This window comes from Doryrhamphus excisus, linkage group LG12 (genome assembly GCF_037039965.1).
Source record: "Doryrhamphus excisus strain RoL-2023G ecotype Guam linkage group LG12, RoL_Dexc_Guam_v1.1, whole genome shotgun sequence".
NCBI lineage: Eukaryota > Metazoa > Chordata > Actinopteri > Syngnathiformes > Syngnathidae > Doryrhamphus > Doryrhamphus excisus.
In genome coordinates this window covers 14,789,558-14,850,505 of record NC_136368.1, presented here as the reverse complement: position 1 = coordinate 14,850,505, position 60,948 = coordinate 14,789,558, and the positions used below count along the sequence as shown (strand labels likewise).

The window sequence follows — 60,948 nt, the reverse complement described above, 5'->3', positions numbered from 1 at the left end:
ACAGCTGCACGGCGACCGAGTGGTTAGTGCCAATTCCACAAGGCCATCTTTGTGTGGAGTGCATGTTCTCCCTGTGCATGCGTGGGTTTTTTCCGGGTACTCCGGTTTCCTCCCACATTCCAAAAACATGCTAGGTTAATTGGTGACTCCAAATTGTCCATAGGTATGAATGTGAGTGTGAATGGTTGTTTGTCTATATGTGCCCTGTGATTGGCTAGCCACCAGTCAAGGGTGTACTCCGCCTCTCGCCTGAAGACAGGTGGGATAGGCTCCAGCACCACCGTCACCCTCGCAAGGATAAGCGGTAGAAAATGAATGAATGTATTTTTTAAATAATTTCAAACAACTTCAGTGTTTAATAAGAAAAATGGCTGCTACTGATAGTACATTATAAGCAGCAGTATGCTCACTCCTCCAATACACCCACATGGCTGTCCTGCCAATGTTGACATTTGGAGCAAAAACCCCCGCTGACTTAATCACGGCAGATATTGCGTGTCATTTTGTGCGCCACACTCGGACCAGGCTGATGGCAGTGCTAGTAATTCACTACCGCTGTGAGGTGGGACTCCTGGGAGGGGGCGGCGGACGCGCCATTCGTAGTCTCTCTAGGTCACAAGCTTCATTCTGTCTTGGTCCCTTCCCATCCCGCTGAGAGGGGACAGGAGAGGCAGCCAATGTAAACACAAACAGCGGTGACGCAAAGAGGTCTTGATTGCAGAAAGCCACAAACAGGTCATCCGATTAACCATCATGTCACTTATTAGGATTTTATTTTTGTATGTTTCTTAAAATGCACACAATAGTTGATAAATACTTTACTTAACATTATTGCCACTATTATAAATCACCCCAACAAGCGATTAAAAAAAATGGCTAGAAGGAAATAACGGGCGACCAAACATTTTATCTGTCACAACAACCCAAACTCTGCGGACGGGACAATGGTTAGTCCAATGGTTTGAAGTCCAGAAATCGAAGAACATACTCTGAGAACTTTCTCAGGAGTTGGTGAGTGCTATTATAAACCTTGTACAGTACGTGGGAGGTGAAGTTGTTGGAATTATTTCCGCACTTTAACACCAATATATTTACTGAAAATTTAGAAGAAGTAACCCAGGACTTTTCCACCAGGGTTCATGGATGACACACACAAAGACCAGTGTTTGGCATTTGAGATCCTGAACTAAGTGGATTCAGGAAAATAAGACAAACATATAAGCATATATTTTCAAAAATAATATGCCAACAGAAAACACAAAAATACCCCCACCCAGTCTAGTGGTCTACTATTAGGTAAATATATGTATGCTTATTTTAGCAAATTTTACATCTTCTTTGCCTGAATTAGATGTACAAAAAAACTAATTGGCTAATCCAATGCTTTGATATACATTATAGTCATCGCTAATAGTTGAGTTAATCTTCACTGTAGATTAACTTAATCATATCTGAAGATTATTAACTCGTGTATCTTGGTTACTCTGGTCCTTTTGTGTGTCCATGAACCCTGGTGTCCTGCGGTACTTCCTCTTAATTTTTTGTCAATATATTGTGTTGGTCATAAAGAGCAGCAATAATTTAACTCATAAAACATAAAACAACTTCGTCCTCCATAGGAAATGTTTACTTTCTTCACGAGGAGTTGATGTTCCTTTCCTTGTAGTGAATCATCTGTTATCATAGAAGATCTTTGGTTGAACGTCTGACGCAATGAGCTGGTAGCCGCTAAGTCCCCACCCACTATCAGGGCTATGGCCAATCACACGAGATAAGAAGCTTCTGAGGCAGCCAATTATCGCCCGACAAGCTCCAACGTCATTCAAAGCAAAATGGCGGCGCGCATTAGTGGGACTGTCAAACGACTCTTTCCACAGTAAGTCTAGTTTTATGCAGCATTTATGCACTTTTACTTAGTAACTTAATTACTAATACGATGTGCGAGTATTTGAAGTTAATATTGAAGGCTGTTTTGTGCTGTTGTTATGTTTGGTCGTAGTTTGCGAGCTGTCTAGCCGAATTAGAGTGCAGTCCAAGGACCAAGCTCAATATTTGGGAAGCTTGATTGGTTTGTTTACGTCCGTTTGCACATTTATTCAAAACACTATAAACATGAATGTTGTGCTTTAAAAACGGAATATGTTTTCAGACTTTCGGCGTTAAGTAGCGGTCTTTTTTGGCGTTTTACGATGCGTGACTCACGTAGCCAGTCTCCCTTACACCTTTAAATTAAACATTTAACGAAGAAAACCCCTTAAACTATATTTGAATAGTTCCATTGGAAGTTTCTTTACAGCATACACCAAAATTAATAATTTATTACATAATTAAAACTATAAGATTACGCTTAACAATAGACTAAACACAATAAAACAACTGATTGTGCTATACCAAGCATCAGTAAATTGTTGAATGATCGATGGCTTCAATTACAACATTAAGACATATGCAAGATTGCAGATAGTAATGGAAGTACACGAGTATTCACTTGTGACCTTGTATTGACCTCATACTGACCTTGTGGTTTCTTAGCCAAAGTTTGTTTACTTAGCATCAATGTAATGTTTTTCCTGTTTCACTACCAACATTAAATGTGCACAATTTTGGGACAACCACTGCACAATAAAACAACAAGATCCTAAACATGCAATGCAGTTCCACAGTCATTTGAGTGGTGGCTCTGCTTGGTCTGGTTGTTGATTTGTTTTAGATCACAAATAATATAAAATGGTGTTGTTTTTATTATAATTTACTACATTTAATTACAGTTAATTCACTGCTTTTTAACTTAAAAAATGCAACATAGAAAAGCAAAACGTTGGCATTCTAAACTCCTTTTTACATGACAGCATCTCACTGAGTAGAATAATGCCCAAACATGATGTCAGCTTCCCCGAACATGATTAAACAAACAAGTTCAGACTAAATTAACAGTGCCTCTGTTGGTTGCAGCCAAGTACTACACTCAATTTTGCTTCAATTGCTTCAAGAAGTTAATTGTGTAATTTTTGTGTAATCCCATTAACAATCCAAGATACAGTGATGAACACAATACCTGTTGCCTTTACCAAGGTAATAAAAGTAATAGGTACATTTTACAGCCCTAACAAAGGGCCATATCTTTCTAATGGGATCCATTGTGGCGTCTGGGATATGGCGTCTGCATGGTTAGATGGCTGAAACAAGGAAGTGGAATGTGCACGCTTGTTTTTTGTGATTTTTTTTTTTTTTTTATGGACAGCCTAGAGCCAAGCTTGCCTTGCCTTGGCAGACTGCTCTTTGTCACCAACACCCCTGTGTCAAAGATGCAACAGCCTCCGGGAAGGAAGCATTGGCCGCTGCTATGAAGTCGACAAGTGATGAAAGTAGCCTAGAGCTTGTCAATTAAGGGAGCTGAGGTCTGCACCTTATAAGCTAATGGCCAGTTTCCTCCCTCTGGGGGCCTGCTAGGATTTTATAGCGGCACTTATAAACGCCCCCAAGTGTAATGCATCCCTATATAACGTTTTCAATTAAGAGACACAGTGCATGTGCTTTGGCTGGCTTGGTAGAAAGTTTCACATCAGTTGGGAGGGGACTTTTTTTCAATTGCAACAGAAAGCTGTGCCAAATTGTGTTTTAAAGGTCCTTCCTAAGTGTGCGGATTGTGACCCCTTTTCACACTGTAAAACTCAATCACTCAGTTTACACGCTCTAAATTTGTCCGATTCCCCAATGAAAATGGTCGCTTCTATTTTTACTTGTGTATGTGAAGTCCCAGTCCGAGTACCTTGATTACAAGAAATAGTTTGATTTTTTTCTGCCTCGAGGAATCGCTTGCGTCACCCGCACAGACAAAAAAGAAGGAAGTGGAGGTTTGAAGGTGCGGGAGAATGTGAAAATAAAATGTAAAAGAATACAGAAAATATGGTTAAACACCAAGTTGAACATGTTATAATTTGCATCATCTCTAATCCCTAATAGAGCGAAAGATCCGTGGCCAGGTGAACTTAACGTATCAAAAATCAGTGAGATTAAAGCTAATGTACCTTACTAATATAACGTTAGTTGTGTGGAGGGCTAACTTTCTCTTAATTATGACTACTGTTGATTATGTGGCATCTTATTACGATGGTAACATGACTTATCACAAGATTTATTTCAGCAACAGGGAGATAGAGAATGACAGCACTCATCGACGTGCCTGCTCAAGGAACAACAATTATTGCAAGTTAATGTCGCTCAAAGTCTGCTTTTGCTCCCTCAAAATTAAGGCACAGTCACCCACTCCAACAAGCCAAAAGGAGTTATATTTTTCTTATAGAGCAGACACCACTATTATGACCCGGAAAGTAGGTGTGGCCAATGTGCGGTCCAGGGGCCATCTGTGAACCATGCCTCATTTGTCATTGCATCACTGCGGAAATAAAATTTATAAAGCAGAAAAAATGGTAAGAATAGAGCAAAAGGAAACAAGGAAAAGGCTGAAATGTTGACACTAACAAGCTATAATAACACAAAGCTTTGTATTTAGAGTCAAAACTTTAAAGAGGACCTATTATGCTTGTCCCACGTTTCTGACCTATAAATGTAGTTGTTGTAGAATGTTGTATTGTTGTGTTAAACCATCCCAAGGTTTCAGGTAATGAGGTTTGCGCATTTGGAATCTTGTGTAAGTAATGGAACAAAAGCGGTTGTACGTGTAGACACAAGGAAATACACTTTGTTCCTATAGACCAGGGGTGTCAAACATCAGGCCCGTAGATGGGTTTAATCCGGCCGGTGAGACGATTTTATAAAGTATAAAAATATGCGATTTTAAATAAAATTAACTGCTGTTCTAATTACCGCCACTGGATGGTGCTGTAGTAACTGTGTTACGCAAGCAAACTGTTTGTACCAGCGCAGATCAAGTAAAGTGCAGCCAGCCACCTTGTGTTTTAGCCGCGTCATCGTAATTTTCTTTGGCATCCTCATTACTGCCACTATGCGAGTCTTCATGCCGACAGTTTTCCTGATGTCTTCCCTCTACTACGTATTTTCGCTCGATCATGCACCTTGAATTTATGAACTGTATACCGCTTAATACACCCAAAAGTACATCAACTTACATTTGTTTAGGATTTATTTGTGGTGCTAAAGATTCCATGTGAGTGGTTATGGATAGTGATATAAATACCTTCACTCTTTGTGTGTCTGGGCTTCGGCTTCCGGTAGAAAAATAAATGAGTGTTTGAATAAACACCCATGTGTTGACACCTCATTTCCTCATTGATTTGCGGTGGAAGCCGTGTGTGTGTGTGTGTGTGTGTGTGTGTGTGGTCATAATCCAATCAGGCAGGAAAACAACCAGGGGAACTGTATAACCAATTTCTTTAGCCAGGTTATCCAAACGTTTGTTTAATTTTTCAGTTTAAATGTGTTTGTCTATTGTCTTGTATTGACATTTGCGTAAGGTTATGGATGTTTATAAGCCCTCTAATTTTTTCTTCATGTACAGTGGAAACTTGAAAGTATCCAAATTCAAACAATTCAACTCCACTTGAGTTGCAGAAAACATCTGAGTTTGAACCACTGAACGCAAAATCTCGGTGTAACTCACTCAACTTCAGTTCAGAAAGCATTAACAAACCTAGGCTTTTTCTTTGGCTTTTTTTGGCCACTTATTCCTCTAAAAGCAAATATTCATGTAACCAATGTGTGACTTAAAGTACAACCGTGTTTAGCAGAAGACCTATAGGTGACATGTTGCAAGATTAGCTCGCTCACCAACTTAACTCATCACACATTTGAAGCAGTATCACACTGGAAACTCTCACAGGACTACAAGAAGTCATTAGCTATAACAGAAAAGATTACCAGCCCCTGTCGGTTGTGGGTAAAGTCGGGTTTAAATGCTCAATTGAGCAGTTTGAACCTTGCTATATTTTGTTTAGCTGCAACTCTATTGTAGATAAAATTAAACCCTTGATGCGTAAAAGAAGGAACTAGGTCAGTTTTCCTCATGCCTGCTGTTGCTGATTACTGTTTTCTGAGTAATATCCAATAGTAATATCCAAGTAACATTCAACACTACAAAATAAGTAATTAAGGATTTGTGATGATATTGGATCAGAAGTGAAAAGGTTGTGTCAGGACTCTGTATTTGTATCGGGGTCTTTATGACCCTTCTTCTAATGTTGCCATCTTTGAGGCAATGCATCAATAAATGGCTCTATTACCTGTTGTTGACCTGGTTAAAGTCCGCCTTTGAAATGTGTTACAGAGCATTAAGTTAACACATGTTGCTATGCGAAAACAAACTCTGGTGGCCAGTGTGGGGCCCAGCTGAGTAAACGTGTTGGAAGGGGGAGAGTTGGCGGAGGGAAAGAGGCCCCTACGCTACACTTGTCCCTGCGAAAGGTGGATCCATGCGGCCAACAGATGGATCTGTTACTCTGTATCCCCCAGAGGAAAAGAAAACAACCAAAGCAAGTGTCTCAGCTCCAGCACAGAAGCCTTTGATCAACAGCACATCTTCAACCTCGGAAAGAAAAAAGAGGATTTTTTTGGACCCTTGGAGTGCACATCTGTATAAACAGCCGGCGAGGAATGTGTGAACAATGCAACAAAAGAATTTCGTTCTTGGCTAATAGGTTATGTAGTTGAAGTTTGGTATGAAATGAAGAGACAGGGGATGTTCTTTGTTTTGATGGATAACACAAGATCTTTGTTTTTGGTCTTTGCAGATGTGCAAATTCAGGAAGAAGATGTTAGAATTTATTATTCCCTAACCTTTGGTGTATGTAGTTATTACGTAAAGCACACTGACACTGGTCCCTATTTGTTTGGGTGGAGAAATTAGTTGGAAATATCGTCATCGTAGTGGGCATTCATGTGTAAAAATAAGTTAACCATAGTTAATACGTTACCGTAGTAAACGACAAATCATGAAGGCTTAATGCCAAGGTTATTTACGTCAGTTACACATCATATAGTTCATTTTTTAACATTCTTAACGGTCATACAAGTGTATGAAAAAAAAACAAAAAATGAAAAACAACTTCAAACAGGGATTTTTTATTTTATTATAATCCGAATTTGATTATTTAAGTTTATTTAAATTTCTAGTGGTCGACTACATTTTCTTGATAGTTAGATCGATTGTTATACAAATGATGCGTTGCAATGGGACGTAATAATTCCTCACTCAATGTTCTGAACTCCTGTTTCCTTGCTAGTATTGAACTCAATATTGCTCAGGGTTGCAGATGCACCCTGACTTCCCATACAGCCAACTAGCCTTTAATACTCACTGAATGAAGCTTTCTGCACAATGCCAGCTTCACTATGTATTGATTTAATGCTATTTTTGTTATGTTCTTATTAGGTGCTGATAGCGACATTGTAGTCTGTTATGACGTGTTTAACTTCACTTACCTCATGAGACGTTCACTCCAAGTATGCGTAATCATTCCTAATGGCTTCCTTACGAGCCTGTTGTTATAGTTTATCCCGTGTAGTATTAATTGGGTAGCAGTCGTTTAAGTGTGTGTGGGCAGGATATTACTTCCAGGTTGTCAACCACCTTTTTCTCTAAACTATTAAATGGACACAGATTTGCTTTCAATTTGCACTTCCTAAACTCACATAGGAGTGAATTTACATCGTTTGATCAGTGTTTTTTTTTTTTGGGTTATTCAATGAAAACTCCCCCCCCGCACACACCTTGCACCCTCTTTTGCCCAGGTTCTGGTCTTCTCACGCCTCTGAAGTTGGCTCATTGCCATGGTGACAATCGGTTAGTTCCAGGGTGATGAGGTGTAATTTAGCCAGCATTTCCTGTCTGATACACAACACTCTAAAGGCTTGACTTTTTATAGCGGGCTGTTTGTTAAGCAGCTTGGGGGGTGAGGGCAGGTTGTGCATGTGTGTATGCATTGGATTTCTGGGCCAGTCAAAGCTAATTGTTGTTAAAGCATACAGTATACAGTATACAACTCTCCTAATAGAATAGACGACTGAGGGCTGCAGGTCTTGGTCTGGCCTATTGGGGTCAGTATTGACAGAGGCCGTTGTGAACATTTACAGGGGAGGCTTGGTGTATTTATACTCTGATACCAAATGGCGTTCCTTCCATTGCATGAATTTCCCAGTGCGATGTAGCAAAACAAAAACACACACACTTTTTACCTGATAACCAAATGTACATGAGTGAATGGTAATGGTTTAATCTGATTTGAACATGCATACAAATGACATTGGAATACGTATATCACATACTGTAATACAATTTGCACATGTCCACAACCGTTTCACATCAATACATTTGTTCACTTCCTGTATTCCAGATGTATTTTTTACCAATTAGTACATAGGAAAATGATAAGGTAATGTAACAAGGTGATAATATAAGTGCATTCTTGTCCCCATAAATAATTCAAATAACTGTCATAGACAACATTGTTAGAGTGATGGGTCAGTAGTGACAATGAACTCACAAGAATGAAAAGTAATGAATGTTGTAGTGGTTAGGCATAGCATTTTGTACACAGTGGTTCAAGACTCTTCCTTGTATTTTGCAAAGTCAGCTGCTGGTATTGTTTTTTGACATTGCTCATCATCTCTGCATTGCTTGAGTTCCCTGCTCATTCCCTTTCGTAATTTGATTCCACATACCGAAATGTTTTAAGTGTAGTTTTTCCCTGTCGTCATATTTTTCCTCTCCTGTAGTCATCTTCACAAGGCTGTGCACTCTGACGTACACTTCCGACACCACCTCCCACAGAAGCAAAGAGACACTATGACTGGCAAAAGGTCTCACTTCTTTCATGCTGTTGTTTTACTGAATAAATGTGTCTAGGGCCTGAAACTAATGCACAGAGTGAAACCTCTTCTTTCCTGTTTGGAGGGTTAGGTTTAGGCAGGTGATCCTGAGTGGTCCACTTCACCTTAAAGCAAGCACAAATAGTCAGGGCACTGACAGCTGTGGCACACTGAGAGCATAGTGGCACTTTACGCATCCATGGATCACATATGAGCAAAGCGTGTTGCCACCAAGGTGGCTCTCACAATGTTTTGTAGAGTGGAATCTAAAATGTAAATGTTACTTAATATTCATTAAGCTACTACTTATTATACTCATTGTTAAATGAAACAACTGCAAGATAAAGGATGGAGGGTGGAGGTCAGTCTGGATGTAGTTATTATGCTGTTGAGACTTTGAAAGGCGTGGCCAAGATAAAATATTAAAATTATTGTATTTTGAGGAACTGATGGCCAATTTAAAATTTTTTGTCTTTCCTTTTACAAATAATATGCACATTAAATGTAATCTAGCCAATAGTTACTTTTCTTATTGAGAAGTTGACATGAGTGCTTTCACAACAATCTCATATTTCCGATTGCTCTGACGACACAGAAACGTGTTCTTTTTGCTATGACAATACCTGCACCTCTCGTCATGTCACTGGCATGAGTTTGCAGACAGCCAGCCTCTTGTTAGCGCTACACTTCATTATAAACAGGTTGCAGCACTACCACACACATTCGAACAGCAGGGTCATCTTCTTAGCATCAAAGGGAGTTTTTTGTGTGTGCGTGTGTCTTGCACAAAGCCTTGTCGTCTTTGTCTCCCCATCAGTGTTCGCTAATGATGTGCTGCTACACACTCTTGTACTCCGTCCTCTCTCCCTGTCACTCATACACTCTTTTGGATCGCTCTCTTTTCCTCTCCCTTCCGCAGTATTTGTTTGGCTGCCGGGTTTTGTTTGTTTATCGTTTCCAGATGGCAGACACAGACTTCATTTGTGTGGCTTTCAAGTTTCCCAGAGAGCTTTTTTTTTTTTTTTTTTTTTTTTTACTGCTTTGGCTGAAACGCTTATCCTGTTTCCTCTCGCCAGGCTTTATGATGGGCCTTTTTTATACGTAGCAACTGGAAGAAACTGTCACTACTGCAGTGTACTGGGGAGATGGTGTCTTATTTGTTGACTTCAACAAGTTGACTCGACTTAAACTTCATGAGTCCGTCCTCAGATGAAGGAACTACATTTCTCTCCCTGTCCACTCACATTCATTACTCGGTGCTTAGCTTGTATGTGAAGAACCACCTCTGTTTACTGTTTTCCTCCCCTCTCAAGACCCTGCTGAGTCTAGTCTGGGCATCATTAAGCAACGTGACGTCACTTATTTACAGGAAGCCAGGAGGCAGACTCACCCAGTAAACGCGGGGGAGGACCAAGCGCATGTCTTTACTCATCGGATGCGGTTTTTTAAGACGGCACAGTAATCAAAGCTGCTCGGCTATATAAAAGCCACCCCTTCACCTTAAAGAGGACGTCTCTCCTGGCCTGGCACTCAATGAGTGATTACCCCGGCATTCCATCCTGCCTAATCCCATTTTTAGAAGTGATTTAACTCTGACTCGCTAAAGGAAAGTCTTCCCTGAACCCCACACTCCCCCCTCAAAAAAAAAATCACCATCATAGCAAGTGACAACCAGCCTTGAAAGCCTTGAATTTTCTCTCTTCGCCCAGTATGTGTCACTTTCCCAATTGTCATCCCACAATTGTTGGTTAGCTCCATTCTGCTCAAGGGACTCGGAGACGAAAAATAAGGGGATCCGACTCTCGCTCTTGCCGTAATCAGTGGTGTTTTTTGCCTTACAACCGCTGAGCTTCTGGCTTGGCCAGCTAATCTCATCAGGGTTTGGGCTGTGGTGCTGGGGTGAGGGAAAGGACAGCCTAGCATGACCCATATCTCTGTGCCAGGACGGCTACAACAACTCTGTCGCGACGGTCCAGTCACATCAGTTTTACTACGAGGCCCTCTGCCAGGGTGTTTACTACGGAACTGTCTGGCACAACAAGATAATGCCCCTCTACTAATGCCCACTCAGGACACTGCCACTCGCATTAAAGGAGATCTGAACTTTCTCGTTGAACATGGACTGTTTGCATTCATTTCCGGAAATTCCGAGAGTAGGTTTCCTCAGTGTTGGTAATATTTCCAATCCTTAGGGTGTGTTTGGTTTTTTTTTAATGATTCATTGCCAAAGGTGCCACATTTTACTATGCTTCACCAATTTTAACTTAAGCCTCATGTGTCCTACAATAGTGTGTTGGCTGAATCTCACCACAATGCTGTAGACCACATTGTTTAGCTTCTGAACCAATTAGATTTTATTTTTTGTTGGTGATCCGATCCAATCCCTTACCGATCCTTTCTCTTTTTTATAATTATAAGCTCCACTATGGGGCATGTCCCATGTGACCTCCCACAACATGATACAGCAGTCCGGGTAAAACGAAGGAGAACTCCCACTGTACCTACGGAGACTAATATCCCAACGTGCAAAGTGAAACTAACTTGACCACGGTTCACCACATACATGTCTGCATGATGGCGTTGCCTTTTCTTCTTGTTGTGGTTGGCGGAAGTCAAGTGGTAACCAGCTATGAGGTGTATTGCCGCACCTAGCAAGTTAGTGTGTAGCCCCGAACGTGATACGGCAACCGGATCAGACCAATCTTTTGGTGGAAGCCGATATTATCCACAGTGGATCGGACCCCGATGATGATCCTGATGATCATTAATCCATTACAGAAGGTCTAACTCAAAGAAAGTAACACAAAACACGTTTTCATGTTTTGAAATTACAGTTTTACACATATAAATAAATACAAATGATGACTGAAAGCTATAAATAAACATGTTTGCTTTTACCTTCATTGAATTGATTCTTGAGGTGAGGTTCCCCAAAACACTAGGTAGCTGCAAGCTCAACACAGACACCACCTTTGTGTCTTGCCATGAGTTATTTTGTGAATTAAATTCTCATCTCAATAACCTAAAATGAAGTTAAAAAAAAAAGTTGCAAGTACCAATATTTGATAAAGACGATGAGAACCACGATTGAATTCGGGAAACGACACAAGACTAAACAGTGGTGCCTTTGTGGATCTGGCTGCTACATTATGTTTTTGTCATCTTAATTTTTCCAATTGCCTTTCATTCATTGTGTATATGCATTCAGATTTGTTCTATGCGTGTAAAACTGTAAAAATGTGTTATGTGTTTGTAGAGCAAACAAGTGTGGGAGATGATGTTTATCATATTACTAGTCCCTGCTCACATCATTACAAAGTAATTTTTGAATAATGTGGAACTGTTGCATACCTCTCTGACAGTCAAACACAATTACATGCAGTATCTATAGCTAAGGAATTACCCAGTTCTTCACAAGGCTGCAGCTGTGGACAAAATAGAACAATACACAAGTGAAGCTGTAAAAATATAAATACACACAGCAGAAACCCCACACACATTGATAACACATTAGCAGCTGTCTGTTTGATGGTGTTATACTGACATATGTTGATAGTTGTAAGTTCAGTCTTCGGGCGAACCATTTAATTGTTTTTGATAATGGAAAAAGTCTATTTTCATGTAGGCCTCTCTATACATGCCACACAGTAATTCCATTGCAAAATTAACATATTTCCCACCATAAAAGCAATATATGCTTAACCAAAATGTCTAAACAATACAACAACATAAACAACACAAAAATGTTTTTACATGAAAATAATTTTTTAACAAATATAACACCATGAGCTATATACAATTTTCACATTTGCAGCTGAACTATGTGTGTGCATGCATTTGTATTTGCAAATTTCCCTTCAATGCGTGACTTACTTTGAGCTACACGGCAAGATGCCTTTTCACTTTCTGGTTGCAACGGAGCGTGTATTTCTATGGGAAACATTCATGCCAAACTCTTATAAAATGCCCTTCTTCCACCTTGTGGCCATTCTTTTGTCTTAAATCTGCACCATACATGATCTATTCTCACTTGTTTGTGCCTCATGTGCAAAACACATGAGGCACACGTATAACGTTTGCACATGACGTGCAAACGTAAAAGATGTATAAATACATCTTTGGGAGCAAGCGGTCAGGTTGAAAAAAACACACAAATACTTCTTTGGTAGCAAATGAGTTAAAGTGAATTTATATCCTTCCTTTATGACGACAAGTCTTCCAATGCCCCGAAACAGCAAAACAGCCCCAGACCGTCACACTAACACCACCATATTTTACTGTTGGTATGATGTTCTTTTCAGAAATGGTTACAGATGTAATGAGACTCACACCTTCCAAAAAGTTAGACTTTTTTGTCAAGTGTGTGATCGTTCACATTTCAATCTCATTCTGTCATTTTTGTTTACACATGTTGCCTGGCAGGTGGCATTTAGCTAGCTTGTTTTTGTCCCACCAGCAAGCTACAAGTGGCGTTCATCGGATATATATATATATATATATATATATATACATTATTGTGTAGTGCCACTTCACAATCTTGCTTTTTTGTTATCGTTACAATACTTTTCGCTTGATTTCAAAACACTAGTTGAATCTTGAATCGTTTACCACAAAGAGATTTCCACTAGTTATTATAAATAAAAACGGATTTCTATCTGTGATTAAATGTGATTAACACCAAGTTAACTATGGACAAAATAAGATTGTGATTACATATTCAGCCCTGGTCTTAATACACACAATAATGGCATACATTTCGATTGACACAAGCCCAATGTTTAGTTTTGGAAAGTCACTCATGCTCAATTTTTAGCAATAAAAACATTACAATTACCTTTGCAGGTATTGAAAGCCAAAGACCAAAGAAAAATAGTGGTTTTGGAAAATAGTACACAGCTTGCGTAGACTTGGATTGGCAAAATTAGCATTTGACAGATTGGAAATACAGACAAATCTTTAAAAAAATCTTATCTTAAAAAAAAAAGCAGAGGTCGTGTAGACATGTTAGGAATGGACAGACTGTCAACTGCCGAAGTGAATCAAATGTTGAAAACGGAAATTTGTTTTAATCTGGTTGAAGTAGCAATATTTAATGGGGTTCTTCATTTGCCAATTCGACACCCTTCTGCAATATTTCATGGACAATATTTAATCCTGCAACCTGAGACCACAATCAATATCTAACCTACCACGCAGTAGGCAGATGTAATACATGCCTCCTCCGAAAAACAACACAGAACTTGCTATTAAAGTTGCCATTTGCACCATGAAAACCGGACTAAGACCCAATCGTCCACCAACATATAGACCGGACCACAAACAAATTGCCATGGCTTTTTAGTCCCGTCTTCAATGAAGCGGTACATCCTTTTCGGCTTTTGTCTCCAGTTTTTTAGGCCGCAGCTGTTTGGTTCTCCGTGCTCCCCTCCTGGAAAAAAAAAAACAAAAACCTCAGGCCACGCGCCACTGCACCCCCAAACATTAAATAGGAGCATTAGACACACCTTGTTAAGGGCTGCTGGTGTTTGAGTTGTGGCTGTGGGTGTGTGTCTCATCCCATGATGAGACCAGATACATAGACAACATGCACAACTGCACACCAGACAGCGGATCCCCTCCCACAAAAAACAGATGTGTTCTTTGCTATTGTCTTGACATTCGGATTTCAGTAGTTTCTGGTCACATGTGAACATAACCCACAAAGATTACAGTTTTCATTATGTAGTGTTGCTTTAATTATGCACCTCTGGCATCACACCTCAGCAGGGTTTATCCAAACATGAAAATTAATTCACAGCTAAATGCTGCCCGATGCAGGCCCGAAAGGGGAAAGGAGAAATGAAAGGTTGGGTTTAAAAGTCTCAGAGCCTAAAGGCAATGTTCATTAATGCAGTGGTCATTTCAATGGAGGCAAAAGCCCCGCCACCCCCCCCGACTACTGAGGGGAATATCAATAGGCATAAGAAATTGACTTAAATGAAGCAGATGTAAAATATTCACTGCTTAAAAATCGTGTTATTGAGAAGGAAGGAATAAATCAGCATAATAAGGTGGAAGTGTAAACAGAAGATCCCTCACAGGAGAGTCACATTGATCAGAAAGTTCGGCCATGTTTTGGACGTTTTTTTTTTTATTTTTAAATCATGGCCATACTATAAAGTAACTTTATCATAGTCTAGCCATCTATTTTCAATGTTAATGCACATAGCCGGCTGTTCAAAAGTTCAAAGCAAAAAAGAATCAGAGATACGGCTCACACCTAAAAAAAACACTCATTAGTTGGGACACTCGTATGCCAAGTAGCACTGTATAAATTACAACATAATAATACCTGCAGTGCTCCAGTACCATCTCTCTGGCATTTGAGACTACTCTAAATACTCTGTGACAACTCAAAGTGACAGTAGAAACAAATACTGTATCTTTGGCCATGTTGAGAGAGCTATCTACCAGGGCTTTGAAGCTAAACTTGACATTAAAATATCCTTTTCTTTGTCCATTTCTGCACGATATTTGTTCACACTTGTGACTCCACATCAACTGCCACACTGCTGTATTTTCTCAGACTACTGAGTGGGCTTAGGGTCAAACAGGACGCGCACATGTTAATTGTGTGTGGAAAAAATGGTGGCATTAAAAGGAATTCCTATTAACTTGCTACTGACACATTAACTTTGACAGCCTTATTATTTACATTTCTAGATAATATTTTGATAATTTCTCAAAACATCATAGTCACTGCTGCCCTCCAGGCCAAACAGTTGGCATCACATCTTGCGTCAAATGTGTTCCCATGTCAATCAGCAGACATTTCCAACAGCACTTTTTTTTACACCCATTTCTACACCCATTCTCAGGAAATCTATTTCTATTGACTCTAAATGGAATAATTCTTGATGATTTCCTGTGCCGCACGCCTGCTGTTTTGCTATCTAAAGCCCAGCTGTGAAATTTTTTTTTGCATCAGCATTGCTTTTGGGAACATTACTGACAATAAACACCACCATCATCGTCAACTTTAGTAGCTATTGATTGGGAAAATATAAACAAATTTAAAATCCACAAAACTGATCCTCAGAGATCAATATTTCGTAATTCATACAGTGGACTTCTCAATTGTTTGCATAAGAAAGGGCTAAAACTTGACGCAGTCTTTCTCCATGATGTTGTATGTGTTTGCAATGTGTCTACTTTGTGGGCGAGCACCATTTTGCACTGTTTTGTTTTCTATTTGCCGACCAAACGCCTCAGCAATCGTTGATTGTCAGAACCTAGGCGCCGCTGCCTGAGCACCTCTATCAGTACTTTTTTTCCGGTTGTTGGTGTTAATGCGCTCACCAAGTTCATTCTGTTTAAAACTGAAATATTCCCATTATGTGCCTGTGGTATTCACCTTTAAAATCGCTTTTGTATTGTCATTGATGTTAACATACGTATGCTGTGAGCTCATGGAGCTGGCTAACTGCAGCTAGAGTAGTACCTACCATATCTAGTAGCCCCCCTCCACAAAGAGGTGAATAAGATGGGCGCTCACTCTCTCCGTTTATTCCACCTATAGAACCAATGGGCACAGATAGATACAGAGTGAACCCTCCTGTCATCCAGCCCATGTGTCACAGAGAGAAGAGCAAACACGCATGCATACAGTACAAACATATCAATACAGTAAAGTCTCGTTATATCGATATCGGTTAACGAATTACTACTTATTACGATACTATTTTCATTTCCCGGCAAATTTCTAGTCTTTTATGATATAATTAGTTCCGTTAGTACGATACCCGGTTATTATGATAATCCGGTTACTACGATGCCATTTTCATCTCCCGCCAGCCAATTTGGTCTGCTTATATCAATACAAAAGCAGCTTAAATCAATCTTTGCTTAAGGATTTCAATACCAAAAAAGAACACGGTGAACGGCTGCTTCCAGTCAACTTTATTTTTCACACTTCCACCACCAGAGCGCAGCGCACACACACCGATTCCCGCACTTCCTGGTTCACAGGTCATACTCAACCCGCCCCACATAGCTGGCCAAACACATGCCTGTATAGAATCTATACACACGAGAGAAACCACAAACGCAGTTGGTTCTTCTGTTGCAGGCATGTGTTTGGCCAGCTATGTGGGGCGGGTTGAGCATGACCTGTGAACCAGGAAGTGTGGGAATCGTGTGTGTGCTGTGCTCTGGTGGTGGAAGTGTGAAAAATAAAGTTGACTGGAAGCAGCCGTTCGCCGTGTTCTTTTTTGGTATTGAAATCCTTAAGCAAAGATTGATTTAAGCTGCTCGACATTGTTCTATACTATAGAACAATTTCGAGTGCATTATTTCCCGCTTTTAATGCAGTTCGGTGCAGGATCGGATATATGGATAGTCCGCTTATATCGGTATTTTTTCCGACTCCCGAGAATATCGATATAACAAGACTTTACTGTATATCTAGAATGTCGTAATTATTGATTTGGGTTTGTTTTGTTCAATAAGTTGATTGATCTATTATCGTCACAGGCCTGTAAGTGAATGTTATTATTGTGTTCTTGTTGTGAATATTTCTCTCTCTTCACTTTGCTGTGCATCCATGGCTGTGTTTAGTTGAGTCAGGTTCCTGGAAAGTGGTCTCGGTGTTACCTCACAGCCAAGATGGCGGCAGTTCAGAAACCTTGCTGGGGGCGTTTGATAATCACAACTTAATTGTACTTTGGCGGATTACGGCATTATGACAAATGTTTTATTATGTGAATACTTCATTTTTTAAATTTCTTTTTTCAAACATTTTTTTGGTGTCATGAGCACTTTAAAAATCTGAAATCTTACATCATTGTGCATCACATTGTTTACCATTTGTCATCCATTCTCATTCATTAAGCCCTCATGTTCTGTCATTTTCTGATAGTTATTAGTATTTTTTCTCCTTTTGTTTTACCCAGTCTTCATTTATGGGAGTCACTATCACTTTTAGCGCTAGGCTGAAAATGTGACAATGTGTTTCCATGGTCCACCCAGCAAAGGGAAGGAAGGGGCACCAGGTTAATGCCTACTCCCACCCAAACCTACATCGTATGGGTGGGAGGCCAAGGTGTAGGACCTTGTTCTCTGTCACTTTTCCACAAGCACAACAGCTATCACAGGGATCATATGCCAACAGTTTCCCCTAGTGTGTGTATATATAGCGAGTGTTTTCAGGAACATCCCCTTGCACGTGCATCTTTAAAATAGCGGAAAGTAATCGTGCTTTTTTTGCTTTCTGCACAGCGGAATTGTAGCATCACACAAAGCTTGAAAAAAACTGACAAAACCTCCTCCTGATTGTGTATAGCTTTTGCTGAAGGTGTAATATGTAGTAGATTTTGTTGATTGGATGTTGGTGGTGGTAAATGTCAGTGATGTTATTTCTATGCTATGTGTACAAAGTGTGATATTATACTATGTATGCATGTAGACAAAGGAAAGCTAAGGGTTAATTTCAACAGCATACTGCAATAATGTAGAGCTTGGTGCACTACAGAGGCTTTCAGCTTAGATTTTTTTTTATATGGGGTGCTGGGGAGTAAGGGGGTGGAATGTGGCCTATATAATACTTTCACGGTTTTGGCAGTCAGATTTTCAAGAAACTTCCTGGTGTGTCAGGATCAATCAGACCTAAGCCGGTCTTAATTAAAGGCTTGGGGCCGGGCAGAAGTCGAGGGCAAGCGGCATCCCCGTTGGTCCAAAGAATGAAGTGTCTATCATTATAACACTATAGGGAACATCAGCTTTATGAATTCAAATTCCTTTTAAAAAGTCCTCCCAGGAGGCAGTGACATACCCAAATTGACCATATCTTAGGGGGTTGACATGCATTCAGAATTAATTAAAAAATATCTCTCGAGTCATTTAGACTTTGAATTCCATAGGAAAGTTCTTTTGTATGAGCAGACTCAGATGGCCCTAAATGATCATTTGTCATATTTATTAATTTGTTTTGCTTCTTTAGTTTATATTTAAGTTATTTGTGTCATAGCTATTTTTATAAGTAAAAACACTACACTTTTTAGTCTTCACGTAAATTGGATTGTCATTTCAACTCAGTTGTCATTTCCCCGTATGACCACTTGGGGGCACAGGCAACTTACAAGGAAGCTACAGAACCAGTGGGGGTGTCAGTAGTGCTAGTTGTTTTTGTGATAGTGGCCCTTTTAATTAAACGGACCATGATCCAAAAATCTCCATCATAGCCCGCAAGAGATGAAATAAGACCAACAAAAAAAAAAAAGACACAGATGTCCGCCCTTGCCCCTTCATATCCTCTGGTTATATTGTAGTTCCAAATCTGATGCAAAGTTGTTGTTTTTTTTGGTTCCCGAATGGATCTTTAGAGCAACACCCATCTGTCTGACTTTTGAGTTGGAGGTGGGGTGGAGGGTGTTTTGTGTGCGTTAGTTTGTTTGGTTGGATCGGGTAGGACATAGTGCATATCACATCGCAGGCCAAATATCCTGACAGTCTGATCTATCATCCGACCTTCTGTCTGTTAGAACTGCATCCAATAGTTCATCACTACAGCTGAGACCAGCCAAACAAATTTTTCCAGATCATTCTTTGCACCACAACAAACTTTGTTTCATTCCACACCTTGGCCTTTTCAAATTCAGTCTTTAATCGGTACTATACCTGAGAGTAGATCAAACAGGTTTCCCTTTACCCTTTTTTGTCTTAAGTCTTCTTGGTCTGAATAATCTAAATTAGCTGTCCCATGAGTCTTTTATGTTCAGAGGCACCAGCTTGTTCTGTGGACAAGGTATAAGGGTACATTTACGACTCAGTAAAATGCATTAGCATTTTTGCGATGTTTCATATAGAAAGTTGTCAAAACAATCACTGTTTAAAAATCCCAAATCAACCTTCCACAATCATCCTCCTGAAATTAAAATGATGATTTGTCATATTTTTCGCTATACTGTCTTGTAGGTATTTGGTAAAAGTACAACATCACAATTAAAACAATTAAATGACCAACACCAAGCAACCAAATAAAAACATGAAAATTGTCAAAAAAAACATTTTATGAGTTTCGGTCTGAAACAGAGTTCTTAAATGAGTGTGTTTTTTAAAGATTTGCCACTTTGTTTAAATGTGAGTCTTCTTCTGCACTTAGGCCTCACTCTTGCTCCCTGCAGAGCAGAGTAGGTAGTATGGTAGACTGGTAGACTGAATGGTTTGGAGACACTGGACATTGAATCGACTCTGATGATGTAGGAAAACATTGGATGTTTTGCTTTCTTTCTAAGGATCTTATCAATTTAGGAGACCCTTTTTGCTTAAATGAAAAGACCCATCAGTCCCATTTGTCTTTCGCCACCATTGCAAATCATCTCAGTCGTATTACTGGCAGAGAAAGGACTCCAGCTTCTCCCCTCTGCCTTTTTTTCTATCCATACTCCGTAATCTTGACCCTGAGACAGTGTGTAGTTCCCCCTTCCTCTTCTTCTTCTTGGTTTAGCACCTTCGAGACAGCTTATGTTGATGGGCGTCTCGATTAATCGCACCCTGATCATACCGATGCTACTGAGCACCCCTTGCCTGCCATGCTGATCTCTCTGTTTGTTTAGAAATGTATCATATTTAGTTTGTCAATTTTATCCAAATAATTAAGTGAGAAATGCACCTTTCTGCTAGTTTTAGACACAATTCAGAGCCTGACCTTGAAAGATCAAGTCAATTTATCCTGAACCCAATGTGAGATGTTGACCACATTGTAGCCCCCTCTGTGGGGTATATGCAGTATGTTCCTGCCTTGTCAATTAGCTTTCCTGACTTGTGGCATCACTTCCAGTCCCAAAATGAGCTGTGCGGCTTTGTTTGTCCTGCTTGGGATTTAAAGGCAGTACCGGTATAAAAGGGAGGGTCAAGTAGTCATCTACCCTGAGCAAACAAGGACATGGTGACAGCCAACGTTCCACGAGAACCAGGCCGTCCTTCCTGCCAACAAGTCCACCCCGCCTCTACACGACCAGAGTGAACACTCCACCACCCCCCTGCCCCCAACCTCCCTGGCCCAGGGGCTGTGAACCTGCAAAGGCAGCATAATGAAGCCATATAAGCCTGTTATTTGCGGCTTTATGGCTTGTTTTATGAAGGTGAGCGGACAAGCAGCTCCCAGAATGGTTCCTGTCACTTTACAGACAGCATTACCAAGAGAAAAGGAGAGTCGGGGAGGGAGCACGGGGATTGGCAGAGAAAAAGGGTCCGCGGACCCTTTATGTTAGCCCTGCCGTGGCTTTGATGGGAAGCGGCCTGGCTGCAGGCTATCACTGCTACATTTTACGTCTTGCCCTCTTGTGTGTGTTTGTGTGTGTATGTGGGGTGGGGGGGTGGGGGGGGGCGTTGACGTTTGACCTATGTACTTATTCCCACCTCCTCTTCACTAATCAATTACCACATCGACCCATTAATCAGACAGCGGAGCAGCCAGTGAAAGGGCCCATGGGTATGTGTGGAGAATTGTGGGATAGGCCTCGGGCTATCGCGGAGGAGGGTCCTTCACCTGTGGATGCACTGTTCGGTAATTGACTTAGCTCTAAATAAAGAAAAGTAAATATGGTCGATCTGAGCTTGGCACATAATGGCAGATTTTTAGCCGGATTTGTGTTAATAGCAGTTCTTTAGATCTGTGTCTCTAGTCCAACAACTAGTTACATATTGTGACGTTACTTTACATTTTTCCAGATAATTGTCAAGTCTGTGGAGACTTAGTTATACAGGTAACTGTTGTTAATATTGAAATGTTAATGCTCTGGTTTCTGAGCTCCAGATTTTTTCTCAGATACTTTTAGGTCAAACTTGGATTGTTGACTGTTATGTTCCATACAGTAAGCAAACCGAATGGTTTTAGGTATTAACTTTGTATTTTGAGGAGAATTTTTATCAGTTAAAGGTGTGTTTTTTATTTGGAAAAAAGTGTCAGAAACACTGCTTCCGATCGCGGGCACAAGTCCAAATGCAACCAATAACAGTTCTTCTATAAACACGTAGGCGTTTTCAATGAGACATGTTTTTGTTCGTCTGACAGTTACCATGGCGTTTGGCTGCAGTGTGATTATGTGTGGGGCACAAACAAACGGATCTGACGGCTAACAGATTTTTTTTTTTTTTTAAGGAAGCTGTGGGAGCGGAAGTCACCACACTTTGATTAGGTTTTGGTGTGTATGGACGGGCTATAAAGCCATCCCCCCATTGCGCCTCCTCTGCCATGCCAAGTTATTTGACAGAACCGGGGAAATATTTTGGAAAAGAAGCTAAAGGGGAGCCGTCGGCTGTTCTGCTAGTCGACCCCTTTCTCTTCCGTTTCAGCCTGACGAGGTTCCAGCCGACACTCCAGCTCTTGTGGGTTTAGTGAATTGAGAAGACACTTCTTGTGTGGATTTTTCAATTCTTTGACGTGTCATCGGCCAGGAGTGCCATTGTCTCCACCGCCCTTTCTCTCGACTCCTTCTGCTGAGACAAGTCATGTCATCCCCTTGTGATCAGCACTTTTGTTGCCTTTGTCTTTGGCGCTACCTCAGAAGTCCATCTTGTCTTTTATGTCCCTGCCTTTCATGCAGAAGGGAACAGTTGTGGCCTGTTGTGGGGCTGTTCCACTGCATTTCCACCAGTGGGGTTTCCTTTCTTTCCCTTCAAAGTACGACAATGGGCCTCAGAAGGCCTGAATGGCCAATGCAGTGGGCACAATCCTACAGAGGCCCGCTCATTTTGTTTTGCCAGAGTCAATAAAAATGCTAAGTTAAAAGTAACCCCCGTATGCCCTCCTCAGATGGAACGACTTGTTTAACCTTTTCTAAGCCTCCCTCTCAATTGACTTTTAATGATAAATTCATTTCAACTGTCAACAAAACATTGTCAGTGACTGTGTAAGTAAAAGTTAATGTTTTATGTGTTTTTTATATTTTATTGGAAAAATAAAATTGAATTTTTTTTAGATAGGAGTGACAAATGTTCTATAAACCAGATTACTTCTCTTGCTCGTTCTCCTTTCCATCCTGACACCTTCATAAAGATGTCTCTGTCCTTCTAAGGAGGATTTTTATACAGAAGGGATGAGGGGGGAAAAGGCTGCGGTAGTTGTTCTCTCCCGGTATTACTGGCGAAAGGCCCTTGCATAAAAAGCATTCTATGCCCATTTGTGAGCTTTGGAGAAAGCTGGGGGGGACTTTGAGAAGGATTACAGGTAGCCAGGCATTGGCTGCAGAAGATAACCGCCATGACTTCATCCTCATTGTGTAGATTAAGGCATAAAATCCAAACTAATGAGACCCGAAAGGGGGGAGAAGACACGGAGGAGATGGAGAGTGACTTTCAGCAGCATTTTTAAAGGAAATTAGGAATATGTAAATGAAATATGATTAACAAGTCGCATTAATCAATAAAATAGAATCTTCCTTTTTTGCATCTTGATTTTTTTTCCTGAAATAACTAGGTATTAATAGATATAATAAATTATGTAAAATTATATTGATGCTGACACATTGGGTATGCGATTGTTAATGAACAAGAGAATGCTGCCATTTACTGAAAATGAAACAATTATATACAATATAGGCAGAACATCAACATGATTGTTAATGAACACATTTTGTTACCATAACAATCTGAATAATGAAGGCCGTGACCAAAAAAATGGCATTTGCTTGAAAATAGCTTTCAACACTTCACACTGGCAATCCAATAAACGGATCAAGTACCTGTTTTAGCAATTTTAGGACAGCCCGTCCTTGTGTCTTTTCATAAAAAACATACTACAAAAAGCAAGTGCTCAAGAAGATAAGCAATTTAAGTGGCATGATGTTAGAAAAAAGTGCTACAGCAGGTTAGTATGTTTTATTTATGCGGTTACAAAAAGTATTTATGTTAATGTTCAGTCTTGATAACGACATTATGTAAACTAATATTTAAAACTACAAAATTTGTATTCTTTTTCACGTCATGCGAACGGCCCCAACCCATTTATTCTTTTTTATTTTTTTAATGTTCCGAACTCCTGTTTGTGTTACGCAGAAGGTAATTGCCAGAGGTCTGTGTGGTATGTACTTCAAAACATGTGATGTAATATTGTCACCCTTTAGACAGTAAACTAGTTTAGACTGAATCAACAACGCCTCTGCTGGTTATAGTCAAGTAATGCACTCAGTTTCAGGTGAACTCATTGCTTATCCTTAATTCTGTCTTTTTTTTCCCAGTCATTTCTCACAATTGTGTAATTCCTAGACCTGAGGTGGCTGTGCAAATTCTTCCCCCTGCTTTTATTTATTTTCTACCATATAAAGTGTCAGACAGGTTGACAAGAAGCGAGCAGCATATTCATATATTTTATTTTATTTTACAGTCTTCTGCACAATGACAGCATTACGCATGGAACAGAGTGACTTTTCCTACCCTTAAATTGAATCTAGTCTCCCACATTTGAATGTACTTTGCATATGCATTACTTGATCATTATTGTTGGGGGTGAAACACAAATCTTTAATTTTGTGCATTTTCAACACAGCATCTGCCTGCGTCCCTCCACGCTGGGGATAATTGTGGAAATCTACATATTGAATGTAGCTCTGTTTTTGGAGTGGGCCTCTTGTTATCTGACATCATTCATGTGTTAGAATGAATATTACCACCTGAATTAGGCCATTATGCTGCCAGTTGGAGGCCTGCAGAGTTACAGGAAATGCTTATCATTACATTGTGGTAATGAAACAACTGCTGCAGCCTAATTCATGGGCTATCCACACTGAAACATTCTCAGTTCAAAATGGCAAAGTAATTTGTCGTTTCAGCCTCTCGTACGAATGGAAATGACATTCTCGATGCCCTGAAACTGTATTTTTAGCTTGCTTTTGTATAGCCAGTCGGTCCGTCGCCACACCATCACAGCCACGTAACCAGAAGTGAAGTGTGACGACAAGGCAACTTATCTCAATATGTCGACATTCTCCTGATATTCCGTGGTCTTTCCTCCAAAATAGTACTTGTAGTATACTTACTTACTTCTTCTACTTACTTGTAGAAGTAATTCAATTACGCGGTAAGTATAGATGCGCCTTGGAAACCAAGGGACGATTGACTTTTCTCCATGTGTCCTTTCTTCTTCTATAGTTTAGTGTGTCATATGGACTGTTTACATCATTTTCATCCTCTCTGGATGCAACTATTTACCCAAACTATTTTAACCCTGCCAATGAAAAAATTCCCAGCAATGTTCCTGCGTGGACAGGACGTAACTCAACCAAAGGGTGACCAATAAAAAGGGGAAAGGAACAAGATAAAGTATCTTAGTGAGTTAGAGCCACCATGAACAGCTTCAACACACCATAGGATATTAATTGTCTCTTAACTAGATGGATGGACACAATGTTTTCAAAAGATACACCCTTGTAACACAAGCTTTGGCAACCGTTCCCTTCATTTCCCCATATCCTCGCCTAGTTTTCACTGCCATTTGGCCTCTGTCTGCCGCTGCTGCTGCTAATGAGAGCCAGCGCCATATAAACCCACAAACACGCACTCACTTCTGATCTCAGACCAGTAAATGCAGCCACTGTGGCCGTGTCCCGCCACTTTACAGCTGCTTGTATACCCACACAGCCCTCTGTTATCATAACCTTTCATGTAAAAAACAGAAAAGTGAAGGGTGAATGTAGAATGTCATTCCATATGGTATATCCTGGACTGTTTTTAATATGTAACAAATGATAAGGATCTCATATTAATGCAGCATATTGTAACTAAAATAATCCTGATAACATTTTATATATACTAGTAATGGTGGCTACCAGGATGCTGGTCGACCTCTACTTTGTTTAGATTTCCTATAGAAACAATCAGTTCCTGGGTCAAACTGTTGCCATCATAAAACATGGAACTATACAGACTGTATGAAGTTAAACATTTTATGCAACAAAAGAAGTTAACCGCTGTTAATATTAATATGTACAAATATATAATACTTTTGTAATATTTTACTAAGGCTGTAATAAAAGTGTAAAAGGAAAACCTAAATGAAACACTCACTTTAATAAGTGACAAAGCATATGCTGAAACTAACTTTCTGTTTCTATTATTATTTTCGCATGTTCTTTTCAAGCAGGACTTTCTCTGCATCTGTGATTGTGGTTTGAAGTCAGAAGCTTTGTGCGAGTTGAGAGGACTTTATTACCTATATCTATTTTTTTTATTGTTCAACAGTTGTCACATTGTCAAAAGATCCGTTGTGGCGACTCCGAAATCAGGAAAAAAGCCGAAAGAAACAAACAAAAAATTGTGCATATAGGAACAAAATTTATTTTGTTGGGTCTGACCTAAGTTCCTAAGGTTTCCTTTGTCATGTTGAAAAATAATTGCGTCCACACTATGCCGGATTAGCAGACAGAACCATGTGACACACCAAACTACAGAAGAAGAAAGGAGAATCGTCTTTCGGTTTCCAATACTCGTCTAGACTTACAAAATGTGGAATTACTTCTCCGAGTCATTTTGAAAAATAAGACTACAAAATATCAGGAGACCCTCGACTGGAATGAGACATGTACATCACAATAGTCGGATATTTATGTTTGCTTGGTGTCAAAGAACACTTCTAGTCATGTGATGGGGCTGTCTACACGGAAACAACAAGCCGCCGTTTTCAGATTTTCCCAGTCTAGAAGCATTTTTCAAAAAATACGATTGAGACAATCGCTTAGTGAGGCATTGAGTTAGCTACTATAAAAGTCAGTTATGTAAATGGAACACTGTTTTTTGTGAGGTCTATAGCATCAAAATAGGCATTTCTCCCGACGTCTGTTGTTAGCTAGCTCATATTAACTTGTTTCATATAAGGCTTGTTTGATGGGAAAAAAATCTCAAAAAAGTGCAGTTCCCTTTTAAGGACACGTCTAACGTTATGTTTGTCAGTTACATTAATGTTCATCTCATTCATTCGTTAATTTTACTTGCCATCAATGTCATTTTCCCTAATTTCTTCCATCTTCCTGCTCCTTCAACCAACCAAACATCCGCTTTTTCCTCTGTTTGGGTGACAATTGCTGTGTTGGTGTAAGCACATGATTCCTCAAGGCGGAGAAAATTCCTCTAATTTTTTGTAATTGAGGTACTCCCATTAATTGAGGCTTAATTTCACCCCGAATCTCCACTATTACATCCACAATACCCCTACCCCATTTGCAGCATGCTCTCCTGTCTGTTCTTCCATATATGAAATTGGGCCTCATTCTTGTTTGTTCCATAAACTGACACAACAGATACACTTTTTTTTTTTTCACTCCACTCTGCATTATAAGAGTCTGCTCCGACTGCCCATCCAACCTTTTGACACATTTTGTGTGAACACTATTCACTAACAGCAATGGTTGTATAATGCACGTATACAAGAAGCCAACCTAATTGGGTGGAACTGCTGCTACATGACTCGTGAGCAGATTAGAGCCAATTGAGTGACTAGAGGGCATGTGTAGAAGCGTTGTTGACAGGATTAAGTGGCTGTTGAAGTGATTTTATCTTGTTTTTTTTTTTTTTAGAAAAGAGAATAATTCCAGAAAACCCAAGAAGAAAAGCCCTCTCCTCATCATCCTCCTTTTGTTGCTCTTTTATCCATCTCACAAAAGGATGCTAACACTATCCACCATGACCAACAGTAAAATCCTTCTTAATTGCTTCTGCCACCAAGTGATGATGAAGTTTCTGACTGTAATTAAATGCATCACTGTGATAAACATTTAGCTATTTGTGAAGCTAGAGTGGTGATCAAGTTTTATGCTTGGTGCTGATTATTTGATTGGAGAATCACGTGCGGTTATTGAGGTGAAGGGTGATTTGGATTACAGCAGTTCAAAGATGGCAAAAGACACACGATTTGACATACACGGATGTGTATTGACTTGTCTAAATGCAAAATGGTGAAGAATTTTGGAAGTTTTAGTTACGGATGACAAGACTGTCAAAACTAGAATTTGCATGTGTCAGTAGTTTGTGATGCACTGTGCAACAACAGCTTAAATAATCCTATTTTTATTTTTTTTTATGTTTTGGCAGTGACTGAAAAAAGAAAATTGCAGTAAACTCATTCTTATACGTGCCATTAAGCTACTTTGTAAAGAACATTTATGCTCTTCTTCAATGGCTTGTATGCACTTGAAAAATATATTTTAAAAACCCCAGTGAAAATGACTTTTATTTACTGACAGCATTTCCAAAATGATCCTTTGAAAGACGACTGAAAACACAGGAGTTGGCGATATCACTGCAATATCAGCAGGAGGGATGAAACGGTTTATAGTTTATTGATCCACAATGATCAAATTTTAGACTGTTACTGCATTGTTTCAAAATGTCATTATTATATTTACCTTTGGCATCTGGAAGTTGCACAAGAAATATTTTGCTGTAACCAAACATGGGCGGAGGCATATCAATTGACTGTAATTGTGATATTTTTGCACCTGTAAAGAAAACTATGGACAAAATGCAAGCATGTACTCATCACATCTGAGCAATCTGATGGTATTAGGACATTAATTAAATGTAATTAATTAAAATGAATATTAAATGTTCACATACTAGTATACTCATAGTATACTCGCACTCAACAAATATTTCTAAGGTATGTCAATATTGAGACACTTTTTCCACATCTAACCAATTGAGGATTACTACATAGTATGAAGGATTTCACCAAGACCCCAAACATTTGTCAATTTCAAAACCGAGTGAACACAATTTAACTTAAAAAGGTTTCTGTTTTTTAGGCTCATTGTTGTTGTCATGTAAATGAACAGCCAACAACGACAAAGTTGTTTAGTTCAAATTGTCTTCAACCTCAACTTCGTTAGTGTCTTCAATAGTCAGATTATCTCGATTAACAATTGTTAGCCGATGAAAGAACCCCACCGCTATTGACAATCGCACAACAAAGTAGTAACTCTTAACCAAAACATACTTCCAGGTCATAAAAGCAGTTTCTGCTCGTAGTCTTGCTTGACCCAGCGTTGTATAACTTGACTCCAAATTATTTGAAAATGAACCTTTTATTTGTTTATATATGCATCAAAAACGTATGAATATCATTGGTAGGTAATATCATTGGGTTTTCTACAGTCCCCTTTTGGTACTGATTTGCATTTCAATTAATAGTGCAAATGGGCACTCCTTCACTAAGTAAACATATTTGTATAAACTGTTGGGGGATTTAGTGGAAGGGGGTGTTAACATTGGAATACATGTTTATAGACCCAATATTTGCTTTTGTCAAGCCCGCACAACCTGATAATCTGATTTGTTTGGAATTAGGTTTGTTTTCAGTGGGGAAACAGGGCATTGCAAGGTATTAAGGTGTGTTACAGAATTCCACAACAAATAAGATTTCCATAAACATTGGTTCTCTCTGAATAATTAAGTGTTACGCAAAACTACTAAACAGTTTTCAACAACTTTTTGGAAGAATGTGGCACTGGGACTAACATTGCCAGACATGGTATTTTTACGACATGCCACAAAAATGTTAATGGGGAGAATATTCCTCTGTGGTCGCACGGAACATTGAGACCTGACATCTGCATGCATTGCTGACCTCAGTGAAGTGATGAAATGCTTGTTTTCTTGATTTTGATGAGCATCAAAAACTAAAATTGTGTTAGGGCATGGCAATCTAACAATTAATTGGATTTTTTTCCCAATCATTTTCTTTTCTTTTTAACAATTTTTAACAACTTAGCTGTTTTACACAAATACCAATTTTGTCAAAACTTTATGGAACTTTACATCCTGTTAAATCAGGGGTCTCAAACTCAATTTACCTGGGGGCCACTGGAGCTAAGGTCTGGGCGAGGCTGGGCCGCATCAGGTTTTCCAAAAAAAAAAAAAAGAAAAACAGAAAATATACAAACTTTTTTTTATTTTTATTTTTATTTTTCTGCACAAAATAAGATGAAAAATAAATAAACAAGTCAAGAATAAAGAAAATCAATCAATCAGTAATAAATAAATATAATAATAACAATAAAACGGCAAATAATAAAAACTTAAGAAACCACATATAGTTGGTGGGTAGACAAATTATTTTTTTCAGATTAAAATGAACAAAGCATTATTAGAGCCCTGTAGACATGACAAAACACGACTATAGTCACATTTATACTTTTTTTATTTACAACGTATTGCGCAACTGCAAGGTCTTGAGACACATGCTAACTTGCAAACTAGGGGGCCTAAACTAGCATCCTGCGGGACACATTTGGCCCGCGGGCCGCATGTTTGAGACCCCTGTGTTAAACTGTAGTGTGGGTACAGGACTTTGTTTTCATGTTTGTTAACATTGTGAGACATTGTATCCTGTATAATTCTCTAAAGTCATTCAAATTTACGTGAACAGATCTCAGGTAGTTCTCAGCCTCCATATTAGGGTTGTTTGACCTTGGCGGTGGTCTATGCTCAGCTCCATGACTTTTCTACAGTCCCGACAACTATCATCCTCCCCCTTAACTTCATTCATTTATTTGTTGCCCTGCCCAGACACTGAGCAGTGTGGCCTCATTAGCATATGAGTGAGCCCAGTGTTTGGGTGAGTTTGTTCTCGACAAAGAAAACTAAAGCCCAGGTCATCGTATCTCCCTCCACTTCAATGAGCAGCTGAAGGGCGAATGGAACCCACAAAAAAAAAAAATTGAGACTTTCACTCTATATAGTCTTCCATGTTTAGCATTAAAACTGTATATATTATGAAGATGAATGCAACAACAACCTTTAATTATTCTGTGCCCTTAACCCTCCATTTAGCTCATAAGTAATTCATGTGACAAAGTTGTGACTTACCGTGTATTTGTGTCTCATTGTGTTTATGTACTGTATATATATTGCTGTTAACAGGGACAGTGGTTGGCTCCTGCCTGCAGCCCAGTTATATACCAAAGGATGGCGTCACCACCATGACACCACAGGTTCCTCGCTGCCTTATGTACCCCGCAGAGCCGTGCTCTACTGCCCCGGCAATGATGAGCGGAAACTGAGGAAGCTGGCCACCCTGGATGTCGACTGTGCCGTCTTGGACTGTGAGGACGGTGTTGCCCTCAGCAAAAAGGTTAGGCTTTAACCTGTTGGCCATTGCTTCATAATACAACACTTAATTGCTGATACTTTTCTGACTTTGTGGACGAAATGCAGTTCAGTTTTTCTTTGAAGCAAGGTGATGTTTGACAGTTATAACATGGCAAGAGGAACAACTGCGTTAATTATGCAATCGTGCTTGGCCCTGGACTCGACTTTCACAACATTTAGCTTTTGAAGGGAAAGGGAATGGGCCAAACTAGGGGTGCTCCGAGGAATCGGCCACCGATCGGTATCGTCAGATATCGGCTGATACTTGCTTTAAAACACAAATCCCCTCCACCGATCGACTCTATCCCTGCTGCTGCACCCACGACAACTGTCTCTGCCATGTGTGGGACTTCCTGTCTATGTGAGAGTGATATAAGTTTTACACCCTGCAAAATGTGCCTCAAAAAATGTCTCACCAGGGTGGCGCATTGAAAAGTTTTAGATTGGTGTGGCATTATGTATGCATTATATATGTATAGTATATGGGTGTTATTTCATGTCTACAGGACTCAAAATGTCCAACAGGTTTTCTATGAACTAACTATAAAAATATTCCGTACATTTATTAACATTGAATCCAACATTTTTTTTTTATTCATTTATCACGGTCAGGTCCTGAACCAATTAACCACTATAAGCGAGGAAGTTTATTGCAATTATCTGTAAGTCTGCCAAACACCAAGTACTGTTCTAGTTGTGATCCTTACCGCTGGGGCAGACAGGTGCTACCACTTACTCCCTTAAAGGCGAACTACCTAAGTAAGATGTTTAAAACAAGTGCATTTCTCCCTATTATTCTCCCATAATGGCAGCGGTGCCCCCCCCAACCCCCTATCAGGGGCCTTTAAAACAAGGTGACCACATCCCACTGGGCGAGCAGCGGGAAAGCAGCAGATGCAGCAGGTTAAAAGCATTCTCTCCCCACCCACGCGACCTCCCTATTGGCCCTCCTGAACTGTCCATGAAATTGTGATTGGAGAGCAGCATAAAGGGTTTAAAAAAAAAAAAGTTAACTAACAAAGGGTTTTTAAGTCATGATAATAAAGATGATTGATATGGCTGCAGGCCGTTCCTGTAGTAAGACAAAGACAATACGATGACGGCCCGTGTGACTGACAGGTCAGAGCTGTGACCCCGCGATGGCGTCGGTGGATGTCACAGCTCTCGCTGTCTTTACAGCGTGGTCGACAGGAATGCGGCCATTCAGGCTCCAGGAGGAATTCACAGTCTTCTCACTTCTTCAGCTGTCACTTTCTCACCATTCCATCCTGGAGGAGTGTCCTGAAAAATCCACTCTTTTCACCTGTGCAATGAGTATTCCAAGAGCTTTCTGCACATACATTTCACACAGTCTAGTTATTGTGGTGTACATTTCCCAGCTGTGGAGTACATCTTGGGAAGATGTGTTTCTAACATTTTGACTTGGCTGGCATAATATGATAACATCTCTCAGTGTGATGTAGTGCAGTCGCAAACAACCACAAATAATAATAATAATTATTATTATGATCATTGTTATATTTATAACCATAATAAGAATGATTGTAATAATTTCCATACAAACTTTATGCACACATCAATTAAAATTTAATACAGAAAATTAAATATATTATACTGCATATTGAGATTAGACTTTTAATCACAATACACTTTTTTATTTTTGCATACTGTTTTGCTCAATGTCAATTTAAGTGATGCTAGTTATTTTTTTTATTATTTAATGTTGTACCATATGTATTAATGCCGTTCTCCTTGACTAATTGCCATTTTCATTTTTGTCTCAGACAATTGGATCAGATTTGCTCATATGGGATATTTTGAAACACTATTATATTCCATTCCATTCAATTTATTTCATTTAATTTATTATATTACAATATAGTAATGTGCATTCATTTCTCCCCATTTAATTTTTCAAATCATTAAACTACACTCATAGAAACATTTGAAAACAAGGTGGGTGTTTTTAAAACAACGCTGTTATTGTGTAAGCAAAATAATAAGTGTTAAGTGTCCTGTGTAGACATGCACGAGTGCATCAATACCGAAAAAAGGCCTTGTAGTTGCTGTTTTGGTAAACATTAAGCACACCACTACTGCATCTATTATTCATATGTTTTAGTAGATCCTCGCTATTTGCTGCGGATGTATATCAGGACTGCCCACGATTGATAAAAAGCTGCAAGTAATGGACACGGCGACTGCAAGTGGTTAGCGTGCAGGCCACACATCTAGGAGACCCGAGTTTGATTCCACCCACAGGCATCTCTGTGTGGAGTTTTGCATGCTCTCCGGGTACTCCGGTTTCCTCCCACATTCCAAAAACATGCTAGGTTAACTGGTCACTCCAAATTGTCCATAGGTATGAATGTGAGTGTGAATGGTTGTTTGTCTATATGTGCCCTGTGATTGGCTGGCGACCAGTCCAGGGTGTACCCCGCCCCTCGCCCAAAGACAGCTGGGATAGGCTCCAGCACGCCTGTGACCCTCGTGAGGATAAGCGGTAGAAAATTAACAAATTAATTTCTTATTAATGTAATTAATTATTTTACTTTAAACATAGTATATTAATATTCCATGTGCAGTTATTTAGCATATTTTAATGCAGCTTTATATATTAACAAACTATAGTATACAGTATTATACAAAAAAAAATTGCAGTTGTGTACAGAACGTCACATCTTGTCAAAGTATCATCCTCCTGTAAAGTATTGAGTGACTTAGACAGCTGCCTTTGCTGGTTTAATAGCTACAGCCCTTTTTTCTCCCTGCAGACAGCGCCATCAAACCACTTATATTTTAAGGGGAGCTGCACTTTTTTGGGAATTTGCCCATCATTCACAATCCTTATGTGAAACATGGACATCTATTTCTTTCACCTTTCTGTGCATTATAACACCAGAAAACGAGTTAATTTGAGCTAGCTTACAATATTGTCATGGGGATACCTATTTCGACTATGAATCCATCTAAAAAAACCTCTAACAACATTGCATCGTTTGATGTATATGCTGTGATCATGCGCATTAACACGTACACTGATGATAACATGTAATAGTTGCAGTATCTTGCCATATTTTGATGATGTAAAACATTACCGAAACTTTTTCGAGACGCATTTATCCCCATACGTATGCTAATTCTGTCAACAACAGCAGCGACAACACTTACAATGTCCACTCTCATTGGGATGGCTGTGTCTTTCAGCACAAGATGTGTGCTCCAGTCTTCAGCTAAAAATGGTGACGACAAACTAGCATCTTGGTGAGTCTTTTGTAGCAAAATTGAGAGCTTGGTATCAACTCTTCTGTCTGCGAATAACGCTGAGACTAGCGATTAGCGACACGTTGTGTTAGCTGCGACAATAATAACATTGTTGTAGCTTGGTTAATATACAAGTCAGGTATGTAAATGGAACACTGTTGCAGTTTTTTAAAAAAAAAATCTGTTGTTGAGGTATCCCATCATGCCTGTTGCCAGCAAGCTATAGTAAACTATTCCAGGTGACTTTGGATAAGAGACGGGGTGCACCATTGACTGGTATAGACTGATATAGACAAACAAATATTCACACTCACATTCATACCTATGGACAATTTAGAGTTGCCAATTAACCTAACATGCATGTTTTGGAATCGGGGAGGAAACCAGCGTTTCCGGCCAAGCCGAGATTCTAACCCAGGTCTCCACAATCGCCTCACTGTGTGGCCAACATGCTAATCACTCGCCACCGTGATGCTCTTTATAATACATTAGAAATGTGTAATATATTATTTTCCTGATCTGTCACCTTCACCTTAAAACTGCGACGTGCCAGCATTAATTACCTGCCACTTTGACCCTTCTCACCCCAAAAAAGTTGTCTGCCCTCTATCTTGGCCCGGCTGCTTAGGAAGCGAGGATGAGAGACGGACCAACGGGGTCAAAGCCACGGAGAGCTTGCTAACTGTCAGCATGCACCCGTAGGGGAGAGCAGGAGCAGGAGGAGGAGATGGGAGGGAAGATAAGGCTGAGTGCTCTAATACTGTTACACATATCATCATATCTGTATGATCAGTGGGGTGGAGTGGATGGGGGGTGCGGAAAACCCTGGAGCGGAACTGACGGCTACACCTGTCCTCTGTCCTCATCTTTTTTTCGCCATCTTTGTGGCCCACTACCATTCCCCTAAACCCTCTTCGACTTGCACCTCCTCCGCAGGGTCCCCAGGGTTGAGATGGTGCCTCTCTCTAGGTCTCCTCTGCCCTATGGTCCACTTTTCCTCCCTGGCGTGTGTCTCACTGTCTCCTTTCCCCACATGGGTCCGTACATCCTACCTCCCCCGTCAGCCTTCCCTGCCTTAGAGATTCCCTCCTAATCCTTAGAAATTTGGATCTAATGAACTAACTGCTGAGCCGCTGACACGGAGCTTGGTCCCAAACTATACTGTACTTCACACTCGATTTCCTCTCCAGATGGCATGGTGGCTCGGCTGACACGCTGGGGGGGCACCTCTTTCACATTCGCACACACATACACAGACAAGACAAATACTGGGCCTGAACCTTCTACGTTTTCAGAAAATATCACATATGGGAGAATATTGTTCAAGTTTCTTACATTATGTAAATGTTTTATTTATTAGGAATCAGCGGGTGGACTCTTCACATCAGTGAAGACTTAGGGACCCCAGAGCCGATTTGGTGCATTGCTGAAAGCATGTGGATTTGATAAGACAACAATACAGCCAAGCTTCTTGGTAATTAGATGGTCAGTAATTATAGAAATTATATTTGTATAATATATATTTGTAGTTGTAGTTATAAAGCGCACACACAAGGCCCCTGATTCCCTAAAAAGAACCGCACTCCTCATACATTTTCAAATTAACCTCACAAGTGTTTGGTGAAAGAGGCAAGGTAAAGCCATGTGTTTACTATCATAAACACCCTAAAATGTCATGGTGAGAACTTCTATATGTAGTTAAGTGAGGTTAACCAGGCTAACAATGACAATACCCTCAGTAAAAGTGACTTTTGGGTTTCCTAAAATACTATATTTAAGTGCATTTAAGTGCATCAGAGAATAATGTGTGCTTAACCTCTGTCACGCCTCAGGTAGGTATACTTCCGGTATGCTGCAAAACATTGCACCCATCTTTCTGGTACTGTGAAAAACCAAGTTAAACAAATTAATTCGGAGCTTGCCATCACTGCAGGAGGATTAACAAAAGAACTCCAACCGCTGTACATTGGTGTAAACAGGATGTTGAAAATGAAGTTGCGAGCGGCAACTCGCAACTGTAAATAGTACTACGGAACCCTTTAAAGTTGATCACAATATGTTCCTGGAAAGAGGTCACCCTCCAATTTGTCCCTATTTCTAATTAACATTCATTAATAGGGGCGTCATGAGATCTCATGTCATGATATCTCGCAAGATTAAAATATGATGAGATGAGACTGTGAACTATGGTGTTGCTACTATGAAAGATAATAAACATTTGGAGGTGGCAGTCTGGTAGGCATTACTGGAAGTCACTTTAATTGCTTCACACACTTTAAACTGTGCAATCTAACCTGGTGTTCCCAGCATCAACTAGTGACATGTAGATGTCAGGATTTACATTGATTCAACCCTTTGAAAAGGTTGAATAACAAAAACCGGGGTACCATTTGTGTTTTTATAATATTCAACATAGAATACAAACAACATCCCGGTTTGGTGTTGCAAGGGCTTAACTCAGTCACTGATGCGAACAAATCTGCACAATGATGAATTTCCCCCCACCCACTTCCGCCAGTCTTCCTAAGAGCCACTGAAGCAGAGAATGATCTGTGTCGTTGTGGCAAGAGCAGTCTGAAAGCAGCTGAGAGGAGATTAGATGTTTAGTACATGACATTATTACGGGCTATTACCTTTTGCTGTTCAGTCAGTATACGCTGTTATGGCCTATGCCTGAACTGTGTCCGACACCGGAGATTTTCAACTTTACATAAATTATGCGGCCAACTGTCAACTGCTACATGACCTCAGTCGAGTGCTTGACTGCTGGTGTTATTTCACGAGAACACTGAAAGATCTGCTCCAGCTTGAAGTGAACACGAATGACTAACCTCTTGGAAATGTTGATTTAGTCTGTTGGCTTTATGAATACTGAATATTTTGTATTTAGCCGTTTTAAGTACGTGGGTGTGTTTTGCTCCACGTCTGTGTGCTTGTGTGTATGCTTGACACCAAAAAATGGCCCAAGAGACGTGAGGGAAATTCTCAGTCATGCTGCCAAGACTCACAAGCGCGATGTTTGAGCCACTCAGCCAGCAAATAAGAAACCCTCCTGACTTTATCATAAACACCCTTTCATTTCAAACCGTACCATTTTTTTTTGTGTGCAGTATGTTGGGGTCCCAGCTAGTAGAATGATGTGTCTGGGTGAAGTTATTGGCATTAAACTAGCAGTCAGTACGTTTATATGCACTGTAGTGGCCGTTCACCAGTTTGAGCTTTTCCAATACAATATATTGTGTTGTGCATGTCCTACTTTCAAAAAAACATAGACATCATTGACATGTGTTCACTGATCTTATGAAAAGTACCTGTACATACCCACCTCTGCAATGTGCAGCGCTGGCTCTGTACCACTTAGCTACTTGGAGAATTCCCCAGGGTGAAAATCGCCATAGACCTTTTTGGAGGCGGACATTATTTGACCAATCATCAAATTGAATGTAATGCATGTACTGTAACTGTGGGGGAAGAGAAAATACGCTGAGAGAATAAACTATATCATTAACTCTGTATGTGAACGTGCTGAATGGCGGGATACTGTATTGTGCACTGTAAGATTACAACTTATTTCAGCCCATTTCTTTTCTATACTCCTACTTGATCAACTTTCATTTTCGGGTTGCTGGGTCAGAGGAAGCAAAGAATACAGCACTAGAATGCTCTTATCACATTTCACTTTAAAGGAGCGATGATGGACTGAGAAACATGAACAAAAAAACAACCAGTGCTATTCTCCTATTAGAAAGAACATAGTTTGACACTGAAATTGTAGTACTAGATTGTAATAAGTAAGCAAGAAGTGAAAATAAGTACCGGTATGTCATGGGGGATAAAACAAAAACAGAAAGCGCCATCATTGTGCAACATTGATGATATTCAAGCAAGTGAAATAATCCAACGGTGCAGATGTCATTGAGGGAATGAACATCTGGATCTTTGAGAAGAACCCTGTGGATTTGGAGGGGGCATATTGTATATGCATTGATTCCTAAGGCAAGCAAACAACATAGAGAGGAACAATGGGGGGTAGGGTTGTTCTGAATAAAACAGCTTTGAGTATATTCCGACACCCCAAAATCTTGTGCACTCATTAAATATGTTTTTTTAAAAGTTAGATGTCCATTTAACCAGTGCAACTGTGCAAATGATGAACATGTTACCTAGATTGCTGGATTATTAACACTTGTTTGGGAATGAATGCACCTGCCACACAGGGACAACAGCTTGCATGGGCGGACCTGCAGGTGCAAGGCGCTTGGACCGTGAAGCTAGAAAGCCGTCATCAGCATATGTGAGCTGAATGAGCAGCAAATACCATGAACAGTGCAGGGGAGATCTTGGTGGCCATCACTTTCCACTCAAGTCAAATTTAGAGAAATGACGGATGTTAGGGGATGCGAGCACCAGTCTTTTCACTCAGGTTTTGATAACAGCTAAGGTATTTCATTATCAGTCCTGAATGATGTAAATTACATTTGCATTCAAGGTTAAGTATTCATTGCTGTTTATTGGCAGAAACATGCGAAAAGTAGTTAACCATTATACTTTGTGGATAGATGGGGCAGGGTGTCCGCTACATGTAATGGATTGTGGCAACACTGCTCAGTAAAAGCCACCACATATTGGGATTTTTTTTATATATGAAAACAATGTTAAGTAATGTAGTGCATGGATGGTCATACACAATATGCAATAAGAGGGGCGCCCATTATGGCGATCGTGAAGGTAGTGTTGGCCTTGTGTCGCCTACATCATAACTGTCACTTCATTGATGTCATATAAAGAGTATTATATTTGCATCACAAAACTGTTTAGTTTTTTTTTAATAAAAAGTCAGACCTCATGAAACAGTAGGGGAAACTGTTACACTGGCGATGGGAATGCCATCACAGGTAGTATGAAATTCCTTAATCATTTCTGAAGTTCCTTAACCAAAGGATCAAATGACAAAGAACATTGAGTGGAAGTTTATGATGGACGTCTGAATGACTACGTGGGAAAAGAAGTGATTTTGGAGTCTGTCAGGGAAGTGAAGGCAGGAATTCCCAAGAGAATTAAGACAAAAGGAAGATCTTCCTTATTGAGCTTTCACTCCACTTCATTTTTCCAATCCGATGTAATGTCAACAAGGCAGTAACCATGCTGTGTCAAGTGTACACAGCACTCGGTTGGGATCCCGATATTCAGGATGTACATTAAGGGGCAGCTCATACTCTTGCAGAAGGTCAGCAGCTTGACACTTGAAAGCTTTCTCGTGCGTTTGGCGGACCGTGCCTTCCTGGCTGACTAGTTGCCTATCTACCTTCCCTGCGTGTCGGCTTCTAATGATGGAAGAAATCAAAGAAGAGATGGTGCTGATGTTGGGGCGAACACTCCATGGGACACCAGGTGATTGGGGTAGGGAAGCTTTGAAGCAACTTGTCAGATGGCTGTCCATTAATGTAAAAATCTTGCTTTTCAAAGGGCTTTATTCAAGCGCTGAGTAGTGGAATCCATAGGGGTCAAAGTGTCAGGGAATAATATTTCTTGACCTTATAGATAAAAGAATCTTGTGGACATTCTTGGCATTGTGGTTTCAGTAGTTTTCAGAAGAAACAAGTGCAGCAATGATCAGTCTTTGGTTACTGATGCAATTCATTTAATCCAAGAACTTTTTAAGGCGGCTTGATTTGCAGATGGCGCTTGATTTAAAACCTGATGACCTGATGTCAGTCTTTCAAACAGAAGTTCACCCCAAATCAGTTCTTCACAGCTGCCCTGAACAGCAGACATCCTTGGCACTTTTATGAAATGTGAATTACAGCCTTGTAAATAACCCCTTCCGTTTTAGGTTACAAAGATAAAGTCGCCCACCATTAGCATGACGATAAGAAGATCAGTATGCTCACTGTATTGAGATGGTGCACCCTAAACCTACCCATGATGACCCCGATTAAACACAAGAAAATATTTCCATGTGCTATGATACCATATTTTATTGATACTTCAAGGGACATCTATAATATCAAGTAAAGTTATGCATTCCAGCAGATCATAGTCAGATAGTCAGATCATGTCCCATGGTGATAGAGGGGGTCCCCATAAACGCTCACATGACTTAATCTGATGCGAATTTACAGAGATTTTGATATATCACTGCCTCTGTTATATTTGTCTTCAGTTTCTCTCTGTCCCATACACCCATTATTTATGGGCTCAGTCTTCTAATGATCAGCAGTAAAACAGTGTTTAACCTTGCCTGGCTACCATTAACACAACAGTAAATCTCTTTAACTGTCTGTTCTGTGATAAAAAAAAAAATATATAAAATACTTAATCCAACAATCAGCCCAATTATATAATAGCACAGTGGTGCTCATACTTTTTCCACCAAGGGCCGCATGCTCAAAAGTCAAAGGATGTGGCGGCAACTTTGATATTGGTCTATGGTTTTTAAAAATATTATTAAAACAACATATAAAATGTATAATTATAGCCATAATTAAAGACAAAGCATAGAGTTATTTTAAGTTTGAATGTCCAACTGGCGTCTCTCACTCACAGTAGCTGACAAATAAAAGATGGGACCCGCTTCTGGGAGGGGCGGGTTTGCGTTTGTACGGAAAGATCATCATGAATGAGGAGTCCGATGATTAAATGTTTCTTCACACCACCGTTCTTTCTCCTCCCGATGACAGCAGTACTTTAACGTTATGTTCATTTCCGCAAGATTTCGCATTAACAGTAGATTCTGTTCATCGGGCACGACGCATAGCACCTACTTGCAATTTTGAGTCTTTAGATTTGCCGTTCCTGGTTACGCTCTGCAATTTTTTGTGGTCGCTTTCTTTGTGGAGTCACTGCCTTGTTCAAGAGGAGGAAATACGTACATAGACATACAGTATATGGGAAAATATGACAACTGGAGCAATATGTTTAACAAGGATACAAAAATGCTACAGTACAGCAGAGTCAGAGGACTATGCATGACATAGTCACAGGAGTGAAAATCGCTTGAGTCACTTAATATTTTTATTTTTTTTAATGAAATGATTAATCAATTACCAAAATTGTTGTTGATTAATTGGCTAATTGATTAATCGTTGCAGCTCTATATTGGTCAAAAACAAAAATGCAAGCATCTCTCACGTCAGCTCCAACGTCTTGATGAGACCCAACAACTCCTAAGCTTACATTTCCTCATGTTGTTTAACTCGGACCACATTTCTTCCTAACAGGACGTAATACCTCCATTCCGACACCCCCGTTTCGCCATTCCTGTAGCCTAACATCTGGTTTGCATTATAGTGGCATATCCTATATGTTACTGATAGAACTTGGGTCTGCAGGTCTTGCTTTAATTTTTTTTTCATCATATTGACCGGTCTCCCTGCTGTGTTTTTCACAAAGTATACTTTAACAGAAACATGTTTTTATCGTTTTGTGTTGAAATACGCCAATTTGTTCATTAATTTTGTGTCACCTATTGATAAATTTTCATTTGTTGTTGCAGACAGAGGCCAGAGAAACCATTCCCAGGATGCTGAAAGAACTGAACCTGGGCCGGACAGAGAAATGTGTGAGGGTGAACTCTGTGTCCAGTGGCTTAGCAGAAGCTGACCTAGAGGTCATTGTTGGGGCTGAGGTTCTCCCACCAACCATAATGTTGCCTAAAGTGGAGGATACTCAAGAAGTCCAGTGGGTAAGTGTTCAAATTGTAGTTTTGTCAAACCAGCAAGTATTTTTTTTTAAATAATTTCTTGTAATTTTAGGCCAGTTGTGCAAAAGTACTTACCTTTCCGAGGTATATCAAAGTAAGGTAACGTTAAGCAGTGGGACAAGGACACAATGTAAGCAAAACTCTCACAGTATTGTGATATCAGTTTTTCAACTTTCACTTTGAGATATATTTAGCCAAAATATTTTAAAAATGATGCCACATAAAAATGAAAATAAAATTGGAATACATGAAAATAACACATTATTTTTACCAATGTAACACCATGAACTATTTACAATTTTCACATTTCCAACTGAGCTGTGTGTGGACGCGTTCTATTCAAATTTCCCCTCAATTCATGATCTCGTCAATGCTACAAGACTCCCTGCCTTTTACTTCCTGGTTGTTGTGCCACTGTATTTCAATGGAAAAGATGCTTATGCACTTCTGCCAACATGTGGTTGTTCTTTCGGCTTAAAACTGCATCAAACATAGAAATTTGTCTTTGGGCGCGAGCAGTCGGGTTGAAAGAAAATGTATGAATACATCTTTGGGAGTGAAAGAGTTAATCATATTCATTTATTTTTATACCACACTGTCCTCCATGAAGTGGTGGGCATATACAATGATCTACAGTACATCCCAGCATGGAAAGAGGATTTCAAAAGATTTAAAGAGAGTCTCCCAACATACATAAAACCTCATAATCATTGTCTAAGTCCCGTTTCTTTTTCCACATTAGGAGAAATGCTTTTTGAAACAACATTATTCAACCAGTTCCAAAAAACAAAACTCAATAGTTTCAATACATACATAGGAACATAACCTAAAAGGAAAAAAAAGTCATATTTTTCTCATGTCTTCTGGGTCTATGAAATGTAGTGGTATCCTTAGACAAACTCAAGAAGTAAGACGAAACCACGGGAATCTTCAAAGCAATCATAACACGCCTTTCCATTTCACAGTAAAAGTGGGAATTGATCCCTGTGGCAGGACTCTGGGATGGACAAGTAGTGTTTTTCTTGGCTGCTGCCCAAGAGATGGACATTTGTGCAGATTTACTTCATAAGCGTAATGGAGCTCACAATTGCGCCTTTTGCCTTAACTCACTAGGGATTGGTGTTCTAATACTTCTGCTACTTTAACTGCAAAAAATGCAGACCAACCAATCTAAGTTTAGCTTAGTTAGCTCTATCCCTCTAGCTTTTCTATAAAGGGGCTCTGTATGATGTCCTGTCCCAAAAGGTCAAGAAACAACATTAATGCAAACCCTTCTGATGTAGGACCATATGGTTCATTGTTTGGTGGAACCATAGTTCCCCTTTGCTGATTTTGAACTTTATTTATTGACATTTCAGTCAGTTGAAGGGTGAGATTATCGATCGCCTTTATAGGGCTCTTCATCACATCATAGTGCAACAACATAAATTGGCTAATGAACAAACCAAAACTGGACAATTTGCCTGGCAATATTACCACAACCAGCCCCAGACACAGCATATTCAAGACATTTATATTGCATTTTACTTTTCCATACTGCAATTGCACCTTTTGAATGATCTTGGAGTGTTGTGTGGTTGGCTCAGCATTTCCTGCAGGAATGACACATATGCATGATTGATGGGGTATTTTAAAAGCGATAGATAGATAGGTAGATAGATACATAGATAGATACTTCATTCATCTCCAAGAGAAATTCACAGTAATAAAATAATAATACCAATAGTAGCATAGTAAAACAAACAAATAGAGAGTGATTTACAAAAATATATAGATGGGACAACGTGAGATTCCAAAGTTGAATGAACTTTGATAATGCGGTGTGTTTTATTTAGCTCACCTCCAGACCATCCATACGGAATGCTGAATACAATAAACAGACTTCACTATGATGTGCTGAGTTGCATGATTTATTACATACATAGGTAATATAAAACACAAAGGTCACGGTACAGTTCAGTTATGTAGCTTGGGATTTTAAAATGCAATTTACAGGATAATACGGTCACTACATATCATTCTCTAGTAATTTCTGAAAATTATAACTTAATTAATTAAATTATAAAATGTGAAAATCAATAATTATGCTTGATTACATACATTAATATGCTTATTTCGGTGTCCGCCCTGCTGTCTTGTCAGCCGGAGTGCTGAATCCTACATTTCAAGTGTGGTCCCCTACCACCCTTGGTTTCTAAGGTTGTACACACCTTAGCCCTTAATTTAAGGAGGATCGGGACACCACTTGATTCTCGTCAACGCACAAAACCTTGGGGTAAGAGCTAAGATAAGGGGTAAGAGGTAAAATTAAGATTCAACCTGTATGTGTTTCGTTACATTACTTAGTAGAACTCTGTTGGTGTTCTCTTGCCTCCATCACCTAAACTCTTCTTCTCTCCATTCCCTTAAGGCCTGCCTGGCCTTTCAGCTTAGTTTGTGCATGCAGATTCAGGCAGGCGCCTTGTGTTGTAAGCATGTGTCTGATTCTCTCCACTCTTGTAAAGGCAAGCGCAGTAAATCCCCCCCAACCACCACCCCTTTCAACCCCCACCCCCACTTGTTTATTTTTGTCCCCTTTTTATTGATATTCGCCCAGGAGCCTCCAGACTGATTTGTCGCTAAAAGATGGACTCGCTTGTTTCCTTTTGTGTGCAAGATCTTTAGCGGGGGCCTTCCTCCTTCCACCACCACCACCAACCCCCGGGTCCTTTTGTGACTGACTGGCCTTATTGGGCTGTAACAGGCGTAAACCCCCTTCCCAACCCAACCCCCCTGTTTTTGTGCGTGCGTGTGTGTGTGTGTGTGTCTGTGAGACAATTCTCACACAGATTCGTGCTCAATTCTGTGTGCCCCCACCGCACTATTTAGTGTGCACTGGGACCAAAAATGAATGGCGGCCCCCGTCATCCGCTCCTCCTCCCGTAACCTCCCCTCATCCCTATTCTCCACTTCCCCTCTGTGAAATGAACACTTCAGCAGGCAGGAAACATTTAATCTGGCCCCCTTTTGAAGAAAATTAATTGAAACTTGTCCCACTATCGCTTCCTTTCTCTTGTCCGTCTCCTTTTTTGTTGTTGTTGAATGGCAAGAAGAGGTGTTATTCCCCATTTTCTCCAAAAAATATTCCTTGTTGTGTGTGTGTGTGTGTTTTTTTTTTAACCCCACTCAATTGAGTCTCGATTAAAGGGCCTTAGTTGTGAGAGCCATTGACGTCTAATGGCTGCTGTACATGAGCGGTACAAAAGCACCTCTAAATCAGCCTCTCCAAGTGCATAATAGCTGAAGAGGAGAATACGGCGGGGGGACGGAAACATGTAATCAGAGACGCTCAGAGGCTCTTAAAGGTTCTTTTTTTTTCTCCTCAAAGATTCCTTCTGTCCCCATCTGCCATCATGTTGGATATCGCCCCGATATCGCAGGACAAGGTCCTTCTTCCGTATCTATTTGCTGCGGCAAAAATAGATTTATCTTAACACCCTCTTTTTACACTCTTAGACACACCAACCCCTCCACCCGCACCATGCCCAACTCATCGCCCCCCTATACCCCGCCCCTCCTAGCATTCAAGTTGCTATGGCAACCAGGCTCCCACCGGGTTGTGACCTCAGATGATTACAGTACAAAGCCTGTTGGGGTCTTGGAAAAAGAAAAAGAGCTTTTGAAGATGAAAAGTCTTTGATGGGTTTGTATTTATGCAAATCTCTTCAGATATGATTTATCCCGGCTGTGATTGAATGGGGAGATGATTAAAATTGGCCCTATTTTAGAAGTCCTTCAATGGAGGCCTCGCTCTTTCAGACTGAGGAGAATGTTAGCGAGCAACGGTTTATTTTTCTCGCATACCTGAGATTATCGTGAGGGAGGAAAAAGGCGAGGACATGGGGACACAAAGTTTTTGTGGACTCGGGGGGGTGGCCCTTTCAAAGCTTGTGAAGGGAGGGGGGTGGGCTTTTGTGTGTTTCCAGATGATAGATTTTGGAATTTGGGCTATCCCACCGGCAGGCCAAGGCTCACTGTGAATTGGTCTGTTGGAAAAAATTGGAACGGTTTGGTCTTTCATAGAATTAAACTCAGGGTTTTTAAGATGATGCCAAGGTGTGCTTGTGGGGGGGGGAAGGGCCTTGTTGCTCCGGTGGTGTCACTATCAATAAAAGATGTGTATGCAAATGGGAGCAATGTCGACTTCCCGAATCTTGTTTCGTCTGCCACTTGTGCATGCATGTGTATTTACATGAGCTTGGTGGGGGGGTCTGATGTTGCCACGCAGAGCTCTGAAGGGAAGGTGGTGCACAAGACTTCAGACCAAAAGGAAGGAGGATAAAGGGTGTGGGGTACCCTGGTGATAATGCAAAATACTTCATCCTTGTTTCTTGGTGTAATGGCTGCTAAGTGAGCAGTGCGTCCAGGTGTATATCAAATCTTCAAATGTTTTTTTTTTTTTTTTGCATGTCTCTCATGACGGATGTTGAAAGCATTCATATCGCTTACCAGGACCATTTCTATTCCCGTTTTTTTTCTCCAGTTTTTATTATTTTCGTTTCTTCCCCCCTCACCCACTGCCCCACACACACACCGTTGAATTAATTCTGGCATCATAGCACAGTATGAGTTCTTTGGAGTGGGCTAATAATGCAGTGGTAAGTGCACTTAGCAGCTGCACGGTGAGGAGCAGCAACTTCCAGTCCCTCAGAGCACGACAGATCTTTTAATTTATTCTTTCAAACATCTATTACAAATGAGTTTGGAGTTATCAAAAAAAAAGGGTGGTAGGGGTTGTTGTTATTAACGCTTAATTCTGCAGAGATTACAAACACAACAAAAAAAAGCTGTACAAAGTAATTTATTGTAATTGCGGGGCTCAGTGTGTTTTGCCGTTCGCACAAACGTCGAGCTAATGAGTCGTGCCGCCTGTGTTCTTCAGTTCGTTGACAGGTTTCAGCACAGCTTGAAAGGACGGCCGCTGACGGAGCCTGTTCGCCTGGTGACCTTTGTGGAAACTGCTGTGGGACTGCTCAACTTTAAGGTAAATTAAAAACTACTCCTAGCAACCCATCCACTCCCAAATCGCCCCCACCATCCAAAAACATTCTGATGAGATTTTTTGTTGTTTGTCGATGATCAACTAAACTAAAAAACTAAAAATGTATATTTGTCTTTTAAAAACTGTAATATTCCTAATTCATCTGGTTACCAAGCACGCAAAATTGTTCCTCTATGTTTGATCAAGTGTATGGTACAGTCTTTTTATTACATATAAAACATTCTGGAAAAAGGCTGAATCTCATTTGGTCAGCAAATATTGTGCTTTGCCATTACGTATGCTTTGTGCAACATATTTCTCACCTCGCAGTAGATTAAATTAAAAAACAAAAACAATCCTCCGAGGTTCATTCCAGTTTATTGCAGCAATTACAGAAATTGTCATTTCATTGATGTAAAAATTTGGACTTGCATTTGGTTAGACAGCATCCACACGTTTTTTTTTTCCACTCTTTGCAAATTCATCTGAAAGGTTACTGAACTAGAGTAAAGAGAACCAGTTCTTTGTTAGCTATACTGTTGTATTTTACTATTTTTTTTACTATACTTTTCACTGAAATGTATGTATTTTGTCATTGTGGATTTTGCAAACATGTCATCCGCACTCTAATGCTCTTTATTGCATCCCAGCATATTACAGCAATCCCTATCACTGCAAAAACAATCATATTTGAAACAAGATCACTTTTTATGGGGACAACTTTGTGGTAAAAAAAATTGTGGTGCAAGCAAAATTTGCTTGGCAAGTGACTTAAAGAATATAGTAAGTCCTAAAATAAGAAAGCAGGTCTAAGTGTAAGCAAGTTGATCTTGCATAAAGCTAGATTTAAAGGGGAACTACACCTTTTTTTAATTTTGCCCATCATTCACGTGAAAACATGTGAAACATGAACATAACCATATATTTCTTTCATTCATTTCATTCTAGCACGAGAAAACAAGTTCTATGAGCTAGCTAGCAAGAGACGTCATGGGAAAACCCTCACATAAAAAATCTTACAAAAATGCGCACTGTGTTCCATTTACATACCTGTGTATATATAGCGATATTATTATTGTAGCAGGTAACATCAAATCAATTTTTATCTCAGGGACTAACACGGCGCGTTGCTAATCGCTAGTCTGAGTCATTCACAGGCAAGATATGGCAATATACTACATCTATTACATATTATCATCAGTGTACGTATTAATGCATAACCACAGTATGAATATCAATCAACATTGCAACGTTGTTAGAGTTTTTTTAATGGGCTTCATTGTTGAAATAGGTGTGTCCCAATGACGTCCGTTGTTAGCTTGCTAATATAAGCTTGTTTTCTCGTGTTATATTGCACAGAATAAGTTCATGTTTCATATAAGGATTGTGAACGATGGGCAAAATTCCCCCCAAAAAGTGCAGTAAGTAAAATGGTCCCATACAAGGTAAGATTTAAGGCAAATGCTCTTATAAGAGTCATACCTTGAGATTAAATTTTCTTTTTTGAGGCTAGACTGAAGAAAAATGTCATTTTATATGATAGTTTTAAGAATATTTATGTCTTATGCATTTATTTACTATAGTTTTTATTTGGGCTTGGACAGAGGTTTTCCCACAGACAGTCTCCTATTAATCTAATATGGAATGCTGGATGAATCCAGAGTACCCAGGGAGACCCACAGGTACTCTTGGGAGGATATGCAAACTCCACTCACAGATGCAGCAGAGATTTGAACGCAGGTTGCCTGATTGTGCCGCCAACGTGCTAACCCATTGAGTATCGCCAGGCTGAAGATTGGAATCAACACTGATGTCTGACAATGAAAAAAACATTGAAAGTGCTTGCTACGATCAACACTGAAATACAGTAACATTGAATTTCCAATCAATTCTGACAATGAATCAACCTCGATTCAAGTACGATATGTAATGTAGAACAGCATCAACATTGATGCAACTATATACAGTACATGATTGACATTATACATTGAAACAATGTTATTATTTAAGGGCCATTTCAACACTTTTTATGTATGTTTTTAATATGTTTCATTTTATTACTCTCTTTATGGCATACAGTACCGTAGTTCAACAAGGAGCATGCCAAAGTCGTCTACTTGTCAGAGACACCATTGCTTCAATGGTAGTGATGTCAGTAATAGACCATTTTGGAGCTTGCCCTGCAGAACTTAAAGTATTCATACTCTTTGAGTAAAGTAAAGTGATTTTTTTAATGTGTTTATATTAACCAAATGCTAATGTACCATTTGTGGGTTGCAAGCATTGAGTTTGCTGTCTCGGAACCCATAGTTTATATTCATATAATAAAGACCAGTATTTTAGAAGCGACATAGTTTTTTATGACCTCACCTGTCCACAAGAGGCACACTGTCTTTGTTTGAATTCATTATTACAATGTGATGTCAGCTGTTGGAATCTGAACTACATTCCCGCTATGACAGCTCCTCCAGGCACTACTATTCTGCTTGATACAACAGTATCAAAATAGGTGTTCAGAACATTCTCAGAGAGACTTACAAAAAAAAATCGGTTAATTCGAACAGAAATTTTCACCACAGTTGATGACTTTCTAATCCCTACTAGAGCTATCAAATATGATTAAAACAATTTGTAGAAGAAATATATTTTGCATGTGTCTGAACGCTTGTCTCTCAGCATTTCACACAATCAAGAGATCTTTCAAAAACTTAAAAGGGAGGCGTCCCGGCGGCGCTATCCTTCATGTTTGCGCCTGCTGGCAGCTTATTTAGTTGTCTAGTATTCTAATTTCAACCCTTGATAGAGAGTAAAGGCTAGGGAAGGGCTTTGCGTTCATTAGCATATTTGATAAGAGGGAAATGTATTTTGTAATGTGTTCTTTGTGTTTGTGTCTGTGTTCCTTGTGAAGACAAATCACAAAGCCAGACTCCGGGAACACTGGTATATAATTAGATTTAGCATTTTTATGCAGACATTCCCCCTGCTGGCCTGTAATGTGTACATGCACTGCTTCTTTCCAGGAGGTTTGCGAGGAAATCCATCGACTCACACCCAAGGCCTGCCTCCATCACGACGGCGTGGTGTTCGGCTCTGATGATTTTTGCGCAAGCATAGGTAGCTATTATGGCACTTGGTTACCCACGTGTGCTAATTCACTGCTAGATCTTTGTGCAGTGGTTGCGGGGAGCACCTGGTGAAATGTTGTATTGTGTCATGTGCAAATAACAAGGCTTTCATTATATTCATATCGTCAAAGAATGAACCAATTTCATTACGCAATACTTTATTAAGGAAAACCAATGGAAAACTCAGTCACAAGCATTAGTGTTATTTCTTGTCTTACAAGTGTTCAATGTAACCATACCACAATCCACTGGGTTGATCGCTGAAATTATTGGATGTTTAAAGTCGTTGAGGTTAGTGAGTTGAAGTGGAACAAAAACAAGATCTTTTATATATCCCCACAAGAAAACTAATCACACACAGTGATGTCTGGGGCACTTGCATTTGAGGAAAGACACTGTGGCAGCCATTAACAACTTAGGAAACGGCTCTTTTGAATGGTCACTGACTCATTAATTTACTTCATTCATTTAACATTTTCATGTAATAGTTTCATTTATTCTTGTAGTGGGCTGCATGGCGGATGAGTGGTTAGCACGCAGGCCTCACAGCTCGGAGACCCGAGTTCAATACCACCCCTGGCCATTTCTGTGTAGAGTTTGCATGTTCTCCCCGTACATGCGTGGGTTTTCTCTGGGTACTCCAAAAACATGCTAATTGGCTAATTGGCGACTCCAAATTGTCTATAGGTATGAATGTGAGTGTGAATGGTTGTTTGTCTATATGTGCCCTGTGATTGGCTGGCAACCAGTCCAGGCTGTACTCCGCCTGTCGCCCGAAGACAGCTGGGATAGGCTCCAGCACCCCCGGCAACCCTCGTGAGGATAAGCGGTACAAAATGAATGAATATTCTTGTAGTTGTAGTTGTTGTAGTGTTGTAGTACTACTGCTGTGTACAGTGAGTGTACTATAAGATAATGAATGCTCACAGTCTGGAAACAAAATATGAAATGCACCCCTGTGTGAGAGCAGCATTTGTTTTGTAGTGATACTGTATATTGTCCTGACTTCCTCACTCATCACCCCACGCTGTCCCCACTTCCTGTGCAACCCCGCTCCCCTTCCCCCTTGCCTTCCTTTCACATTAGCTCATCTCTCTTTTTGCACCTTAACACGTGACCTGCATGCTGTGTGTGTTTACGTTCAAAAAGGCGCCACACGGACCCAAGATGCCAAGGAGCTGCTCTACGCCAGGCAGAAAGTGGTCACCACCGCCAAGGCTTTTGGGCTGCAGGCAATCGACCTGGTGTACATTGACTACAAAGATGTGGAGGGGCTAAGGCAACAAGCCCGAGAGGGAGCTCTCATGGGCTTCACAGGTAAAATTCATTCTGTGGACCCACTTCCCAGGGGGATATCTACATGGAAACGTTTTCAAGTCAAAATGGCAAAGTATTTTATTGTTTCAGTCTTTCATCCAGACGGAAACGGCGTTCTGGGTGCCCTGAAATTATATTTTTGGAAACAGATTCCAGAGTGAGATAATCTGAAATCTTGTCGTTTACGTATAGACAACCTTAACCACTCTTTTATGGAAGAGATTACATCACTGACCTGTGGTCACCTGTCCCTAAAGCATTGCAGGCAAAAACGGTGATAGACAGGGATGGATGGACGGACAGATGGTTGGGTGGATGAATGGATGGATGAAAAAAACAACTAGCAAAGTAAAGGAATCTGAGCCTTGGAGCTAAACTTGTTATTATTCCAACCCACAATACAACAATTGTTACAAACGTGACATGTCAACAAAGTGTATGTAAGCAGAAACACATTGAAAAAAAGAAAAGAGTGAGATTCCTCAAGCTGACGAACTTAACGTGTCTATAAAAGTGCATTCAACCATCCCTGTTTATCTACTGCAGGTCAAGGTCTTGCATTTTTTTTTACAATAGGCACATTTTATACTACCTTGTCAAAACAAAAAGGGACAAAATATGACTTGGAAACTAGAGGAATCTGCAGCTTAGAGTTAAACCTCTTATTGTTTAAATTCACAATGCTAATAACTGAAAAAAATTAGGAAATACTAATTCTTCTTCAGAAATATGAGCATCTCATGGAAATGAATGCTGATATATGCATATGCTAACTTCCCAGCTTTGAAACCTCAGCACCAGCACCAGTCTGTATCCAGTGTATACAGTATGTGATTTTGCATTTTTACATCAAACCTATTTTTTTATTGCAGCTCAATTAGGCAGCAAATTAGTCAGGCTGCCTAATATTCCCCCATGCCTTAAATACAAAGCTTACACATATTTGTTTATTTAACTTCAATATGTGCTTTAAGGTGTTGTACATGGATTTATCATGCCTGTCACTAATGCACCTGTGGGGTTTTTTTCTATCTTCTGTGTTAAGCAAATTATGAACAATGTACTACGGCTGTTAAATGCTCTGACATTTCTATGCATGAAAAATGCAGGAGTGATTAAAGAGCTATCTGTCAAAAGCATTGACTTTTAACAGTGCTCTGTGTAGCCAAGCAACAAACACCACAATTTGTGTGCGCACATGCAGTGGGACTCACTAAACGGGGCAGCCTACTCTGGGGATATTCTGATTTCCCCCCATTGTATTGCATATTTGTACATGTTCAGATTTGAAGTGCTGGATTAGTGGCTCACAAAAGCACTGTGTGTAAAAAAGCTACTAATAGCCCTAAAGCATTGCAGGCAAAAACGGTGATACCTGAGCAGTAATTGATGTTGGCATTGCCTCACCTGCCACGGAAAAGACTACTCTATTGCTGAGAAATTTGATTTATACGGCCTCTTTAATGTGGCCGCTTATTTTCTGTTAAGCATTCATGTTCCAGGTACTGAGACTCCTTGAAAATACGTTCTGACAACATGCTCTGCTTTTTAAGAGGACCACGTTTCACTTCCCTGCCTGTGAACCCTACCCATCACTCGCCTGACAGCAGTTTGCCAAATAGCCGTCATCCAGTGAGGTGACGGCAACACATGGCAGTCTGCGATTGGCCACCAGGCATGCATGATGCATTTTGGGGAGGAGGTGGCACCTTATCTTTGCTGTCCCTGCACCTTTTTAAAACTGGCAGCCAAGCATTGACTTTTTCTGAAATAGATGCAACTTATGCTGATTATACTGATTATGTTTGTGAATTTTTTTTTTATTGTGCAGACTCAAACATAGTCCTACATTTTAACTGCATGGCCTTTAACTGGCTGCACTAAATAAACTAATTATTAGAAAATGCAGTAATATTAAAACACAAAATGTGTGTCTTACTATGTAATAAAAAAGTTATGGTGTCATAGGTATATTCATAGAATTACAAGAAAACTGTAAAAGTTTTATGACAAACCTGTAATTTTACAGGCATAGTTGTAGCATTACAAGCTAAAAGTTGCAATTTTATTGTAAAAGTTTTAATTCTAAGACAGTAAAGTTGGAAGAGGTGCAAGGAAAAGATACAAAGAAGATGTATTTTTGTATTAATTGAGAATAAAGCTGGATCATAAGAAAACATCAAAAAGTAGTAAAGTTGTAGAATTATTACAAAAAAAAAATTTAAGTCATTTTGACGGAAATAAAGTAGTACTCTGATCAAAAGTCGAACATTTTTAAATTCAATTTTCAAAAAAATTACAAATCACTCATCAGAAAAGTATTCTAGTAAAAGTCAGACTTATAATTTTACTACTCCCCCCCTTTTATTTTCAGTGTGGCCACTGGTATTGAGGGACTCCCTGGCTAGCCAACAAGTGTGTGTGGTTACAGTCCCTCAGCTGAACACACACACACACACACACACACACACACACACAGGCTTTTAATGCACTTGTCCTCACATCCATGCAAACATGAGATGAGTGTTTTTAAAATAAATGTCTGGTAGCGCACAAAGGCGTTGAAGGGTTGCAGCCTAATTAATGATGTCAGTAGACGTTCAACAGCCTGGAACCGCAGTGTGTGTGTGTGTGTGTGTGTGTGTGTGTGTGTGTGTGCAGTATGTAAGTGTGTATTTGTGGGGGTTAACCGGGGTGAGAGCAGTTTGAATGAAGGGATTGGGCTCCTCTCCTCCTCCTCTTCTTCCCTCCTTTTGCACTTCCTCTCGGGTTTGCTTCCTTGGGCTCGGCCCACCTTTTAAGGATTTGCTCAGCCGTCGTCGCCGCCAGACATTTTCATAACCAGCGTAACTTATCACAACATGTTTGATCTGTCAATGTACATGGGATTATGTCTGTCATATTTAACCAGGAGGGCTTTTTTGGGGGGGGGTGGGTGTGGTAAATACTGATTAAGGTTTAGGGTCAGTTTTTAAATTTCTGAATTCATGTACATTTTACATGATTTGTTAACTTTTTTTTACTCCAGTACTGTATAATTATTAAGATTGTGGAATGGTCTAATATTTTGCTTGTTTTGGTTGCTGTGCTTAACACTTCTAACGTATATCACAGTTTACTTTCTATACACTCACCAGCCACATCTAATAGTATTCTATACAAATTATAATTTCTATACTAATGCTCAATTTTATCAATTTCATCCAAGAGGGATTCATTTAAAAATATGATTGTGTTTTCGGTGTGTATCATGACGATCCCTGTTTCTAATATTTAGCCCTCATACCCTATAAATAAGCTCAGTTAATCAAAACTAATCATTTTTTTGGCCATTTTGTAAAAGGCATTTTTCAGACCACTCAACAATAGATGTAAATAAATAGATAACCTTTTTATCAGAAACGTGCAAATTTATTATGAATAGCTTTTGTCATATCCCTCCTCCTTAGTTCCCATCATTCAGCATTATTTCCTCCTCTCTGCCTTCTTTTTTTTATTATTCATTTAAAGACGCAAATTATTTCACAGGACACTAAATGAATGTGTGTGTGCAGCGGTATCATTAGAGGACACAATGATGTGTGAATTAATACGACACCTTACCACACACGCACAACACAACAAGTGGAGTATTTTCTCAATAAATGTTATTAGACATTTGCTCTTGAATGTTATACTGCTGTTAAATTACAAGTGCCTCAACGTGTGCGGGGTGGTGTGCACACTCTCCTCACAGTAGTCATACAGTATAAACACACACAATTAACTTTTCCTCTTGTGGTGCCCAAATTATTCAGTGTTGTCAGCTCTTTTTTTAATGTCAGACAAAATCTCCTTTTACACAAGCTCAACAGTCCAGTTGCAATTGATTGAATGGCCTGATTATTAGTAACTGGGATTTTTTTTTTTTACTATTTCCATTTTTTATTATTTCAAAAATATGATAAAATATTAGTAATTTGTGTTTATTTTTCTGCATTTAGGTAAACAGGTCATCCACCCCAGCCAGGTCCATGCTGTGCAGGAGGAGTTCTCTCCAAGTCAGCAGAGGATCCAGTGGGCTACAGAGCTCATTGCTGCATTTGAACAGCACCAGAAGGACGGAAAGGTAACACCTAATAATCACTGGTGTCATATTTTTTAAACTGGACTGTATAAATATAAAGCATGTTTTTCCCTGTTTTTAAAAGGTAAGTCAAAAAGGACTCCATAGTGTTTGATGCATTTGCACTTTTTTTGTGGGAGGATGATGTGTCCATAAAACCACTGAAGCTGCTCCCTCATTTAAAGCTCAGTTAAATTCCTAAACGCTGCAATTTGAATGCAACTTCAAAGCCATTAAAAGGCACTGAACTCGCACAAATTAAGCATTTATAAAGACTTGGTGAAAATATCACAAGTGTCCTCTTTTGTGTGTCCTCTGGCATAGCGCTGTAGCTCGGTACAATACCTACTGTACACCCTTGGGTGACTCTCAGAGACGACATAGGAGGATGAGGGTGGGGGTGAGGTAGTGGGGGGAAGTCCTCAGGCCAATTAAGTGTACAATATTATTGTTCCTAATTTAGTGCATGGTTGGATCCTATGTGTTGAGCTCTGTGGGTTATCTGCTGAGGTAATACACAATCTGCCCACAACTCTCTTTTCTGCCCACCAGGACAGCTCTTAGCGAGCGTTGCCCGAGGGACTCGTATAAACGCATCCCTCTGTCTGTATGTGTGTGTGTGTGTGTGTGTGTGTGTGTGTGTGTGTGTGTGTTCATTTGTGCTTGTGCAAAAGCTTGAGCGAATTTACTTCCTTATGGTAGTGGTGCCTCCTTTTCATACACTTCCAGATATTGCTCAATATCCAACACCTGGCATTGTGGGTTAATGAGAATTTAGTATGAAATTCTACAGATATAGTACAGTACAATCATTCATCACACAAATAGAAAACAACAAGACATTATTCCCCAAATATGGCTACCTCGCTTTCACGTGATCCTTTCTCCAGCCTCATCCTATTCTAATAGCATGGTTTTGTCACGTATGAGTATTGATGGCACTTTAACAAACTTCAACACAATATTCCGAAAATATGGCAGACATTAGTTGGAATATTCTACAAAAAAAGTTAACTATGCACATTAACCACAACAAAAACGGCCAACAGATGACTTCAAAATACTTTACCCCCAAAAATATCAGATTTTGCTAATTGTCCAAAGCACTCAAATGCACACAGAGTATGTTATGTTTTGTAATTAGTACGCAAAATGTATTTTTTAGAACCACATACATTTCTGTTAATTGCATTATGCTTACAGAAATTACTTCTAAATTCACTAGTACAAAAAACTACATTTTCTTGTAAAATCTGTGTAGTTCACAACTGACTTTTAATCAGTGCTGCAAATAAATAACAAAACTACTGTATATCATATCAACATACAGATGACCTTTTCCCCCCACCTACAATGTTTTTGTGTTTATTACTTACTTTTTACTTTACTTTTTATTATCTACATTTTTCCATATCAGCATCACACCAGCTTACACACACACACACTACCCTGCAAATGCTGTGTTTTACTACAGCAATGTCACATTTTCCCTAAATTCCATGGCAATAAGCGTACATTATTGTAAAAAAAAAAAAATGAAGCCTACTAAATTCTTAGGCTTCCAAATCTAAATTGAGTTAATAAGTAACATGATCACCTTGTCATGCACTTTTATTGTAATTATTTGAAGTTGTGTGTTGTTGTAATGTCCCTTTTTTGAATGTGTCCCAGGGTGCGTTCACTTTCCACGGAAGTATGATTGACATGCCCTCGCTCAAGCAAGCGAAGAACATCATTTCACTCTCTGCCGCCATGCCACAGATATAAGGAGGAAGCGAGTGAAGCTGGTGTTGGTGCTGGGGGTAGGGAGGGTGAGTGGTCTTCTCTTCCCAGATCAGGACTACCTGACACCAAGAGGACAGTGTTGTTTTAATCCAAAAGAAGATATGAAATGAGCCATCATGCAGTGGACGTTGTGGATGAAATCTGCCGCCTATAATTTGAGAATTGCCGCCCTCTGGTTCCGCCGGGTGCACGGATCATCATGCTGTTATGTCGTACCCACACCTCCGGCCCTCGACGAGGTCAACAAGAAAGCATCTTGATGTTCCCTAAAAGGGTAAACAAACACAATTTTGATTTGCAGGGGATCTATTCACCAAGGGCCCCCAATTGGTCCCCCCACCTTTTTCCCCTCCCTGTTTTTTGCTCGGGGGGCCAGCTCACAAACACGGAACTGCTTGAAATCACCATTTAGCTTCTATGTGTCGGTCCCTTTAGCAAAAGTCATGCAGCTCCTTGCGGGTGCTACCTGCAGGTGTAACTGTGGAGAAATATAATAAAAGCTGCCTGATCTCTCATTTAAGGTGAAGCCACTTTATTCCAAGCGGGCATCTCTTACAGTACTTGGGTCCCAGCAGTGGTGCACGTCCTACTATCACGGTACAATGTGTCGGTGTGGAACGGAGCACAGGCAGCCAAAGCAATGTTGCCCCAGCAGACACGGTTCGAGTCTTTTGTCTTCTCTTGACGGCAGGCTTGGTAGGATAATTGGGGGGGTGTCGCTAATGCTTGGTAGTGCCATTGGTGACCATGGTAATGAAAGGCGCCGTACCTCCCTTTTACACCCCACCTCGTCCACCCATCTTCCCCTCTCTTTCTTGACACTGTATGATGTATTGTGTCTGCACACAGATCCGGGTCTGCGCCAGGACCGGACCAGACACACACACCGAAAAAAAAAAAAAAAACAGTGGCCAAACCAAAGGCCCGACAGTAAGCCGTCTGTCTGGCATTTGGCCACATTTCTCCTCCCGCTCCACTTTTTTCCCCACTATTCACAAGCTGCGTGTTTGTTTGTTTTCACCCAACTGTTGCCGAGGTCGGCGGACAAAACGCTTACGACTATTTATTGCTTTCATTAAGTGAATACACACATACACACACAGCTATGCCTGCAACTTCAAGCCGCTGGTGTTGTTAATATAGCTGTAAAAAAATATTTTGAATAATAAGTTATGTAAGTGGAATGAATAGAGAGACATGTCATTTTATTTTATATGTTTAAATAATTAATTGTATAATGGCAAATGTATGTGTGTGTGGGGGGGGGGGTGCTGGTGTTGCGATATGTGGCACATTTTGGTCATTTTCAGCTCAGCTTGTGCGCCGTGTCTGCAGAATGTGTTGCACAGGTTTTTGCCATGTTTCTTGCACCCATGGAGTTCATCACATACGGGGTGGGGAGTGTACTGGCAGGCACAGGAAAATTGTTTTCTTTTTTTTTTTTTTTTTAAATACTTTTTTGTGTGTAGTTGTTGGAAGACACGGGTCTCCTCAATGTTGTACAGATTTTGCCTTTTTTCATTCCCCGTGGAGGGGATCATTTGAGAAAAGGGGCTGCACAGGAAATTATTCCAGTTTGAACTTTTTTATGCTAATTCCCAATAAATATGCATGAAAATTTGACTCCACGCTGACACTTTTAATGTTCTTAATGTTTCAGAGACTGTTGAAGTGCGAATTTAGTAGGCATTTTTTCAGTACATTTTGTGGGTTATTTAAAAAAAAAACAATAAGTGAAGATCGTTACTTTTTCTTACAAAAATGTCATTTTTGTTGCATTTCTTTCATGTTTCTTTCTTAAGTGTGTTGCACAGGTTTAGGAATTTTTGTTTTCCCCCTCCCATGGAGTTCGTCAATGCAGGGTCTGCGTAATAAAAGCCTGGGGGCTGGTGCAGAGGGAAATTGTGCAGAGCTTAACTTTTTTTGTATGATTTCTTACAAATACATCTGAGTTTTATTTAAAAATGACATTTTGTTTTACTTAAATGCATGTCATATTTTGTTGGAAATGAGAGCATTTAGCATAATAGCGTTTAGCATAATATCAGTTAACAGTTTTTATGTAATGTTTTGCACAGGTGTTTTTTTTCATCCTCCAATGAAGTTAATCACTTATGATGCGGTGTGCACACACAGACACAGTCACACTCATGTTGTTACTGGGAATGTAACAAAGGGATTAATATTTTGTCGGATTTTCTACTAAATCCCCCAGAAGTTTTGTCAGGTTTCAATTTTCTTTTTATTTCCAGTGTATTTTTACTGCATGACAAACTAAACTTACACCCTTCTCAGTTATAACATTTATTCAGTAGCATAAATTTCCAAAAAATTTTGGGGGGAGTTTTTTGTTTTTTTTATTTAATAAATATATATATGAACTATTGTAATGTATGGCTTTTTAAATGCAAAATATGTCCTTTTTGTGGCTTTTTCTAGCAAAACATTTCATTTTCAGTGCTACGAGATGACCATTTTTGTGGAATATGTTGCATAAGTCTCCCCCAACACAGACATCCACAAATGAGGTAAAGTTTCACCAAACATTCTATTTTCAATAGTTTTAAAATCTTACTACCATGTACTTTACCCCCAGAATATAGTTGATTTAGATGCTTGTTTGGATGCCGGATCTTGCAGAGGCTGGTGTCCCACAAAGAGGAAGGAAGGATGGAAAAGGTCAGGAGTTGTCGGAAATCGTGTGAGTATATCTTAATTTTTCCTAATTTATGTGTTCATTCAAAATAGCCTTTATTTGCATTTGTGTGGCACTGTGTGAAATAAAAACTATTCCAATGGCATTCCTGCAAATTAGAGGATTTCCCTGAGTGTGTTTCTCTACTGTGTAATGCTACATGACATTTCTATTATGCGTGGAACTGATATAATCTCCTCAGCCTGCTCTGCAGCTTTATTTAAACACATCTTCAGTCTTTTTCCCTGAGAGAGAGAAGGATAGAGTAAATTACAATTAACACGATTAGAACCGTCACCCAAATCAATTAAGCTGCGAGCAATGTTTCATAAGGGGCTGCTAATGTGTTGCCAGAAATTGCTTCTCATAAAATGATAAGGGGGCGGAGGAAAAATGCATATATGCAAAACAAGCAATGGAGGAAAATTAAAAGGGAGCGTTTTACATATTTTTCCATTAATCTTAATGGGACCCGTGTGGCAAATGTGGCTTTATTCTAATTCTCCCCCCCCTCCTCCCCCCTGTGGATGGGATGCTACAAGTAATGACTTGATGTTTTAATAGTCTTCTAATGACAATATATGAGCAGCTAATTGCAACCAAACAGGAGGAAATATTGTTGTAAAACATGCTAATCAATCAGGATTAAATATTTAATTAGGAATAATGTCTCAATGAGATCATCTTGAAGTAAGTTTTATTTATTTGTATGGTGCTCCATAAAGGGAGACACATTAGCAGACATTTATTAATCCCCAAAGGGAAATTGGGGGAAGATATTGATCTAATTGAGTGAATCATTTAATAAATATATTAAATATAAATATATGTATTTTTTGTACAGTGGGAACCCAATAAATTAGAATATCTTCTAAAATGTAATTTTATTTCAGTACAACTCAAGAAAGTGAAATATTTCTAAATTTCTTAAACATTATGATGATTCGAGCTTATGGCTCATAAAATTCAGTATCTTCAAAAATTCTAAAACTTGTCAAAAGTTGAATATTGTAAATTACTGGTTCATGCTCTAAT

At 39.7% G+C, this 60,948-nt stretch overlaps 1 protein-coding gene across 1 annotated transcript; it reads left to right on the top strand.

Moving 5' to 3' along the window:
* Positions 1–1,812: 1,812 nt before the first annotated feature.
* On the top strand, positions 1,813–57,733 carry clybl (citrate lyase beta like). The gene is made up of 8 exons (XM_058081793.2): positions 1,813–1,876; positions 30,673–30,883; positions 41,660–41,848; positions 46,788–46,889; positions 49,907–50,000; positions 51,161–51,328; positions 55,312–55,436; positions 57,105–57,733. The coding sequence occupies exons 1-8, from the start codon at positions 1,833–1,835 to the stop codon at positions 57,198–57,200; spliced, it is 1,029 nt and encodes a 342-aa protein (XP_057937776.2). The 5' UTR covers positions 1,813–1,832; the 3' UTR covers positions 57,201–57,733.
* The last annotated feature ends 3,215 nt before the right edge of the window (positions 57,734–60,948 follow it).

Excerpts from the sequence above, each read along its gene's own strand:
- clybl (XM_058081793.2), top strand. The coding sequence starts at position 1,833 with ATGGCGGCGCGCATTAGTGGGACTGTCAAACGACTCTTTCCACA. Across the intron at positions 1,877-30,672 it reads GTCAAACGACTCTTTCCACA|GGACAGTGGTTGGCTCCTGC; the intron begins GTAAGTCTAGTT and ends TGCTGTTAACAG. Across the intron at positions 41,849-46,787 it reads ATACTCAAGAAGTCCAGTGG|TTCGTTGACAGGTTTCAGCA; the intron begins GTAAGTGTTCAA and ends TGTGTTCTTCAG.